This window comes from Microtus oregoni, unplaced genomic scaffold (assembly GCF_018167655.1).
Source record: "Microtus oregoni isolate MIOR12 unplaced genomic scaffold, Mior012 000086F_ref0000336, whole genome shotgun sequence".
Classification (NCBI taxonomy): domain Eukaryota; kingdom Metazoa; phylum Chordata; class Mammalia; order Rodentia; family Cricetidae; genus Microtus; species Microtus oregoni.
In genome coordinates this window covers 4212192-4273139 of record NW_024544552.1, presented here as the reverse complement: position 1 = coordinate 4273139, position 60948 = coordinate 4212192, and the positions used below count along the sequence as shown (strand labels likewise).

Here is a 60948-nt window from a genome sequence, read left to right as displayed (position 1 = left end):
AAAGAAGAAGTGAGAAGCAAGAGTGCTGATATCCGTGGGCGGGAAAAGATAGCTCAGCTCAAACAGAGAAACCAGGTGCCCCTTCCTCTGCCTCCTGCTTTTTTCAGGTCCTGAATGGAATGGGTGTGGACCACCCACAGGGGATGAGAGCAGGTCCTCTTTCCTCAAACTACTGACTGAATGTTATTAATGTTAATTTCTTCCATGGACTCCTTAACAGACACAGCCAGAAATATTGTCCTACCTGCTTGCTGGGCCTCCCTTAGCCCAGGCATGTTGACACATGAAACTAGCCCTCCCGGTGGCTGATGCCTGTACAATGCCGGCAGCAGTACAGGAAAACTCCAATGATTGGGGAGGATTTGTTGATGCCCTGCATTACCGCATACCGTGTAAAACAACACTTTCACAGGCTAAGCCTTGCTCTGAGAGACTATCTTATAAACAAACACAGAAGTAGGGTGACTCTATACCTTGGGGGGCCTGTAAATGACACCATCATTCCAACACCACCCACGGGGCACTAACTGATAAGCCCTAAAAATAGAAAAAGTGATACCCTATAAATTTATCAAAAATAAACTGGAACTGTAGGAACGTGGGTATATGAAGATCATATCAAGAGAGCCAGGCCCAAGAACGTATTAGACACGTCAAACTGAGGAAAGGGTACTTCACTCCTTCATCTGGGGCCCATGAAAGAGAAGGCACTGAACTCTGCAGTGCCATTGCCACATACCTAGTGTGTATGTCAAAGGACGGATGGCGAGAGAACGCCTGACTGTCCCTGGAGTTTCTGCTCAGCGTGGTCCTGCTGTCGGCACAGACCGCTTGAATTGTCATCCCTCTCTTTGGCGTCCCATCCATCTGAATGGCTGTCTCTCCATCTGCCTGATCCTTCCTCTGAACCAGTACTGCTCTTTGCTTTTAGGGCCTCTATGGTCCAACACCTTGTTCTGGGCTCTCTGTCCTTACACCCTGACTCTACAGCAGTAGTAGGCCTGGTGTTTCCAACAGGCCCGCAGACTTATTCCTGAAGAAGCTCTTGCTTCATCTCCAAGCCAATGTCGACTCCTTCATCCATGAAATCAACGACCCTACAGAAGTCATCCTTGCGGCGGATCTGCCGAGAAGTCAATGCTGGGGCGCCGAGCCTCAGGCCCCCGGGGGGGAATGGCACGCCAGTCTCCAGGACAGGTGTTCTTGTTGGCAGTGATGGACACAAGCTCCAACATTTGCTCAGCTGGAGCTCCATCCAGGCCCTTGGGTCGCAGGTCCACCAGCACCAGATGGGTGTCAGTGCCACCAGACACCATCAGCCATGGCCTGAGCGTTCCTCAGCACCTATAAGGAGTACTCCCGGAACATGGGGGAGTGGGCCTGCTTGAGGGCCACAGCTACTGCAGCAATGGCATGGTTGTGTCCCTCCCCTCCCCCCCGTAAGGATGGGAACTCAGCAAAGTTGATTTGGTCCTCAAAAGTGTAAGGGATCTCTTGGCCAGTCTTGGGGTCTACAGTCCACACTCCGTGACCTGGCCCCTTGAAGAGTCTTGTGAGTGGTGGTGGTGACGATATCCGCATACTTGAAAGGTGAAGGGATGACCTTGGCAGCCACGAGGCCACTGATGTGAGGGCCCTGTCTGCCAGCAGGTGTGCCTTGACCTCATCGCAAACCTGGGCAGGTAGAGAGACGTGCCTCAGCCTGGGGAAGCCGTCCTTCCCAGTGGGGACTGCTTGCTCTCCAGCCCCTCCAAATATGTGTTGTTTTGTCTTAGTCTCTAGATCAGTTGCTTGTCCTGTGGGTTAGATAAAAGGTTTATTAGAAATCAGAGTTTGCTGAACCAGAGTTTCTAGTCTATCACAGCAGGGAAGTAGTGGGGAACAGGAGCTTGAGACAACGGTTCACATTGCATCTGCAGTCGGGAAGCAGAGAAAGATGACAGTCCTTGATCAACTAGCTTTCCCTATTTTGTTACAGTTCTAGACCTCAGACCATGATGATGCAGTCCACATCAGGTGGATCTTCCTGTCTCATTTAAACTAACTAGACAGTCCTTCCTGAGCATGTACAGAGGCTTGTCTCCTAGGTGACTCTAGCTCCCACCAGGCTGACAATCAGCATGAACTGCCGCAGTCTCTTCACAATGACCGATGACTGCAGATCTGTTCAGCAAAGCAGCTCCTTGACTGGTTATTCTGCCTGGTATGTCACAGAGACAGGCAGGCTCTGGCTGGGGCTCGACACGAACGTTTGTCTTTCTGTTCTTTGTAGCTTTGCTTTTAAGATTGTCAGCATAGAATCCAGCCATTAATTCTCAGTCACTACTGATTGGCTCAGTTAACGTATTAATCGAGATAACTGTTGAAACAAAATATCGAGCAGTAATGAAATAGACTAGAAGATGTGGGGTACAAGCAGGCGCCGGGTGTGGTGGCTCACATGTGAGAGCCAAAGTTATATTTTAAGTTTTAATTACTGTGCTTTAGAGAGCCATGAAACAAAAATGCCTCTGATCTGAAAGCCCCTTGCCCAGAGACGATCAGTTCCTGAAAGGCTGGAAGCTGTTGTTTATGTGTGCTAACAAGCCACGTGTTTTCCACTCCTCTAAACAAGTTTGTTTGACCCATCTGCGCTGGATGTGCTTGATCGGTCACATGTGGGCAAGAGGTTCACAGGCAGAAAAAATATCAGTATGTATGCTTGCCCTGATTGGATGTAAGCTGGAGGTATGTCAGGATGCATGCTTGCCCTGATTGGGTATAAACTGGAGGTACGTCAAGATGCATGTTTGCCCTGATTGGATGTAAGCTGGAGGTACGTCAGGATGTATGCTTACCCTGATTGGATGTAAGCTGGAAGTATGTCAGGATGCTTGCTTGCCCAATTGGACTTGATGAGAAATGCAATGAATTATGGATTTTCCTTCTTAAGCAGCTGCAAATCATGGCTTGGGGCCAGTTCCTAGCAACTTGGGTATAGACCTGGCCAGAGCCCATCCTCCTGGCCAGTCTGTAGTTATAACTTATTTCAAACTTGACTTTAAACTGTACCCGTGGTCTTACACTCAGTTGGTGGGATTTACACACACCTGTAATCCCAGCACTTTGGAGGCTAAGGCAAGAGTATGACCCTGAACTCCAGGACAGCCTGAAACTGGTTGCTAGAGATTGATGCAATCGCAGGGCTGCCTTGCAGCAGGCGTCATGTGAGACCATCCCAACTGGGCGGAACCAACAGGGCTTACCAAGACAACCACAATGTGTCGTCGCTGCACTGTGATGGCGTCTCAACCTTGCAAAGTCTCATGTTCCCATCATTGCACTGGACACCATGCCAATCTGAAAACCTCACATAAGAACAGAAGAGGGGACTAAATGCTATGCTCGGAAAAGTTCCAACCGACTGACTCCTTGAGTATCCAATATCCCCGTACAGACCTTAGCTCATGAGAAAGGCCTTCCTTCCATTAAAAATTATACATAAAACAAGATATCCAAAGCCCCAGCAATGAGAGTCTTTGAGAAACACATAAGTACCTCTTGAGTTTATGTTTTCACTCTGTAATAAGATGTAATTCCAGTTCCTTACTTTGTCATGTCTCTGAGTTCTTTCCTTGATGGCAATAAGAACCTAGAAACAGGGGGAAGGGACTGGGTGGAAAGGACAGAGGGAAACTGAGATCCAGATGTAATATATGAGAATAATAATAATAGAACTGGAAACAAATAGGTAGAGGCTTTGCCCCTGACTACTACGACAAGCAATAGAACTTCTTACCTCCAACATACATGGCCGAGGAAATGAAAGCATCTGCCATAGGCTTCTGATTTGACAGAGAAATTTTACAGAATTTCATAACACACACCTGTAATCCCAGCACTTTGGGGGCTAAGGCAAAAGTTTGACCCTGAACTCCAGGTCAGCCTGAAACTGGTTGTTAGAGAAAGGTATTTATTCTGCACGCAAATACAGGGACACAAGCTACAGCATTATTGTCCAGCCAACAAATTCTGAAAAAAAAAGATGACCAAATAAAATTATGTTCTTTAAGGTAATTTTCATGGGATTGGAAAGAGATGGCTCTGCAATTGAGATCATTGGCTGCTGTTCCAGGGGACCTTGGTTTGATTTCCAGCACCTAAGTGGAGACTCACAAATATCTGTCCCTCTAGTTCCAGGGGATCTGAGGTCCTCTCCTGACCTCCATGGACACTGCGTAGTGTACAGATATAGATGCAGACAAACACACATAAACTAATAAAATGTTCTTGAAAGATAATTTACTTAGTGTTATGGTAATAACAAAATGCTGCAGGTCCCCAAGTGGCGGCAGTGGGCAGCGAGCATGAAGGCAGCTGGTCCCAGTCAGGGAGCCACATGGAGCATGAGAGACAGAGACATGGATAGGCATGCCATACAGAGAAAGTGGGCATTTATTTAGTGGGTTATGGAGGGGTTAAAGGAAAGGGGTAAGGGGAGAAGGGAGAAGAACAGAGAGAGAGAGAAACAGAGGCAGGCAGGGTGGAGGAAGGGAAGAAGTGGGGAGAAGGGAGAGAGGCAGAAGCTGCCTAGGGAGAGAACTAGAAAGAGCTCAGGCTGGAAGCAGAAGGAAGATCTTCTGGGGGGGGGAGGGTGTAGGTGGGGCTTGTCTCTTAAAGGGACAGGATAGACCATTACACTTAGCGCCATTTCTTGAAGGAGTTCCATTAAACCTTCTCAGTAAAGTTTTAGTTCAAAAGACAGATAGATATTAGCAAAGCGATTTGGCAAACAATTACAAATATTTACACAAGGCTCTTTCTGTAATGGTTTAGATAAACTGGCGCAGTTTCCCAAGGGCCAGCGGGTCCCACAAGGAGCTGTTGCAGGTGACCCAAGATGGATAGACGCCATGCAGAGAAAGTGGGTATAGTTTATTTAGTGGGTTATGGAAGGAAAGGGGAGGAGGAGGGAAGGACACAGAGAGAGAGAGAAGGGAGGAGAGGAAAGGCAGCAGCCACCTCTTCCAAAGAGGTAATAGGAGAAAGAGAAAAAGCACAGCTGGAAGCAGAAGGGGGCTTGGGCAAAACTATCTGTGGTGATGGGAGGTTGAATCAAGATGTATGTGCATGTTCTTTTTTTTTTTTTTTTTTTTTTGAGGCAGGATTTCTCTTAGCTTTAGAGCCTGTCCCGGAACTCACTCTGTCGTCCAGGCTGACCTCGAACTCCCAGAGATCTGCCTGTCATTGCCTCCCTAGTGCAGGGATTAAAGGTGTGCATCACCACTGCCTGGTAAGCCTTGTGCATGCTAAACACATGCTCCACCACTAAGCTATACCTCCAGGCCAGATTTTTACCTAAGAAAACAAGGTCAATAAATTATATAAAAGTCTTTAACACATTATCAAAATCTATCTATCTGTCATATATATATATATATATATATATATATATATATATATATATACATATCATATTACACACACATATATTTTGGCTTTTCAAAATGGGGTTTTTCTGTGTAACAGCCCTAGCTGTCATGGAACTAGCTCTTGTAGACCAGGTTGGCCTTGAACTCAAAGAAATCTGTCTGCTTCTGCCTTACAAATGCTGGAGTTAAAGGCTTGCGCCACCACCGCTCAGCTCCAAATCATATTCTTGAGAAGAACAACGTTCTCCATGTTGATTAAAAGGAAGTGGGAAATCTCTTTCAGTGAATCCTTTTGTATTAGTGATGAAATTTGCATTAAATTTTTTTGTTTTTGTTTTTCGAGACAGGGTTTCCCTGTGTAACAGTCCTAGCTGTCCTGGAACTAGCTCTTGTAGACCAGTCTGGCCTTGAACTCACAGAGATTCGCCTGCCTCTGTTTCCCGAGTGCTGGGATTAAAGGCGTGCACCACCGTCACCCAACTCATTAAAACTTTTTAAAGGCCTGTGTAACCAAAGCTTCCTATATAGCTGAGAACAACCTGCCCATACCTCCTAAGGGCTGAAGATACAAGTCTATCATCACACCTAGCTTTGAAGTTTTCATCTTTAAAGATAGAGCTTGTAATTTTATTGACTACTACAGTGTATTCACTACTTTTCTTATTGCTGACAAAATATTTTATCTAAATATTATATCATATTAGGGTTGAAAAAACACAACATAGAAATCATTTCTGGGGCTGGAGTGATGGCTAAGTGGGTAAACCATTTGCTGCAAGAGTCTAGAGTTCAGATTCCCAGAACCTACATAAAGGATAGTCACCGTAGCACAAACATCTCTAATCCCAGGGCACCCCTACTGGAGGTAGGAATTGCTGAAAGGTTGGTGGCCTGCTAGCTGGAAGTACACAGCAATAAACAACATGAGACCTTGTCTCAAACCAGATGCAAGGTGAGGACCAATACCTGAGGATGTTCTCTAACATCCATATGGCACATGTGCATGAGTGTGCACCTGCGTGTGCCCACACACATAAAGTCATTTCTTCTGAAACTAATAAGCATCTTTAACACAGTTCCTGTCAGAATACTAGCAACATGTTTTATGTGTATACAATATTATCCTAAAATGTATATGGAAAGGCAAAGGGACTAGAATAAATAAACTACCATTTACACACAAAGATGGTAGAAGGAATACATATAAATAATTTTAGAACTATATAACTACAGTAATCAAGATTATATATATTGGGCATAATGGCCTTTGCCTATAATCCCAGCACTCAGGAAGTTAAAGCAGGAGGATTATCCAAATGTTCAAGGCCAGCCTGGGCTACAGAGTGAGTCCTTGCCTAAAATATACAGATTTGTTAATGCATATACATAGTTCCTGATACCTGGAAGGTAGTGACAGGGGGACCCCCTGAGACCCTTGTCAGAGGCTTCAGTGTCTGTCTATACAGAGTACTGGTCATGGGACCATAACCACTCTACTGTAGCTACTATACTGTTCTGGGCAAAATAGCAAGACCCTGGCTCTTTAAAAAATTAGAAATAAGAATATCATTCAAGACTAAATATTCAAATATAGGAGACAGAAAACAAACAAAGGAAATACAACAACAACAAAACTCCAAAGCAACCAGACGTGGTGGCACTCACCAGACTTGAGAGGCTACAGCAGGATGATTATTATGCCTTTGAGGACAGCCTGGTTTACACAGTGAGTTCCAGGGTAGCCTGGCTACAATATGAAACCTCGTCTCCTGGAAGGCAGCTGCGGAGAGGAGGGAGCTTCAAAGCCTGTATAGGACTTTAACTTCAGAGCGACTGTTTATAGGTGGCCAATGTTCCCTGCCATAGTTTAATTCTTAGTAAAATGTGAATCAGCCAGCAGGTGCAGATGAATTCAGGTATGCTGCATAACTGGGAAGCAGGCATCAAAGGTATCTGTTAGACTCCCCTTATACCCTTCCCTACAATGCCCCTGGAAAACACACTTTAGCCAATCAAGACTATAAGCCAAAATAGGAAACAAGATTTGGAATAAAAGGGATTAGGTACAAAAGGCCAGTATAAGATGTCCCAGGAGCACAGCTGAGCAAGAGCCCTAGAGATGAGACATCCAAATTAGTGTTGAGGAGGGACATTGTGTTAAAGGAAAAAAGTCATCAAGTGCTCCGTGCATTTTACTGTATGGGAAACAATGTTAGTCGCTTTTCAGTGTTTCTTTTTCAGTATTAGGAAAAGCTAACAGTAGACACACATTCAACTAAGAAAATGACAAAAATGAAGCCTTGATTATCTCTGCAAGGGAAGAAGGTTGTTCAAGAAAGGAAGTGTAATCAGACAAATGTCTCCCGGATAAATGGTGACAATCAGATTGCAACAAGGTTATACAAGAGTATTTGATGGGAAAGTGGGAAGCAAGGAAGCACAGTGGGACAAGAACAGTCCCTGAGTTCTACATCAGGAAATCGTGGATGAGATTGATATTGAAAGCACAAACAAGGAGCAGCAACCCAGTATATTGTCTGGAAATATGGAAGTAAATTCTCACAAGACACGGTTAAGAGTTGAAGATGGTTCCGTATGGGTTGCAGGACTTAGGGGATGTGGGGAAAGAGGGAAGACAGAGTTGTCTTGTGATATGCTGCGCCATGATGCAACTCAAATTAAGTGGAAGCGTTGCAAAATGTGACTTCTTTTCCAAATATGAGCATTGCCTTCACACAGGCACTTACGGAAATTCATTCAGAAAAATCAGACAGGCCATGTTTGCTGGCTTTGGTGTAATAAAAATAGACAATAAGAAAGATAGTGCTCAACATAAACACAACAGACACTTCAAATTCCACTTTTGGCTAAGAAGGAAGTAAAGGGGCTGGAGAGATGGTTAAACTTCTATAAATACATGATGCTCTTTCAGAGGACCTGAGTTTGTGGCAACTTAGCACCTCCTGTAACTCCAGCTACAAACACACACACACACACACACACACACACACACACACACACTCATAGTCTCGGTTTTCTTTCTATAGGCCTAAGTAAACACCATAACTAAAAGCAACTTAAGAAGAAAAGAATTTATTACAGTTGACAGTCCTGCATGAAGAGGAACTCGAGGCAGGAACTGAAGCAGAGGCCATCGAGGAATGCTGTTTACTGCTTGTTCCCTATGCCTTGCTCAGCCTGCTTCTATGTACAGCCCAGCACCACCTGCCTAGGGGGCAGGGGGCGGGGGTGGCACTGCCCACAGTGTGCTGGGCCTTCCCATATCAACACTAATCAAGAAAATGCCAACAAGCAATCTGATGGAAACATTTTCTCTGTCCCCTCTTCTCAGATGACCCTGGCTTGTGTCAAGTTGACAAGTCCACACTCAAATTAATAAAAATTAATCTCAAAAAAGAAAATGAAGCTAAAATTACAAACTGCTTCGAAAGAATATTGACAGACAAGTATACTGAAGTTGAAGAGCTCAGGAATAGAATATAGAAATAAAGGGTCAGGTCTAGAAACATGGAAATACAAAGTTGTAAGCCCAAACACATTTTGGGGAAAAAATAAATAAAGCTAACCCTTTAACAAACACTTTCTGCCTTGAGAACAGACATCCTGACAGCCATGTGGACAGAGGTAAACTTTTAACAATGGTCTCCTGCCTCCCAGCTTCCCAGCTAGGCAGGTACTGTGGACAAAGAGTAGCTTCTAACTGTTGCCTCTATGGGACCCTCTGCTTGTATTCTCTTAATTTTTAACTGTTCCCCTTTGTGACTCTACTCTCTGCGCTGCATTCTGTCAGGGACAGTGAAAAGCAACTGTGTCAGCCACAGGCTTTCGCAAACATCCTGAGTTAACATCCTAACGTTCTATAACCCAAAGTTGTAAAACTTAAAATGTAATATGACTTTAAGCCTGACCTCAAGGTTGTAAAAGCTCTTTGACCCACACATGGTGCTTGATTTTACTATAAAAGGAGGCCCAAAACCAGCCACCCAGGCCACAGCTACAGAAGCCCGATCTCTGGTCACAGCTATAGCTGATAAGCTTTGCGTGTCCCATGGTGATTTTTCCCCTCGTTTTCTAAAATAAAGCTTGCTTCTGGTTTAATAGATTTTGGTGGTCTGGCCCCCCATCGTTGTGCGACCCTGGACCCAGCAAAGTAAAAAGCTTATGACCAAAACAGTAGTAGAGGAAAGGTTACCATCTTTTATTATTTGTTTGAAAACAAAAAATTCAAAAATAAGTAATATATGAATCTAAATAAAGTAGAAAATAGCATGTTTGAAAGCAAACAAAAGGCAAAATACTTGATTAATAAGTTAAAGCTACTACAAGACAAACAGGCAGGCAAACCATTAATGAGGCTTCTAGGATGGACAAAGACAGAGAGGTCAAGGGTTTCAGTCTCAATAGTCATTCTGGTTTGAAAGCGGTAGCGAGGTATGCTACGGTCATCTTAGTCTTCTCTGTAATCCATGCTTTCAGTGTGGTCTGTTCTAATCAATACACTATGACAGAAGCATTACCAAGGACTTCTGAGAATATTTTCCTTGTTCTCAAGGGACACATCAAAAATGTAATTAGTCCCTTTCTTCTTCTAGATACCAGGATATGACATTTAGAATGACTGTGTATTCCTGCCAGTCCGAGAGCATTACCCAGAGGATTGCAGAAAAAAGGACTCAGAATCCTGATGCAAGGAGACATTCTGTCTCCAAACTTTTTGTTATGGGAAATAATAGATTTCCTTATTGTTTAAGCCAGTTTGAACCATGAGTTCCTGTTATTCTCAACTAAAGTCACCCTGATAAAAGAGCTCAAAGCTAAGAGTGGGGGAGGGGTCAGTGTGGGTTCCTTGAGACCCTGACAAAGAAAGCAAGAGGAGAGAGAGAGAGGCAGAGAGACACAGAGAGGGAAAGACACACACACACACACACACACAGAGAGAGAGAGAGAGAGAGAGAGAGAGAGAGAGACAGAGACAGAGACAGAGACAGAGACACAGAGAGGGAAAGAGACAGACAGAGAGAGAGAGAGAGGAGAAGGAGAAGCATTTTGCTGCATACCAATTAATAAAATGTATGATTTTCTGGGGAAAAACACACATTTTCAAAATTGACTTTAAAAAGTCTAGAAAATTCTAGAGAGTAACAGTGATATAGAGGGGAAAGGTTGACTAAACTTTAGTCCAACAAAAGGCCATATGTTATTAGAGAAGTCTACATTCTAAACAAACCAGAAGCTGCCATTTGGGGTGTAACACAGATGTCAAACCTTACCCAAATATATAAACAGTGTAATTCTTACAAAATACATAGACATTGTAATTCTCTTAGCACACTGTAGTATGTGGAATTTTAAAGTCTACCTGGAAGAGAAACAGCACAATAATGGGCAAGAAAATCTCGAAACAAAGAAATAAGAGAAAACTGGACTTTCTACATATGAAAATATGCTATAAAGCTAAAATAAATGAGTGTGTGTTATTGAGGCAGCAAAAAACAAACAAGCAAAAGGAATAAGGCAACAGAGAGAGACTGCTGTAGGCCTGTGTGTGGAAGCTGATAATGAACTGTAGCATTTCCAGTCATTTTTTCAAGGAATGACATGGCCATAATTGACCTCAACACGGGTGAAAATTAAGTTGGATCCTTACCTTACACCAAATTCAAAAAATGATTTCCAAGTGTATTTAAATTCAGATCCTTTCTAAAATGTTTAAGAATTTTAGGTTAATTTAGTAAGGTTTCAAGGAAAGGTAACAAGTAGACTTTTATTGAACTCTCGAGATACAGAAAGCCTTCTCTGAGTTGCTATGACAAAATCCCACAGACTTGGGTAATTCCTTATTAGCATGTGTGGTTCTGGAGGCTGAGAAGTTCAAACCTGGGGGACCAGAATTCTTGTTGTGTCATTCTATGGGCTAAGAACGGGGAGAGTGGGGAAGGAAGGGAAGAAGGACAGAGCCGAAACGGCACCAGATTCACCTCTTTATAAGGACTTCACACAGGCTAATCACCTCCGATCAGATACCACCTCCCAACCTGTTGCATTGGTGGGTATGTTTCCAATACATGATTCCAAGGGGAATTATTAAGTATTATACAGTATTAAGAACACCAAATAACACCTGGGGCAGTAGCTCAATGGTAAAGCAATTAACCAGCATTTAAGAATATCAAGAGACCCACACTGGAGCACTGGACTGAGCTCCCAAAGTCCCAATGAGGAGCAGAAGGAGGGAGAACATGAGCAAAGAAGTCGGGACCATGAGGGATGCACCCACCCACTGAGACAGTGGAGCTGATCTATTGAGAGCTCACCAGGACCAGCTGGACTATGACCGAAAAAGCATGGGATAAAACTGGACCCTCTGAACATGGCGAACAATGAGGGCTGATGAGACGCAAAGGACAATGGCACGGGGGTTTGATCCTACGTAATGTGATGGCTTTGTGGGAGCCTAGCCAGTTTGGATGTTCACCTTCCTAGATATGGACGGAGGGGGAAGGACCTAGGACTTACCACAGGGCAGGGAACCCGGACTGCTCTGTGGACTGGAGAGGGAGGGGGAGAGGAGTGGGGGGAGGGGGAGAAGGGTGGGAGGAGGGGGAGAAGGGTGGGAGGAGGGGGAGGGAAATGGGAGGCTGGGAGGAGGTGGAAACTTGTTTTTTGTTTATGTTTTTTTTCTTCTTTTCTCAATAAAAAAATAGTTAGAAAAAAAATAAACTTTATAAATAAAAAAGTTAAAAAAAAAGAATATCAAATAACCCAGAAATTATGAGAAGAAAGATTTATTTATGAATTGATGCAACCATCTGTTTCATTGTCTTAGTCTCTGGAGTGCATTAGTGAATAATGAAAACAGGACTGTATTAAGCTTACATTTTAGTGTACATGAGAATATATAAACAAGAAGATACCTAGTTACCCCCACTGTACCACGGAGAAAGTAAAACCAAAGTAATAGCAGTAGTTAGGAGAGGCCTTGCTGAAGAGGATGTGAAAAAGAACTCACTAGATTCATGGGGCATGCAAGGCTTTACTAAAAGGTGCAAATTAGGAATACAAGAGCTTCTTGATGCATTCTCCCTGGTGTCAAATGACCTTATTTGTTTCATGTGTTTGGACTGAACCACTGAGATCCACGTAAGGTGTCTTTGTTATCAGGGATTTCAAAGCAGAAATTATGGAGAGAGTTTCAGTTTCTCTGTGTAGCCCTGGCTGTCCTGGAAGTCTCTTTATGAACCAGGCTGGTGTCAAACTCACAGAGATCCACCTGTCTCTGCTTCCAGAGTGCTGGGATTAAAGATGTTCACCACTGTCCAAGAAAGGGTTGTTATTATTATTATGTGTGTCTGTTGGGTGCACACACATGGGAATGTGACTATGTGCGGTGTGCAGAGGTCCAAGGAAACCATCGGACATTCTATTCTCTCTCTTTCTCTCTCTGCTTAGTCCTTTGAGACAGGGTCTTTCAGTGAGCCTGGAGCCAGGCTAACATCCAAGCAAGCCCCAACCATTCTTCTTGTTGAACAAAATAATTCAACAACATAATCATGTGTAAAGTGCAGTCCCATACATAGGCTTTCTAAAACTCTAATATGTTAAATATACATACAAAAAATCCAAATGTGCATAAAACCTGCAACAGTGGTTACTCGTGATTGGAGAGAGATAGAACAAGAACAAATTTAAGGGGAATGAGGACAACAGAGAACTTCTGCTTTTTTCTTTTCTACCTCTGTGCTATGACTTATGTGGTTACAGCATGCTTAAATTTCTACCTGAGTGATCTTGTGAACATACAAAAACATACAACGTGATCCAATTTTTAAAATACATATTCCAGCTCTGGGTGGTGGCACATCCTATAATCCCAGCAGTTAGGAGGTAGAAGCAGGAGGATCAGGAGTTCAAGGTCATCCTCCAGTGCCCACTGGCATTCATTTGAGGTTTAACTTCCGGAGGACTTGTGTTACAAAACAGAGTGATTACTCTGCTTGTCACAGTCACCGGAAGAGAGAAACGCTGAGCCTCTGCTCCTGTTCCCTCCCATCCATTGCTACCAGGCCAGGCACGTGGGTGGTGGGTGGTGAACGCCTGCTTGTCTTTGTGGAGCTCTGAAGGCAGCAGGAGGATGACAGTTTGAGGAAGATCAACCAACTGAAGGGGCAGGGCACCATCTGTGCAACTGTGAAGAAGTTGTCATCTGTGCTAAGACCGCTGTTTTAAGGTCACCCACACCCCTGCAAGGAACCACCCACACCCCTCTAAGGAACCCCTCACCAATGTTCCCATAAGTAAGCCAAATAAACTAATTGGCGCACCAAACTAGACTTGGGTATAATCATTACTTTGGTTTGTCATGAGTGCCCTTATGCTGAGATGCTTACAGCTCCCCAGGAGACGCTAACCCCTCTCCCCACGATTATTCTCACAGAAGACCACAAACCCCAGAGATCTCAGTCTACATTCCAATCACCTCAACCTTGAAAAAGTAAATAAAATGTTATTTTTACAGTATTTTAGTATAAAAGTGCATATGATCTTTATAGAAAAATAAGGAAGAAGATTAAAATCCCTTATAATTAAATCATCCTGAAGCATGACTTTTGATATGTTGGTACAACCCAGTTATATCATTGCTGAGATCATGTATCTTAATGTAAGTGTTCTCATGTAGCTTGTAGTATAAGCAGTTCCCATATTGTAGCAGTCTGTTAATGACAGTAATTTGACTAATTTTATTGACCATGTGAATCTATGGCAGAACAGAAGAGTCTTAAGTTGGGAAGCGGTAAGTCGTAGAAGTTATTAGTACAATCAACCACTGGGGACCAGTACCATGGTGTCTGTTGGTTTCAGGACTCACACAGGTGACTGTGCATAGCCTCCTTAATATCTCCAGTATCCTACTGACCAGGAGATACTAGATCCTGGCCTTTCCGGAAGGTTTGCTTTTTCCAATCCCAAGTCAAGACAAGGGAGATTAAATGTGTTTCTGGTAATCAGGTTCTGCATCTTCATCCGGAACTTCAGGATGCTTGAGAAGTGAATAGGTGATTGTATTCTCAACCTAGAGAAAGCAAAAATGAGTCCTGAGAGCTGTAGAGAGGTCTTGGGGAAAGCAGAGGAGCTGGGAGAAGGGAAGGACCCGCCTGGGCTCACTCACCTCAGTTTTGGCGACTTCTCCGAGATCAGGCATATTGTCTGTGGGCAAAAACAAGTGATCAGCCAGAGCACTGCTGGAAAGGGGGTCCTGATGAGTTGCTATTGAGGCTGCAAAACCAAAGCTCAAAGCAGAGCCAAGACAAGGCTTGCCAACGCCAACCCAGGCCTTCAGGCTATGCAGTGTGGCAGTATAGCCTCCTTCCCTGGACCATCTTGGAGTCCAGCCTTCCCCATTGGCCATGCTGGCAAAGGGAAACAAACACGCGCCACCTTCTTTTCAGACAATTGCTGAACGTTCCCAGCTGCAAACCAGAAGCTTTGGGGCTCTGGGAGGTTGGAGAGTGGGGAAATAATCAGATCAGAGTGAAATCCAGTCCAGATTAGAAAGGAATGACTTTTTCTCTACCGGACAAGTGTAGTTCATTCTTGTGGAAGTGTTGAAGAACAAGTACTCTAACATTAAAAAGAATGAAAAAAATAGAGGAGGAGAAATAAAGGAAAGAAGAGAGAAAGGGGGACAGGGAGAGAGGGAAGATGGGAAAGAGAAAGATAGAAAAACACAGTATTTCTCTGAAAAATATCCCAAACACCACATTCTCTTAGGCTTTTGCCCTAAGTTCCCTTTGCCAGTATGGAATGCAGCGCCAGTGTCCGTGAATCACCATTTTGGGAAGTGGGGGAAAAGGCCGAGACAATGCCTCCAGTCTCTTCCCCCAGCCCCTGGACACAAAGAACCCTGTTTGCCATGCTCCAAATTCTGCCCCCACAACACGTTCAGAATTCCCCCTTTTAATACACTTCTTAGCAACTGCAGCAACTAACGATGCCTTTAGGGGAAACCACCAGCTCCAGTACCAGGCTGCATAAACGCGGTAGGAAATGTGTTTACAGCAGAGTAGACAAAGCCAGGCCGGGGGTGGGGGCTGTGAACCCAGTCACGCTTAGCTTTTTTTTTTTTAGACCTAGTTTGATCCTAGATGTGGATCCGCACACGGGGCTGAAGGACACAGACCCTGCCAAAGCGAAGCTAAGGAAGGCTCTTTTGCTCAAGCTCTCATATCCGTTGGTTCTGCTCTGAGTCATGCGCCAGTCCCCTGAAGTGGACTCTCCAAGAAAGTCTTTCTCCTGCCTATTGCTGCTGTCATGGAAGCCCCTAGAGAAAACTTCACTTGCCTGTGTGCTTTGTCTTTCACTACAGTCAAAAATCGCCTGAAATACTCCTGCTCCTTCTGCATGCTTCCCCCTGTTCCAGTGCTGAAAGGTCACACTGGCTTTCTCTTCTCAGACCTATGAGGGTTCCGGGGTCATCTAAACCGCTCACCCACCCACCTGCTTCTTCATGGGGAGTGATCTACTTCAGATTCAGTTGTATGATGGTGGAAGGGTTAGGCCAGTGTTTAATAAACCATAATGAGTGGGCATTAGAGCCAAGGTGTGCCTGCAGAGCGTAACCTACGGGTACTGCTGCTAATCTCCCAGAATTTCCTCAACTCAAATCTCCTCTCAATATGCTACTAAAAGTTGAGCTGTACCAAGCCTCCCCTTACTCCTCCACAGGGAAACACACTTGAAAAATTCTCCAGGGTTACCTCAGACCTCTTCCTTTCCTCTAAGGGGTCTCCCTTCTTAATCTCATTGGCTGCCATCATACAGCCGTTAAGCCTATCCTTTACCAGGTCTGCCACATCTTCCCGGAAAGATCCAAATGCCTCTGAAGTCCTGCTCTGGAAATGTCTCCAGACTCCTTGTTGGTCTAGAAGTTTAGTCAGAGTCCACTGTCTTTCTCTCCCCAGAACCAAAGTTCCTTTTCTCATCTCTAGTGAGAGCCTCCTTAGGGCCAAGAGCTAGACTCAGAGCTGACCAAGAGATTTGAGTCCCAGCCGTGCTCCCACTGCTCCTCCCTCTCCTGTACTCCCACTGAAACTCACAATAGCTGTTGCTTGCTGGCTCCAGTCCACATGGAGGCCCTGGGCTGCCCGGCACTGAACCCTCAGAGGGCACGCTGTACTCACCTAGTTCCTTGGGAAGGGTATCTCCCATTTCCCTGTGATCAGGGTTTCCTGGGAGAGCTAAGAGGGGCACGTAGGAAGTTAGTAGGATTATGGGATGAGTCCTGGATCAAGGAGCAGGGTCAGAACTGAGTTAAAAGCAACATAGACCTTTCCCTCTGGTGGTCACCCACGCTCCTCCCAGCTTCCCAGTTCCCCTGCCCAGGAACCTCTCCAGTTTATGGTGACTAACCCAAGAGAACACCAAGGGACGTCACAAAAACCACTCCACTGCATCTTTCTCAGGTTTGCCTGGCCATTTTAAAAGCTTAGTCTTGTGGCTGGGTATAGTAACCCTGGTTTTTAAAGTGCAATCTTTTGACTGGGTGTACGCCTTTAATTCCAGCATTCGAGAGACAGAGGCAAGAGGATCTCTGTGAGTTTGAGGCCAGCCTGGTCTACATAGTGAGTTCCAGAGCGGCTAGGACTACAAAGTGAGACCTTTCCTAGAAAAAAAAAAAGTGTAATCTTTCTCTCTGCATCTCTCAATATTTACTTATCACCTGGAACTGAATTCCTCTGAATTCCAACTGCAAAGCGTGTTACAAGGTATTAGATATTAGTCAGTGGCAGCATTTTCTCTTTCTCAGTGACTTCCATCGACCACAACATTCCCCATTTCCACAGGTCCTAGAATGCTCTTCCACTTCGCCTAGCTAATGGCTACCCCCAGACTTCACCCTTCACCACTGTGGTTAACAGCTCACACTTACATGCTCTTTACTGTCTGTTAGGCACCTGTACAAAGGGTTCAGATTCAATCACTGTCATTAACACTCTTGTAAGGTGGGTCCCACAGTGTTCTTCATTTTTCAGACTAGTAAACTGAGCACAGAGGTTGAGTAATGTACTCAACATTGAATATTTGCTGAGCTGTGAGCTGAGATTTGAACCACAGCAATCTGGTCCTACTGTGTGTATTTCAATCGCCACACTATCCGGGCTCCTCAAGGAAGCCTTCTCCAACTGCCCCAGCCAGGCTGCCTGCCACAGTTCATTAAACTGTGTTTAATGTGCTTTAAACACATTAAAATCTCATGTGTTAAATGCTTGGTCACCAGGTGGAACAACTGGGAGGAAGCGGAAACTTTGAAATCATGTATAGAGAGAGAAGTCTTTAGGTCATCAGGGACATGCTCTTGCAGACTGTGGCATCTCCCATCTCTTTCTTGGTCACTTTGCTTACTGGCCATAAGGCGAGCAGCTTTGCCCAACCGTGCACTTCCTTGCTAGCTTGTCATAGGCCCAAAGCAATTGGGCCAATACGGACTGAGTCCTACAAAAGTGTGTTAAAAATAAACCTTTTTGTTTATTGACTGATTTGCTTAGATATTTTGAGATAGGATTTTGAACTTGTGATCATCCTTGGGCTCCTGAATGCTGACATGTATTTACCATTGTGCCCAGGAATTATTTCTCTTCATGGGGATTATCTGAAGGACATTGTTACAGTGACAGAAAGCTGATAAACACATGGGGTTATGAAATCTTCCCTTTGTAATATTTTACACAGGATCTTGCTGTGTAGCACAGGCTGACTTCAGACTCATCCTTCAGCCCAGGCTGGCTTCAGAGTCTTTAAAAGAAAAACAAACCTTTATTTCTTGTTATATGTGGTATACACTCTAACATATCCATGATGGTCAGAGGACACCTTTTTGGGATCAGTTTCTCTCTTCCCATCTTAACTTGGGTACCATAACTGACTGAACTAAGATCACAGGGCTTGTATTGCAAGCACCTGTACTGACCGAGCCATCTCACTAGGTGTGGCTTCAGCCTCTCCTCCCTTCTATCTTACCATCCTGGGGTCACAGAATGTGCTGCGACCTCCAGTGCCTAATCACAGTGCTATCATCTCATCGCTCTAACCCCTTCTTGTAAGCATCCCCTTGTACCTCTGTCTGCTTCACAATGCTGAGAACTAGCTGAGGGCAGAAAGGGAACCAAACACCTCCATTGTCCAGCACAAGGTGGTGGTAAATCACCAAGCTTGTTCAAGTCTGGTTTAACAGATGAATTTGTAAGTAGATGAATGAACATGACGGCACTATATCAAAAGCAAATAAGTCTCTAAGCCCTAGCTAGCCCCAGCTAAGTGGGAACTGATAAGAGGGTTCAGAGAGAGCCACTCACCTGGAGCCTGTTTTTGCTTGATGTAGATCAAGGATACCAGGATAATAACAAGGGTTGCTACAGCAATCCCAGTGACAGCGGCTACAATTGTCAAGACTGGTACAGAGCTGCTGCTGGATCTGGGCACTGGAAAAGACAGAGGGGGTGAAGGTAGTAAGTTCTCTCTGTGTATTCACCCTTCCTCCAACGCTATGCCCAACGTCTGTCACCTAGAGTTGTCCGGGTCACCTCAGAGGTGTAACACATCACCCTGAAACCTCATCTGCATAGGTTTCTGTGCACAGAGTTGTGCCTCCCCAATAACCGAGTGCTTCCACCAAACTAATGAGGGCACACTGGCGAAGATGTAGGAGCAGAGGGGACAGCCCAGACGCAGTGGGGAGGGGGGATCTGAAGCCTCCCACAGATGGCAGCACCACCACTGCCTAGAACATGTCGGGCCTTCGAGAATGAATGACTATTAAATAAGATACAAAAAGTTACACTTCAGCTCTTAGGGATGTCTAGGGATGCAGAGAACCCATGCACTGATGACAGGGCACTGTTTCTCTGCTACCCCGCAGTCCTGCCACCCACCACCCACTTGCCCTCACCTGGCAGGGCCTTCACAGCTTTCCTCTTTGCTCCCAGCCCAGTTTTGCTGCTGTGACATTCCTAGAGCTCCATGTGGGACTTTAGCCTTTGTCCGTCTCCTCCTCTCCCTTTCCAACGTCCTGACAGAGGCCCCGTACCTTGGACAGTGATGGTCACAGACCTCGACTTGTATTGTCCCTTTCCTAGGTATCCTGTGCAGTGGTAATCACCGCTGTGGCTGTGATTTGCTTTGGAGATGGAGAAGTTGCCATTGGATTGACGATATTTTATGGATTTTCCATTCTGGTATAATGTGATCTTGTTCAGGGGTTTGCTCCTCCAGCTATGGCACCTCAAGATGATGGTTTCCCCTTCCTCAAACACCAGTTGAGGGGTCTGGAGCAGCAGCCAGTCTGAGCGACACAGAAAGACCATCAGACACAGAGGGCCTGGGCTCAGCTCTGAGACCCAGTCTGAGCAACACAGAAAGACCATCGGACTCAGAGGGCCTGGGCTCAATCCTGAGACAGAGGTTACCCTTCCTGGAAGGATATGATCTGCTAAGGGCGAGAGAGCTTTAGTTTGACATCAGACAATCTTGATCTCTGATACTAGCTCCACTCATTCACAAGCTCTTTAGTCTTGGGCAAGTAATTGAATTCTTCTGGGCCTCAATTTCCTCATCTGTGAAATGGGCATTGTCAGATTTTGCAGCTACACTAATTCTTGGTGTCCAATAGTCTCCTTCCTCCTTTCAGAGAAGGCAGCTATGGCCTTGTCCTGTCAGGAAGAATACAAGAGATGGAGATACAGGAAAGAGGAAGGAATCCAGCCTCATGGGTGTGAAGAGAATACGACAGAGCCTTCCCTTTGGAAACTTCTGAAGCTCCCCCCCCAAAAAATGTTGGTTTCCTTGATAAATAGAAACAGGTGTGGACCTACGGTTCAGCATGGCCAGAGGAAAGTCGTTAGCTTGCTGTGCACATCCTGGTGAGAGGAAGGCACCAAGAGCGACAGCGACAGTAGCCGACAATGCAGTCTCGCGGTGGCCTTTCTGTGGAGAAAATCTACTTTTTGCCAGGAGTCTTATAAAATCGTTGATCTGCCCAGAAAAGAATTAATAAGCCCTGCCCTGTTCTGGATACTGCAAATATGGAAATGGATGAGACATGGCTTTTCACCTCATGTGTCCACAAGCTGGTGGAAGAAAAAGAAAGACGAGGACACCCAGGACTGTGAAGGAAAGAGATCAGGAAAATACCCGTGCTCTCCAGAACCTCAGGGAGGAGACATTAGCCTTCTCGGCTAAGCAGAGGAGAAAGCTGAACTCAAAGTTAAATAAATAACCGTATTTGTATAGACGACTCTTTCCACAGCCTGGGTTCAGTTGTGGGCTAATGGCATTTTTCTGAGTGTCCTGTAACAGCAGGATTTCTATGAAATAGGGACTTCCTTTTTCTGTATTATTCAGCTGTCTGTCTTTGTCCATGAACCTCTGTTGCTCAATCAGGACTACCACATTTAAAAAAAAAAACAAAACAAAAACCCAGCTATTCACACATGCTGAGGAATTTCTCAGGAATTCGTAAGCCCTCCACGTGCCTGCCTGCAGCGGACCAAGCACAAGGGAGGGTAAACAGGGAAATGAGTAGACAAAAGTCCTCCAAGCAACTCTTAGTGATGCTTCCCAGAAACCAGGCGACCCCTTTTCCTGCAAACCTTGTAATAAGCAGACCCAGCCCACGCCACTTCATCCCACCCCCAACTTCCTGGTATCCCAGCTCCTTCCTGGGCCCGTCTACTAACCGGCAATCACTTCCAGTTGTACAGGGTCGCTGAGGATGTTCTCCTCCAGTCTGCACTGGTATTCTCCACTGTCATTGACTGTGGCTTTAAACGTGTAGTTGGGCCGGACCTGGCTCCGGAGGGAGCTCCCATTGTGGAGCCACTGGGTCGAATAGTTCCCAGGGTTGTGGGTCCCTTCACACTTCAATGTCACACTGTCTTCCTTGAGCACCTGGATCCATGGGGGCTCAAGTTTCACCACGGCCTTCGGGAGATCCGCTGAATTTCAGAGAGAGAATGCAACATGAGGCAAGGGAGCCCCAAGAGCCTAAGCAGGCCCCGAGTCTCCTCTGAAAAAGCACCCGTATTCCTAGGGAGTGCATCAAGGGTGGAATCCAGTACAGAAAACTTCTTCCTCGAAATTCTTCTACTCATTCCATCCCACAAGCCCAGAGAAATCACAAGGAATGTAATTGACTCTCAGCAGGGTGGAGCAAGGGAGAAGGCTGGAGAGGGCTGTCAACTTCCAAACCAGACAACGTGGGTGCCTATTTAACACATTAAAGCGTGCCTGCCCGCCAGGGTTTCCTGGCATCCCTCAATCCCTACCTAATGTAGGATAGGATAAGGCTGGCATATCCTGCTCCCTCCCTGAACTCTCCAACCCAAGTCCTGTGCTGCCCTTCCCCCAGAGGGTCTTCCCTGTATAATAAGACATGCCCTCACACCCATGCAAAGTAGAGGACTTATCAACACATGGGACAGTCTAGACAGACAGTAGTTTTCTATGTGCTTGAATCTTTTTTTTAAATATTTATTTATTTATTATGCATACAATATTCTGTCTGTGTGTATGTCTGCAGGCCAGAAGAGGGCACCAGACCTCATTACAGATGGTTGTGAGCCACCATGTGGTTGCTGGGAATTGAACTCAGAACCTCTGGAAGAGCAGGCAATGCTCTTAATCACTGAGCCATCTCTCCAGCCCTATGTGCTTGAATCTTATTCAGAGAGAAAGAGAGGGTTTGGCAGCTTTCTTTTCTTTTCTTTCTTTCTTTCTTTTTTTTTTTTTTTTTTTTTTTTTTGCTTTGTTTTTGCAACAGGGTTTCTCTGTGTAGCCCTGGCTGTCCTGGAACTTGCTCTGTAGATCAGAATGGTCTAGTACTCAGAGATCTACCTATGTCTACCTACAGAACACTAAGATTAAAGACATGCACAACTGTTTTTGTGTACAATTTTGTTTGATTTTAAAAAGTCTTTTATACATATAACTATTTATTAATGTATGGTGCTTCAGTACACGCACACAATGTGTAATGGACGGAGTTATTTGGATATCTGTCCCCTCACACATTGAATGTTCAAATCCTCTATTTTAGCTACTGTGAAATTTACAATTAATTGTCAACCATAATTACTCTTTGTAGTGCTTTGAGTGAAAATAGCCTCCATGCATAGGAATGGCACTATTAGGAGGTGTGGCCTTGTTGGAATAGGTGTTGCCTTATTAGAGGAAGTGTGTCACTGGGGGTGGGCTTTGAGGTTTCAGATGCTCAAGCCAGGCCCACTATCTTTCTTTCTTCCTGCTGCCTGCTAATTCAGATGTAGAACTCTCTGCTACCTCTCAGGCACCGTGTCTGCCTGCTTGCCACCATGTTTCCCACCATGATGATAATCTGAACTGTAAGCCAGCTCCAATTAAATATTTTCCTTTATAAGAGTTGCCGTGGTTACGGTGTCTCTTCACAGCCACAGGAACCCTAACTAAGACAGCCTTCTTTATAGCACATTAGAACTTGCTCCTCATATTTAACTCTACCTCTGTACCTATTAACCATCTTGTCTCCATCCTTACCCTCTCCTCCACCCTTCCCAAGCTCTGGTCATTTACTCTCTGCTTCTTTGAGATCAACTTTACAGACTCTCGATTTGACTTAGAGAGTAGAAGGCGGTTGAGGACAAGGACAGACCTCTCAATGTTTGAGATAATTGGTCACTTCTCACTATAACAGAACCAGAAGAATTGCTATACTAGAGAGCCATGCTTTCTGACCACTCGCCTCCCCAGACAAAGGGAAGGAGGAGAAGGGCAGGAAGTTTTCTGGGAACAATGGCCTTTTCCTGGTCCTGACCGGGTCCTGAGCTTGGTTGCTGGCACATTCTGAGCACTTCCGGGCAGATCTTTGGGGGAAGAGGGAGGTGACACATAGGACAGTGATAAGGTATGAAAAGAGGACTCACCATGTGTCCCAGCAACAAGATCTGTAAGAAAGAAAGCAAACATCAACCAGGGTCTGGGCTTCCACACTGAGACATGCCTACCCAGACCCAAAGGCCCCTTCATCCCCATAGCCCAACCTTCACGTCAATACCTTCCCCTGGAATTGCCTAAATGGAATACACTTTCAGAAATATTTGAGTTCTGTCCCCAGTAACATCTATGCTGTGACAGTTTCATTAGGCTAAACACTTTGACTGTCAAAGTTTACATGTGATTTGTATTTCAGTAGACTTTGCCAAGGTCCATCCTGAGAACAGGGTTTTTCTTTTGTGGGGAAGGTCTACAGATCACACAGGTAGTCCATAATCCTTAGGGGAAAGAGAAAATACGCATGACAAACTACTATCACCTTAGCACACGTGTCCTATACGTAAGTTGTATAGTGTGTGTGTGTGTGTGTGTGTGTGTGTGTGTGTGTGTGTAATGTTTGCATACAGATGAACAGCAAATGAGACCATACCAGAAAAGTGTTCTCTGGCCTGGTCTTTCACTAAGCAATACAAGATCTAGTAGCTGAGTCTGTTCTATGTTGTCATTTTTAACACCTGTGCCCTATCCTACAATTTGACTTTCCTGTATTTTATCTCACATCCCTATTGCTTAACATTTGGTCTTCCAGTTTTTGCTGATAGGCAAATTTGATAGGAGGAAGAAATAACAGAAGGACACCATGGGGCGGAGAGATGGCTCAGCATTTAAGAACACAGGCTGCCTTCCCAGAGGACCTGGGTTTGATTCCTAGCACCCATATGGTGGCTCACAACCATCCAACTCCAGTTCCAGGGGCTCTGGCATCCTCTTCTGGTCTCCCTGGGCATCAGGCACAGGTGTGGTGCACAGACATACATGTAGCAAAATACTCATTCACAAAAATTAAACTAAAAGAAAAGAACACTAGATTTGTAGCTTCCTTTGGGGGCAGATGGAATGACCCATGGAGACAGAAATGGCTTCCCAAGTAGAAGCCGAGCATGGAATGGGAATGCTGAATGGGAGGATGGAGCTCTATGCATGGCTGTTGGGTATAATAGCAAAATAGGTCCTGAGATAACTAGACCCCAAAGTGTGTACTGTGTGTGGGTAGATCTATGCACCCGTCCATGGTGGGAGCTTTCTCTTGTACTTGTGTTGAAAACATCACGAGTCTCCCAAGTCTGAATCCTTTCAGGGATAAAAGTGTGAAAATGAGTGCCGAGGAGGAGATGTTGCAAGGGGAGTGATGCTCTGGCAGCCCAGAAGACGGGATTCTGATCCCCGTGCCACTGCATCTCAGTATGTACACACAACCAATCCGTCTTTTTGTAATCCCGGAAAGTGCGCTGACTATCTCCTGCCCTGCCATTCATCCTGAGTGCCCCTAAAGGAAAAGATATAAGTCCCGGATGTTGTTCTTAATTCCTGTTTGTCCTATGGGGGTAAAGACGATTACGCAGGGAAAAGACACAGACACGCGGCGGTCCCACGTGGTACACTTTAATGGGGGGAGGGATAACAAACAGGTAGGGGAAAACGTGCAGACACACTAGGGGAGGCGGAAGGAAGGGGGGGAGAAAGGAGAAGAGAGAAGAAGAGGGGGGGGGCTCGTGGCGGCCCCCGTTTTTTAACAGGGAATGCAAAAGCTTCTGGGAAATGTGTCCCCAGGGGAACACTGGGAGTTGTAGTGTCACAAGAGAACAACACCGGATCCCCACTGAAGCCAACAGTCTGATGATAAGAACAAGCATGTGTGCAACCTAATACTTAAAAGGCTTTTTGGTTTTGACACAATCTCATTATGTAACCCTGATTGACCTAGAATGTGCTATGTAGACTAGTCTGTTCTTGTACTCACAGAGATCTATCTACCCAGTTCTGCTTCCCTAGTGCTACCCACCGCATCTTATAAAAGAGATGCTCTCAATGCCTTTAGAAGAACATAGACAAATGTTATGAAGATTCAGAGGAGGAAGAGAGTATAGGTCTTTGACTTTGGCAAGATTTTGCCTAGGCGGGAATGTGGGAGAGTAGTGTTCGACACGAAGCTCCAAGTAGTCTGTAATTGTGACAGACAGAAAGGGAATATTCCCTAAGAAAGATGTTGAGATATTTGTCAACATGCTCAGGAAGTTGCAGACTGGTTGCTGCTTTGGTCTGTTTAGTACACCCTCAGTAATGAGAGTCAAAGCTGAAGATAGAGGTAGATGCCACATTCTGGAGTACCGTTGTTGCCGAATGAAGTGAGTGGCAGCGAGTCAGAGCACACGGAATCATGCCATGACTATCATGGTGGTGGTTAGTCTTCATGGTCAACTTGACTAGATTTAGAATCACCATGGAGACATCTTTAATTGTGTCAAAAAGGGTATTTCTGGAAAGGTTTAATATAAGTGCTAAAACCCACCCTGAATATAGGTGTAGTTTAGTAGGTCCAATAGGTTGTGGTCCCAGCCTGAATAAAAAGAGGAAGAAGCTAGCTGTGTACTAACGCTCATCTCTCTCCTGACTGCTTCCTGACTGCGGGTGTGAGGTGGCCAGCCCAGGCTCCTGTCACCTTCCCACCACAATCTATACCAAAATAAGCCCTTCCTTAAGTTGCTTTTGCCTGGTGTTCTGTCAAAGTAATGAGAAAAGTAATTAAAAAGTGTTAAAGCAATGCACAATGGCCTTGCAGAGGTAACTTTACTTCTCTCTACTTCGATCTTCTTGCTTATTAATGGAAATCTATAAATTTATGGCAATACCCATGCCATAAACTGTTGTAAGGATTGAGTGATACTCCAGATACAGCATCTGTGCAGTGCCAAAGGCGCCATGTGAGAACCTTTTAAATGATCATGAACAAACTTTCGAAGTTTGATGTTTAGTTCGGTAAACAATGAGAAGTTCACATTGGGGCTGAAAGTGCTGTGTCAGACTAATTGGGACAGAGGAAGTGCAAGAGATTAGCAAGAAGACGGTGATCTAGAATGCATGTTAATGGCTGTGCAACGTCTGGCTTCTTCATCCCTTGTCTTTCTCATCTGTAGAGACCCTGCTCTCATATAGATTAACCACACAGGCCCATGTTATACCTCAAGGCCTTGTGATTATCACTCCCAGCCACACCAACTTCAAAACCACAAAATCAAATGTTCCAGGCTTCAGTCACACCAATAAACCTCCTCCTTTTTCTTCCTATTTGCCCAAGTACAGCCTCTATAGTCGCCCGACCACAACTTTTACCTCACCACTATCTACCTCTAAGTCCACCCCCACACACACCTCTAGCTTAGAGTCTGTGTTTCATCATTACCTCACCTCATTGCAAATCCCTTTATCTTCTTATTGCTGTTGTTGTTGGAGCCCAAGCTGGCTTCACACTTGTCAGGTAGCCCATGTTGGTCTTAAACTCCAGTCCTTCCTGCTTCTACTTCCCAAATACCATGAATGGATCCCCTTATTTACCCTTCTGACTCTATCAAAAGCATCAATATTCCCCCCATGACTTTGCTTCTTCATCTGCATTGACAATAGGAAGTAAAGAAGCCCCACATGTGAGAAAAACTTAAGAGGCAAAACTGAGAAAAATTAGCATTTAATAAAGCATGAAGTTGATAAATGTGCATGAGCAGGGGAAAGGTGGCATTGCTCAAGCAATTAGAAATATTAGAAAGATAAGAAAATTTGTAAGGAGATGATGCTGTTAGATTTTGAATATAGTTTTGTTTCTAAGCTGACAAATCTGCTTATAGATGTCTCATCAACAGGCAGGGAAATTAAAGTCTACAGAGGAAAGAAGGACAAATAAGTGACATAGAAGTAATGACTGAAAATCTGAGTGTGTGAGATTAGCAAGGAGGCTAGTACAGTGAATGAAAAGGAGAAAAAACCAGATATGTGGAAGGGAGAAACCATCATTTGTATGTTCATTCTATATTCAACATACATGAAAACTATGCTCTTGTCCAGTGCAGTCAATAGAAGGAAGACGAATACCTTGTACTTTAGGTCAGAAAAACTGCCTGTTCTGTTCTCTGACACGTCTCCAAATCTAGTCTCTGGCACAAAGAACTTAGAAGAATCAACTGAAGCACAGGTAGTAAAAGGCAAGCGTAGTGTCCACACTGCTGGCGGAGAAAGATCCCTTGTGGATAAAAGGGGAGCATGGCGAGCAGGTACTGGAGCTTTATCTGGAGTCAAAGGGCCAGCCCTGAAGACACTTAGAAAGCACTAAGCCTTTCCGTAGCTGTCCTGGAAGATTCCAGAGCTACACAGGGTCAAAGGCGGGAGCAAGCAAGACACAATCAAAGGGTGTTATAGTATTGAATCAAGGGATAAAATCCTAAGTGTGGAGAGCCAGAAAACAATGGAAAAAAGAAATTTAGCAAAAGAAAATAGAAGAAAATGCCATTCTTGGGAGCCTTCACCATTCCGTTCTTATGAGTCTTCAGCAGGTGATTGATGGCTGCACAGCACAAATAGAAAGGCATATGCATCTCTAGGACTGAGCCTTCCCATGTGAAAGCCGAGCTATCTGGTGTCACTCTAATATACCTACTTGTGGGCAAGTAGTCTCTCTTCCATACCGCTCTCCCTGGAAGCCAAGTCCCACCCAGCACTGACAGCTGAGGTCCCTCAGGACTGACCAGATTTCACTATGAGTCATAGCATGTAACATAGCATGGGGCAGGGGGTGGGGCAACTGTATGCTCTCCTCTCAGAGGTGTGGGTAGAAACCCCAGAACAGAGCTTAGAAAACGGCCCCTCAACAGGACTCCTTACTGTTCTTCACCCAGACTCTTCTAATCAACCAGCCCCATCGCTTTCTGCCCTCTGGCCCACAGGTGAGAGTAGGACCAGGAATCTTCCTCTGTCTCAGTCTAAGGCCCCCAACCCTGACTTTCTTACTAGGCAGAGCCAAGCCCAAGCCCCATGGCCTATGCAGTGAAGGAGGCAGGAGATATTTCTCTGGCCCCATAATTGACAACTCCAACTTGCCCAGATTTGTGATGATCTGAACCTAAAATCCCAGGACAGCCCAGACCTTCTCATGCCTGCCCTTATATATAAAGGGAGGAGGGGTCCTTCTGGTGGATAGAGTGGCTTCATAGGCACAGAGAACATCCATCCATTGCCACCCCCTCAGATGCATCTTAGTACCCCCTCCCAACTCTTGTTGGGAGCAGCACTAGACATCTTGCCTAGATTTGGTCCGGCATGAATCCCAAATTCAAATGGAAACTGGCTGATTGATAAATTTATCACTCAAGGCTAGGGCACTAGATTTCCCTTAAAGAAGGTTCTGGTGGGGAGGGTGGTAGTGCATCGGGGACCAGAGTACCAAGTGATAGTAGGTTCTAATGAGAAACGGTTAGTGCAACAGGGACCTGGGTACCAAATGACAGGAAAACAAGCAACAACAAAAACTCCTGCCAGCTTTGATTTTCAAAGCCCAGCCAGGCTGTTGCAGCCTAGTTCTTATCCTGCTACCTACTGACATGCTTTCTGTGCTATGTCCATCCCTGCACAAGTCCAACCCCAGCCCAGGTGTCCTTGCCCCTGCTTCCCTTCTGGAGGTTCTGACTTACTTAGCACAGCTGCCCACAGTAGCACTTGGCACAAAGTCTGGGAGAGTATACAGGCAGCCCAGTTGCTCTCCGGGGGGAGAGGTAAGAATGATGGGATTCGCATCGTTCCTGGAGCGAGTCAGCTGCAGGCACAGGCTTCTCTCCAGCCCTGGCAGACTGTAGCCAGAGAACAAATTCTGGAGTCCAAATGAGGAAGTAGAAAGAAACGGTCTGTTTAATCATTGGCTCCTCCCCTTCCACCCTCTTTCCTTTCTTCTTTACTAGAAGAGTCAGGACTGACGGAGCGAACTTGGTTCAGCTCAAGTCACAAAACAGTGAGAAACTGAGACCCAGCTCCCTGCTTGTTCTGCTGGAGCCACAGCTGACCTGGGACTCAGACGGGAGATGGCCACCCAAACTCAGCTCAGACATCATTTGCCTCAGTCTCTCTGTTCCTCAAGAAAGGGGATGAAGTATGGTAGACAAGAATCTTCTGGAACTTCTGTAGACGAAAAGCAAGAACAGATATGAGACGAGCAATAGGAGAGCATTCATCCCCCACATCTCCCTCTGTGCACCCCACTGTTCGTGAGCACCAGTTTGTGCCCTGGTTCTTAACCTTGGTCCGTTTTCCCCATCACTGGTCTCACCACTGTGGCTTTAGTGAAAGATCACAGGTTTCCAACTGTGAAACCGAGTCTGAGTATCAGGGAGCTCCTGAGAGCTCCTGGCTCCTGGGCTGTAAAATAAAGATCATCATTTCTACCCACTCAAAGTTTCTCAGCTTCTGCGGCACCCATACTTTTAGCAGAAAAAAAAAAAAATAAGCAGGTTGTTATGTAACCCAGGATGGCCTGGAACTGGCTATGCTGCCCAAGGTAGCCTCAAGCTTAAGCTCCTGCTGCCTCAGCCTCCAGGATACTAGGATTGCAGGGGTGTAGGAAGTGGGGGGCTAGGGATGGGTCACCCCACATTAGTTGTCACATAACTCTCCTGAGGGCTTGCCCTGGGCATTGTGGGGTGTTTAGCAGCACACCCTGTTGCTGCCCAGCAAGCAGCAGTGATATTGCTCAGCTGTGAAAGAAAAGGGTCCCAAGGCTTTGAATAAGGTGGGCAAAACTGTCACTGATGAAGAACCACTTGTATTCAAGGTTAATAGAAAATAAAAAGAATATGAAGGTATCATGAGTGGATGCTGTTTTTGTTTTTCTTACCTCCTTGTCCTCAGATGATGAGATGTTCTGGGATCAATTTTAGGGCCCTCTTCTGGGGCCTCTTTCCCAAATTCCCTTTCAGGAAGCAAGCTGTAATACTCAAGGAAATGACATAAAACCATCTTACATTCTGCGGTCTTCAGAAACCTTCAACAGTTCCACCCTATCTACCATATGACTTTACTACTGGGCCTATCTTACCTCCCTGCCAGCTTTTATCTGACTTTTAACCTGTGGGAAAGAGCAATGGGATGACATCAGTTTAAATATCATTAGAAACTAAAACATAAAAACAGAATGAAGTTAACATAGCAAGAAACAAAATTGATAATTATTGTGTAAACACAGGAATGCTAACCAACTATAAAGGACGCACTGATTTAATGCAACAAGAAAGTATTATTATTCTCCACTAGCGTGTGTAGATCCTATGGGGCAGAGTCAGAATACAAAGCCGGTGTGCTCGTTATTAAAGGTTCCGGTCTTACTGCAGCATTCAAGCAGCTTTCCGATTTCTCCAGGAACTGCCTTTGGGCCTGTGTGCATTAACTTTCGCACTAAGCCTTTGTCTTAGGGTTTCTATTGCTGCAATGAAGCACCATGGCCAAAAAGCGAGTTGGAGAAGAAAGGGTTTATTAAGGAAGTCAGGGCAAGAACTTGGAGGCAAGAACGGATGCAGAGGCTGTGGAGACGTGCTGTTTACTGACTTGCTGCCCGTGGAGTGTTCAGCCTACTTTCGTAGAGAACGCAGAACCACCAGCCACAGGATGGCACCACCCATAACAGTCTGGGCCCTCTCCTATCAATCCCCAATTAAGAAAATGCCTTACAGCTGGATGTTACCGCGGCATTTTCTCTATCGCCATTTCCCCTTTTCAGGCAACTCTAACTTGTGTCCAGTTGATGTGACCCTAACCAGGACAGCCGTTTAGTGTCGCTCAGGCTTGAGAATGGCTGGATGACACAGTGGTGCCAGCCGAGAGGAGCCTCATTTGTTTACATGATGTGTGTGGTTTTCTCTGAGTACCCAGATGTGAAGATGTCCGGAAAGCGTGGCACGCCGCACATGTTACTCTTTTGAATTTTCTCAGGCCCAACCATCTCACCAATCTGGAAGAAGACAAAATTCTCTGGATAACTTATTAAGTGAGACCCTCACAAAGCCATCCAGGGAATGTCCAGGAACGCTACACTGAAACAAAACTTGGAGTTTCTTTTCCCATCACACCTGGGAAAGGACTACAGAGGAGACATGTCTAAAAGGAAATGGTTACAAACACAGGGATACACACCTGAAAACTGGAGTAGGCCAACCAAAGAGGGAAAGTCCTCAAAAGGGCCGCATGACAGGAAGGTCAAAGTGGCAGAAAAATCATGGAAGTCCATTGGTAAAGAACAAGATGGCCAGGCGTGCCAGCATTCACCTGCAATCTCAACGATCAGGAGACTGAAGCAGGAGGATGGTGATCTCAATGGAAACTTGGATTGACATAATGATCCAAGGCTTGGGGAGAGGAAGGGAGGGGAGCAGAGAAAAACATAGCTCAATAAAATCAATTTTTAAAAATTGATGAAAAAAATGATCCAAGGCTACCACTCTGGGCTACATAGAAGGATCCTATCTCAAAAGATTAAAACCAACAAGAATGACAGCCAGAGATCACAGGTTTCAGAGACAGGCCAGACCAAAGCCTGGTCCTCTCACAGACATACAGTCCTGAATATATTTGCCATTGTTTCCAAGCTCTGTGAAATGGAGATTTTCTTTAGTGTTGAAGCACAGCCTGCACCGTTAGGCCCCAAACAAAGCCTGACTCGGGCTGTGCCTCTTCACAGCTCTCTCAGCTTTCAACCGAGCCTCCTCCACATTTTGTCGCAGGCACTATGGTGAACTACACCATGTCATACAAAATTTCCCGCCACCTTCGAAAGTTTACAAAAGTCAGCCTTTCCTTTGTTCGGGGGATGGCTCTGAGACTCCCCATGGGGATCTGGTCCAGAGGTGATCAAAGGCTGCTGCTCTCTGAAGATGATTCCCTGGCCTACCCCACCATCCCTCTCGTGATGCTTCCCACCCTGCCCTGTCCCGGTCTCTCTCTTATTACACTATTACTGAATGTCTGCTCTGAGCTTTAAAAGGAAACTTGCTTTTCCCCTTTAAAGACCTACCATGTTTGTAACTCCATATATTACACTGTTTCTGCTTGATGCTCTCCCTCGCACCTCGGGGCTGATCATGGCCTTGAGGCTCTCTCATAATAACTCATTGAAGGGAATTCCTTGGCAGCTTCTGCCATAGCCTTTGCTTTGCCTTCTTTTTTAACAGTATTTATGATGCTGTAAAGATTAATGCAAAATACACAAGCAAAGGTTCATTTAAAAGTTGACGTAAGTATATGCTCAACTATGTTCATGGCAGCATTGTTTGTAATAGCCAGAACCTGGAAACAACCTAGATGCCCTTCAACGGAAAAATGGATGAAGAAAGTATGGAATATATACATATTAGAGTATTACTCAGCAGTAAAAAACAAGGACTTCTTGAATTTTGCATACAAATGGATGAAAATAGAAAACACTATCCTGAGTGAGGTAAGCCAGACCCAAAAAGACGAACATGGGATGTACTCACTCATATTTGGTTTCTAGCCATAAATAAAGGACATTGAGCTTATAATTCATGTTCCTAGAGAAGCTAAATAAGAAGGTGAATCCAAAGACAAACACATAGGCATCCTCATGAATATTAACCTTCATCAGGCGATGAAAGGAGACAGAGACAGAGACCCACATGGGAGCACCAGACAGAAATCTCAAGGTCCAAATCAGGAGCAGAAGGAGACGGAGCACGAGCAAGGAACTCAGGACCACGAGGGGTGCACCCACACACTAAGACAATGGGGATGTTCTATTGGGATCTCACCAAGGCCAGCTGGCCTAGGTCTGAAAAAGCATGGGATAAATCCGGACTAGCTGAACATAGCGGACAATGAGGAATACTGAGAATTCAAGAACAATTGCAGTGGGTTTTTGATCCTACTGCACGTACTGGCTTTGTGGGAGCCTAGGCAGTTTGGATGCTCACCTTACGAGACCTGGATAGAGGTGGGCAGTCCTTGGGCTTCCCACAGGTCAGGGAACCCTGATTGCTCTTGGAGCAGATGAGGGAGGGGGACTTGATCGGGGGAGGGGGAGGGAAATGGGAAGCGGTTGTGGGGACGAGGCAGAAATCCTTAATAAATAAATAAATAAATTTAAAAAAATAAAAAAAAAAGTTGACGTAAATTCTCTCTAGAAGTGCTGTCATTAAAGACTAGAAAAGTTCAGCTTGCTGCTTCCAGCTTCCAGGAGCAAAATTATTTATTGCCCCAGATTGCGGAAGGTAGTAAGTGCTGTAAACCTAAAGGGTTCCAATTCTAGACTTTCTCAGATCCTGCATCTTCTCTGAGTGTTCTTTCTTCTTGGTTGAGTTTTGTTTCTCTTCCTCTTAGTATCCTGACCACCATGTCAGTGTGTGCCTGTGATATGACTTTATCAGTCTCCTCTAGGGTTTCCTGGTTACAACCACTTCCCTATGAACTGAGTCTCCCTCAACAATAAAAGCAGATGCCAACTCCAGGGAAGTGCAGGCTTGTGAGGGATAGCAACCACAAAGAGGGAATCAAAGACTACGGTTGAGTTAAAGGGACACTGGTTGGAGACATCTCAGCTAGATCCAATCACCAGCATCACCCACCAAGGGAATCAGGTCGTCGTTCAAACACAACCATCTCCAATAATCTTTTAGAGATGTAAATGTTCCAGCCTTTGTGGATCGTTAGCTCCAGAATGTAAAGTTGTTCACAGTTACTTTTCTTCAGAGCAGCAACAGGCTGAAGAGGTCTAATAACGGGATGGGGGATGAAGTAACAGACAGCTACATCTAAGGAAGCCAAGATCGTTGACATAGTGAAGACCTAAACTACAAGGAAAATTTATCTCTAATCACCTAAGTGGTAGGAGTCAAGGGGAGTGGGGAGACAGAGGAAACTTGATTTTTTTGCCCAACACTAAAACCACATAATCTTGAGAAAAGTACCACTTCTCTGAACTCTAGGAAGTGATGGGGATGTGCTATAGGACAATGGTCTTTCATCCTGTCACTTGTATTATTTTAATAAAACGCTGATTAGCCAGTAGCCAGGCAGGAAGTAGAGGTGGAGCAACGAGAATTCTGGGAAGAGGGAAGTTCATTCTGCAGTCATGACCAAGCCACAGAGGAAGCAAGATGTGACTGCCTCGCCAAAAAAAGGTACCAAGCCACGCAGCTAACATAGACAAGAATTATAGGCCAATATAAGAGTTAATAAGAAGCCTGAGCTAACGGGCCAATCAGTTTTATAATTAATGTAGACCTCTGTGTGATTTCTTTGGGACTTGACGACTGCAGGAACCGGGGAGGGCAGAAACCTCAGTCTACAAGGACAGAGTGTGCATTTTTTGTAAGCTAGTGTGAGGACCTGACTTTGCAAACTCCATTTTAAAGAAGGGGCTTCATCTTAGGTCATATAATGGGCTGGGGGGGGGGGTGGTGTCTCAGCTCCAGAAATGTGATGTCATAGCAGAAATTTAAACAGATACCCTAAAAATGGTCAATTAAAAAGATAGGGAGCAGAGCCATAAAATTTAATGAGGTCCAGATGTTCTTGGGAGGCATCCTGTCCTTGAAGATACCTTGTCAGCAATGCATGGCTCTTTGTTAGGTTTTCATGCCCAAAAACTAACCAATGGTTTCAGAAACCAACTACCTTATCCTATGTACTCCTCACCCAATTCCAAGACGACAGGTCATGAACTCCCCTGTTTAAGACAGCATTTCCCCTTTAAAAGTTCTACCCTTCCAGGGTTCCCTGTCACACTTTCTGCACCCACCATGCTGGGGTACTGGAAAGGTGTTGGTCCAAACTTAAGTTTGAATATTATTAAAAACCTTCAAGTAATTTGCATCGGAAATTCAGCTCCATGAATTCATTTGGGGGCCAGAAACTTGGGCATAACACTTGGGAACTTGTCTGGGATCCCCAAGATTCCACGGACCCCCAGAATCTGGAGGGTTTTGCCGGCCATAGTGTTTTCTGTTTTCTGTTCTGTGGCACGCTGAATCTGAATCTGTGAAGTGACCCATTAAAAGTCGGTGTCTGGGGACAGCTGGCAGACGTGCTAGTAGGCCGGGTCACAGGGTTCCAGAGGATGTTCTGAACACCATGAAGGAGACGGAATCCCCCTCCATATCTGTTTGGGGAGGGTTGTGGAATCCTCCGCAGTTTGTTTGATCAAAGGAGAGCCACGAGTCCAGACTGTTTTTGGCATGGTTGAGAGCCAAAGGGTCGCTCTTACCAAGCTCTCACTGTTTTTAAAGCTTTGTTGGTCTTTTGCGATGCCTGTATTTATCTGTACATCTGTTTCTAACTGACTATGGGACAAATAATTTTCTCCACACACTACCCGGCCAGAGCTTGAATGTGGGGAAGGGGGAGAGAGCACGGTGAGAGGCCCACGCGTCCAGAGAGATTTTATACAGCACAAACCTGGGGCGCAGCTGGACCACACAATCCGGGAGCCACCTGGGACATGAGCATTTTCTCCACGCCCCCCTCTGTAGGCCTTGTCTCTGTATCCACCACGAAGGTCTCCACCACGTTGTGCAGGGGAAGGGACCCATGCACAGGAGGCAGGGAGTTGAAGGTCTCTTCTGCTGACCAGCAGTTTCCCATCTTAGCCCTTTTCTATCTTGATACTGCTTATAAGAAATGTTAAATGACACCAACCTGTATACTTTGAAAAGCATTGATTTAAAGTAAAAGTCAAATATATATTATGTTTGGGGGTAAATTATGCTTTTGTTTCCACAGGGGAAAAATATATGGGTTTTAGTCATTTAGATCCAATGGGTTACAAATACTTATCACCGTTTTTAAAAAAAATGGGTACAAATTATTAATAATTAAGATATATATATATATTTCTGCCTTTGTTTTAAATGTTATATCTATACAATGTTCTTGACTGCTAAAAACAAAGTCATAAAAAAGACTTTGATAAAAATTTGCAGGTTGTCTGAAAAATGAGAGGAAAGCCAAGTGTGTGATGGAGGTTTTTATGTTGCTTTCTGGAAAGCAAGACAAGGCAGGAGACTGAAACAGTAAAGAGAAGAAAAAAAAGAGGAGCTTGTCTACAGAGAGATCCAGACCGAAACATTGTAAAAGATATATAAAAGTCATAAAAGGTATATAAAAAGCTTTTAGAACGCTAGAGGATATAAAATATGTTTGCTATGGTTTCTCATACCTGCAAATACTAAATTTTTAAAACCTGAGTCATATTTTAATACTAAAAGGATTTTTAAAACTAAAACCTGACAAACATGGAACATAAAGTTCTAGTCTTCAGAAAGCTACTAACTTATTGTAGACAATTAGAAAACACAAGTTAATGGTCAGATTTCCTCAAGCTACTGATATAATTAATTGAACGGATAAGCCTTACTTAGTTCCCTGTAAGGTTTTTAAAATCAAGCTTAAAATAAGTAATTAATAACAAAATTTGTCTAATCAGACATATCTAGGCAGCCCTAAAATACTTCAGAGATCTGTGGAATATGACATCTAAAATGACAATAAAAAAAAGTTTATATCAGACAGAGACTCCCAAATCCTAGCAGTGACCCAAGGTCTCCAAGGAAGATTAAGGGACCCCACGATGTCTCCACCTGGATAATGATGATGCTGACCACTGGGTGAGATGCCCCAGTGCTACAACCTGCTGCCTGGACCCAACCCAAACTGTGGACAGTGGAGAATTGATTGCACAACTTTTGTCTAGACAAAATAAGGTCAGTCTTTTCCACGTCCCTCTTCCTCAGGAGCCAATCACCTTATGAGCCTGGCAAAGCCTGCTGTTCTGACACTTCTGCCTCCAAAGCTATGGAGACCTGGGTATGAGTGTATGGACTGATCCCTGTCATTGTTTTTATAGATTCAGGAACTGTTTGGTCTGTACTTAAATATGATTTATTTATTCTTCTGAGATCTCTGACAGTATCGATGGCTAGGCAAGCTATAGCTTTGTCACCTAGGCAGCATGAGAAAAATGTTCTAAGATATATAAAGGTCTGGAGATATAAAAGCTCATAAGCTTTAAGGGTCTTACAAATTATTTAAAATATAAATGCAAGATACAATGATATAAATAATTAAAATATAGAAATGTTTCATATTTCTTTCTTCTACATTATAGTTCTGATAAGCTGAGTGAGTGATGACTGCTTCCTGTTTGGGTCACAAGCTCAAGATCTTAAATTTCTTTTGGTTGTCTTCTGAATATAGGCTTACATACTTTTAACCCAAATCTATGTTTTTCGCCAGGACTCAAAGGTATGAGTCTATTTCTTAGCCATTAGGGAAATGCAAAATAAGATGACTTTGAGATTGCATTTTGTCTCAGTCAGAATGACCATTCTCAAGAAAATGGATGCCACCAAAAGCTGCAAGGACACTGGAAAGGAGTGAGTCTGGTTCACTGTGGGGGAGTGGGGACTAGCACAGCCTTGGGAATCAGGATGGAGGTTTCTGAAAAACCTAAAACTCAAACGGCCACAAGATCCATGTGGGCATACATACTTGCAGAGCTGCTTCCCACCACGGAGACACCTGCACATCCGTGTCCATTGCTGCGCTATTCACAGCAGCAAGGGTGGGGAATCTGTGGCTGGGAAGATCATGAACATGCTAACTGCAGCTGACATCCTTCCACTGCCTTTGGGTTGCCCCACACAAGTGCAAGCATACACCAGAGCCATCACTTTCCAGGAGACTCTCTCCCTTCTTTGTCACAGCCTCCTTTGGCTCGTGTTCCTGACTCTAGTCACATTTTCTGAAACTTTCGTAAGAGCCTTTATTAAAATACTTTATGGAGAAAAAGTAAATTAGATCCAAACGCTGCATTTTTGAGAACTGCTTCAATAAACAGCTCTGCTAAAACCCTTGCAATATTTTATGAGCTCACGCATACTAGACAAGCACTCTTTCATTGAACCACATCCCTAGCCTGACAAACTTTTAATCTGCCATTATAGGGTGTGGTGACACACACTGGGTAGATTAAAAAGTCTAGTCATCATGGCAGGAACAAAGTCTTTCTAAGGAGGCATGCATGTTCCTCCTTTCAGCGCTCAGATTACTGGCAAAATTTTCCCCCAAAGAATTAAATTTTTTCCATGAAGCTTGTGCTAAGAGGAAGATGAGGTTAGTACTAGTCAGGGGAGGAGCTAGCCTGCCAGGAACAGTTCTCATATGGTTCTCACAGTTCATCAGATTATTTTGCAGGTGGGCTGGAGTCCAGACACTGGTGGATCAGTGATGGGAGAGACCACACCTTGACCAGAATTGCTTAGTTATACATATTCTTTGTCCTCTGTTTAAACCCAAACCTTATGTCAGGACACAAAAGATGGTCTAGGGTGAGGGGGTGAGGGCTTGCCATTAGACCTCTTGTTTTTCTTCCCAATGTGGAGACATTTGGCTGTTTCCTTTTCTGCTTTTAACTCTAACTTGCTTCTTCAGTGGCCTCTGAGGTTTGACAGCTGAGTATCCTAGATAGGGTTTCTATTGCTGTGATGAAGCACCATTGACCAAAGCAACTTGGGGTGCAAAGGGTTTATTGGCTTACATATCACAGTCTTTTGAGGGAAGCTGGGCAGGAACTCAAACAGGGCAGGAACCTGGAGGCCAGAGCCGATGCAGACCACGGAGAAGTCTTGCCTACTGGCTTGCTCTTCATGACTTGTTCAGCCTTCTTTCTTATAGAACCCAGGACCACCAGCTCAGGGGTGACACCATCCACAGTGGAATGGGCCCTTCCCCATCAATCATTAAGAAAATGCTCTGCAGGCTTGTGTTGTGGGATATTATTTCAGTGCATATTTCAATATGCATTGCATTTGTTTATGCTGCATTTGTTTAACAACGTAAGTATATGTGTCTCATTATGTAAAGATGTGTTACATCTGTTTCACCTTGTCTGCCTAAGGCACCTGATTGGTCTAATAAAGACCTGAATGGGCAACAGTGGGGCAGGAGAGGGAAGGTGAGGTTGGAGGGCAGAGGAAACAAACAGGAGGAGAAATCTAGGCTAAGAAAGAACAAGAAGAAAGAGGAGAGAATGAGGGAAGAAAAGGAGACTCCCCAGGCCAGCCTGGCAGCTGCCAGCCCACAGACACAGAGTATGATGTACAGAAACAAAGGTAAAAAGGACTGGGGTAGAAGGTAGAGAAAGAGAATCAGGTTAATTTAAGATAAAAGAGCTAGCCAGAAATGAGCCTAAACTAGGCTTGGTCTACCTGCCTTGAAAGACACACATCATAGGCCTTTTAGAGTCCAGAGCTCTTAGGGCACAATGTGCCTTCCAGTTCTCTCTTAGGCAGTGAGGTATTCAGGCCACTTTGTGTTTCTCTGTCTGGTCCCTACTGTGGGACAATGCTCTTGTACGCTGTAAAGATTTGTCACTCCTATTAGTTTAATAAAATGCTGATTAGCCAGTAGTCAGGCAGAAAGTATAGGTGGGGCAACCAGACTAAGAGATTCTGGGAAGAGGAAAGGCAGAGAGTCAGGCACCAGCCAGACACAGAGGAATCAAGATGAGAATGCCTCACTGAGAAAAGGTACCAAGCCACATGGCAAAACATAGACAAGAATTATGGGTTAATTTAAGTTGTAAGAGCTAGTAAATAATAAGCCTAAGCTAATAGGCCAAACAGTTTATAATTAATATAAGCCTTTCTGTGTTTCTTTGGAACTGAATGGCTGCAGGACCAGGCGAAACAGAAACTTCCATTTATAGTTTTCTTAGAAGTCAAGGAAGCATGGAAGCTTAGCAGGACAATTGGTCTCTTAGGTGCCCTCTATAGATTGTGAATGTCATTTTATCCTGGTAACTACAACTGTTCTGGTCCTGGCAATTGCCAATATATTCTGTTTCTGATAAAGGTATAAAAATCTGATTACTTTTAATAGAATTTCTACAGCTTAAGTTTTGCAGTAGACCCTCCAACCAGCCTGGTTTAATTCTTCATGGCCATATCAGGTGACCAGGTCCAGGTAAGTAAGGGAAAGCACTGACATACTATGGTTATTGTTTATACAGCAGGAATGAAAATTGACTTGTATTTTATGCTTCCCTGAGAGTGTTTACTTCCACATGGAAGAAGAATTGTCCTAGGAAATATTGATAATTGTTGCAAGGAGAGCCTGCTTGTTCATCTCAGCTGCCCAGCTTAGCCCCAAAATAACCACACAGAAATTGTATTAATTAAATCACTGTTTGGCCCATTAGTTCTAGCCTCTTATTGGCTAACTCTCATATCTTGATTTAATCCATTTTTATTAATCTGTATATCACCACATGACAGTGGCTTACTGGGAAAGATTCAGCATGTCTGACTCTGGCAGCTTCATAACATTTCTCTCTCTCTCTCTGACTCTGCTTTCTTCCTCCCAGAATTCAGTTCCATCTTCCCCACCTACCTAAGTTCTGCCCCTATCAGGCCAAGGCAGTTTCTTTATTCATTAACCAATGAAAGCAAACACAAACAGAAGGACCTCCTATACCAGATAATGACTGTATTGTTCACAGTTTTTAAGATTTTGCCTTTCTGATATTGTTCAAATTATCTTATTGCAGATAGTAATTGCTTTGTAATTAAATTTTTAGTTATCTTGTGACATAATGGGTCTCCTTAATGACATGTCCATGCATGTATATGACCATACTGTATTCACTTCCTAATTCGAAGATTTAGCCATTTAGTTAAAGCAATCATGGGGCAGAACCCAGTCAGCACCAGTGACTTTCACTGAACTTAGTGCTAGCCCAGGCTAGTTATGGAATAATTATTTAAACAAAGGCTTATTATTTTCATATTTCCACTCAGCCTCAGCAATTAGGTCGAATACATCAAAGGCTTTGGGGGCTTTGTATTTCCCCTTTCCAACTTGGAGCCCAAAGTGGCTTTCTGTGCAAAATTACTTTTGATATTGTGTAATGTATAAACGCTAGCATATATATATATACATATATATTGTAATGTCAGCACTATAGCATAGTCCTTACTAAGGAAAAATATTACAATGATTTATGTGCTGGCTTCTTCCTGCTGAATGGATATTTTATTTAAAACTTAGCATGTACTGATAAGAAAAGGTGCTCGCTTCTTAATGTGTTGCTTCCTCTATCCATCTCATTCCCCGAAAGGTTAAAAATATTTTAAGTGAAAACAGAAGATCTTTTCCACTGATGTTTCTTAGATTCCCATGCAAAGGTCCCAGGTTTAATCTCCATTCAAAAATAAATTAATGGAGTCATTAGTCATATGTGATTCAAATATGATAGAAAATGAGACATTGATTTAAGGAATTCTCTTTGTAATAAAATATCTATCTGTTTATTTATTTTTATCTATATTCTGAGACAGGGATTTTCTGTGTAGCCCTGACTGTCAGGGAACTCACTCTCTAGACCACCTTGACCTTGAACTCAGTCTCTACCTCCCAAGTGGCCAGTGACACCACTGCCTGACTCTGTATAAAATAAATAAACTTAATAAAAAAATAAAATCTAATAAATTTTTAAAAATATTTGCTCTTATTTATGTGTGTGTTCTTGTGGGTTTTGTATGTGCTGTGTTTGCGTACATGCACGCACACATGTGTGTGTCTAAGTATGTGTTTGTGCAGGTTTCTCAATAATCCTTATTGAGCCAGGCAGTGGTGGCATGATGGGGACCCTTATAATAAAGAAAATATAATTAAAATATTTTGGCGTTAGCCTGGGCTTCTTTGACCAGCATCCTCACCCCTAAACAGTGGTGCACACCTTTAATTTGGGAGGCAGAGACAAAAGGATCTCTGAGTCTGTGGCCAACCTGGTCTACAAGAGCTAGTTCCAGAACAGCCAGGGCTATTACACGAAGAAATTCTGTCTTGGAAAAAAAAACATCCTTATTGATTTCAGATTTTTTTGTTGTTTTGTCTTGTTTTGTTTTGTTTTGTTTTGTTTTGTTTGAGACAAGGTCGCTATCATTGCCTAGGCTGGCCTAGAATTTACTATCTTCCTCAGTCTCTTGAATGCTAGGATTACCTGTGCTACCATACTTGGCTTCTTTGTTGTTTAAATACAGGATGATTAAAAATGCCATTGGACTTAGCAAAACTTCTTGTACTCAACCACCACGTCTGACAACGTCTGGGTATCACTAAACCTACAATGCGCCCTGGCGGCAGGGTCAAGTGCCTGGAAACCCGCAGGGTCTGGAAGTATACCTGAAGAACTTGATCTGCAATACCATCACATACATGGAACACACCAAGTGCTAGGCAATCACTTGGAGCGTCAGAGATGGTTGTGGCCATGGACGTGGTCAATACGTTGAAGCAATAACGTCACAAGTTCTATGGCTTTGGCAGCTATGTCCACCATCTGCAAAAGGCCCTTTTCAGGACACACATAAACTAAACAAAAAATAAAAGCCATTTGGTTTATTTCTGGGCCTTAGAAATATCTAAGAATGAATAAAACTACTCATCACATGACAGGGCATGTACCTCTCTGATTCGCCTCCAGAATCTTCTCTCTCTCTGCTCTGAGACAAAAAAATACCAAGATGGATGCAGGGAAATAGATTAGGTCTAAGTCTCTTGAGGATCTCTCAGTTCTAGTCACTCTGGATATTTAAAAACACTTTTGGGCCAGGTGGTGGTGGCTCACACCTTTAATCCCAGGACTCAAGAGGCAGAAGCTCTGTGAGTTCGAGGCCAACCTGGTCTACAAGGGCTAGTTCCAGGATAGGCTCCAAAGATACAGAGAAACCTTGTCTCGATGGTTCAGTGGCTAAGAACACCTGAGTTCAATTCCTAGCAACCACATGGTGGCTCACATCTCTAATGGGATCTGATGCCCTCTTCTGGCCTGCAGGTGTACATTCATATACAGCACTCACACATGACATAATCCCTGTGTGTATGACAATGATGATAGTAGCAAAGCTATACGCTTCTAAGAACATCATTGTTCACTGTCGCGGGCAAAGCCCTGGTGGGAGGGAACTGGGCCTGGGCCCGTTGCCTTCATCATGAATTTTGTGTGATTATCAATTCTTTTCCTAAAGTTACACACACTTCCTTGCTAAAATTTGTTCTACATTTAAGAGATCAAGAAAACAAAATTGCAATTACTCTCCATATATTGAGAATTTCCTTTCAAAATATAAAGTTGGCTAGGGTGTGTTCAGTGGTGGCAGAACATTTTTCGAGCAGGTGTAGGGCTCTGAGTTTCTCTTCTGTATAACCCTGTGGCCTCATTAAAATCCCATGTACTTCATCAAGTGGTGATCTGGGGCCATTTCACCAGCCTGTGCCATCCCTCACATGGGACAGCGCCTCTAATTTTACTGTTGGGTCACACATTTTGCTTGTGACCGTATTCCAGTCACGCCACACCCAGCCTGCTCTGCACGGATCCTGGAGCAGCCGTTTGCTCCAGTTGCAAGCGATGGTGTGTGCGTTTCACAAGACCAACGCCTTCTCCAAAGCTCCCACGGGGACTTTAAGTGTGTCCTGATCTCTTTATATTCAGGAAATTTCTAAAAAGTTTGTATCATTCCCCATTCCCCCCTTTGGCTCCCATGACTATTAGAGCTGGACTTCGTTTTCAGTTACAGCTGTTACGCCCGCGTCCTGAGCTCCCCAGAGACCACCAGGAGTCCAAGTTTGTCTGCAAAAGCAAAGAAAGAGCCTTTATTGCAGGCTTTAGCTTGGGCTCTCTGTCCGTCTATTCTGACACAGCGGTTGGATCAGGGAAAGCCTTGATCTCAGCTATGACAAGGTTTTTAAGGAGTAAAGGATGGGGGTAGGGGAATTCCAGATTCAGATGGGGGTTAAACTCCTGATTGGTCAGGAGTGGGGTAACAGAAGTCTTGTCAAATAGGGATTGGTACTGGCATTGCTACAAGGAAATTGGCCACCTATATCAAGTGAGATAAGCTATCCTTAATGTTCTGGAGCATCTAGTGCTTGTTTGTCTCAGTTCTGATTGGTCCCCGCAGGGTACAGTGTGTGGCTTTTCCTGGTTATTGTGAGGGTGAGGCCTAGTCCCAGTAGTGTTACTCTGCTGCCTGTCATGGCTGCACCAATGTTGAGGTAGGCCTCTTCAACAGCAGTATGTACTTAGTTTCATTATGAGTCCTTGGGCTTTTTTTGGGTTTTGTTTTTGTTTAATTTTGAGATTTGATTATCTAGGGCCAAAGAACTGGCTCAGTGGCTAAGGGTATGTGCTACTCTTCCAGGAGACTTTGGTTTTATATGTATATCAAATAGGCCATGATATTATAACTCCATAATGTCTAATTTATATTGTGTTTTTTTAGTTACTATGGAGTTCTGTTTTATTTTCAGTTAAATTGATTTGAGTTTTCCAAAAAGATAACCATTACTGTAAGTTGAGTTTACTCAGCACAAAGAAGGACGACGAAGGGTGAGGGGTTTATGACTGGTGTGTCCCCTTGGGTGATACTGTATTAAAATTTAAGATATGGAATAGATCTGATTTGAACTGTCACTTTTTGTGCAAGGGGAAACCAGACCTCTTTGTGTCTCCCTGGCTGTCCTGGAACTCATTCTGTAGACCAGGTTGGCCTTGAATTCAGAGATCTTCCTGCTTCTGCCTCCTGAGTGCAGGGATTAAAGGCCTGCACCACACTGCCCCTCAGTCTCAGGGTTTTTTCAGGCTTATTAGAACATTATTTGACCAGCTTTCTTATAGTATCCAGGACCACCAGTCCAAGGGTGGCCCCACTCACAATGGGCTGGGCCCTCTCCCAGGGGACACTGATTAAGAAAATCCCTTACAGACTTGCCTACATCCAGACCTTACAGAGGCATTTTCTAATTGAGGCTCCCTCTCTCAGATGACTCTAGATTGTGTCAAGTGGGCATAAAACTAGCCAGCACAAGCATGGGATGTGTTTTCATTCGTTTATTGGTCATCTGGATGTATTTTATGTCTTCATGCTTTGTTCCTAAGATTTCTGAGCTGTTTCTTTCCTTTGCCAGTTGAAATACAAGCTCTTAGTTTTCCATGGACTGATGTCTTTTATCAGCTGTTCTCTGAGGCAATTTCTCCAGATCTGCAGTTCGTTATGTTGTGCACTTTAGAGGCTCCTTTCAAAGAACAAAGCTTCTCTTACAGATGAAGCCTATTCACTGTTTATTTCTTGTGCTTTTTGTATCATAAGTAAATGTTACCTGTTCCAGGGGCATTGAGATAGCTTATCAGGTAGAAGTGCTTGCCACACAGGCCTGCTTGACTGAGTTCTGTCCCTAGAAACCATGCAAAAGGTAAGGAAAGAACCCACAGAGTTGTCTTGTGACACCTCCTCATATATATACTCCCATCCCCACACTAATGATAAAAAAATTAATACATTTTTAAGAAGAAACTTGGCTGAGGGCAAGCCTGGGCTACATTTTCTTTATTGGTGAATGATGGCAGAAGGCCCAGCTCATTGTGGGAGGTGCCACCTCAGGGTTGGTGTTCTTGGGTGCTATAAAAAAGCAAGTTGAGACATTTCTCTATCCCTGTTTTTCATATTATATGCTTAAGAAAATGGTTTGATAACAGAGCAAAGAATCAGGCACCTTTAGAAATGATACAGTCTTTGCAGACTAATAATGAACAGCTGACAGAATTAATACCATCAAAAATCAAAAGTTAGGTGAAAAAATTAATACCATTGAAAAGGATAACATTAATTTGACAGACAAAATTCAATCCACATTAAGGAGTACTGAGAAATTATCTGAAATAATTCATACTGTTGAACTTGACAATCAAAATCTGTTAAAAAGTTATGATAGGTTAACAGAAAGAGTATCTCTCCAGGAAGGCAATCTGCACACTATCCAAATAATGTCCAAGGATGAGATGTTATCTTTAAAGGAAAAACTTCATACCTTGGAATCACATGTGTAGAATGAGAACCAGAGACTGGGTGTATCAGTGAGGTCACTAGAAATATATATAGGCCAAGAGGTTCAGGCTTTGCAAAAGACAGTAGTAAAAAAAAAAGATTTGAAATGATTGAGGAAATTATCAGAGCTGATGAGCAGGGAGAGAAGGTACAAGGACAGGATTTAACATCACCGGTACCTGTCAGAGTCAGAGTTGACTTACCCAGGGTTTTAGCTTCCTACCTACCCTGTAATCACCTCTGAAAAAGCATCAAGTTCTAAATGCCCAAAAGGATTTAAAGAATGTAGATGGAAAACTATAGGTAGGAATGATCTAAAAGAAATTAAGCAAGTACTAGTATCTTGTGGCTTTTGTTAGGGAGATGACAAAGACATGGGTTTCCAGCAATAAGGCCACCCCACATGAATGGCTTCAATTAGTTTCAGTGGTTCTGGAAGGTGGGCCACAACTACTGTGGAAATGTTATTGGTGAGAAGAGGCAAAAATTTTAGAACAACAGGAAAAGGTAAAAGGATTTGAGACTTCCCAAGATCAACTTCTGGGTAAGGTCACTTATGCTGACTCACAGGCTCAAGCTCTTTATGATGAACACATCATGTCCCTGTGCCACACAACAGCCTTAAATGCTTAGGAAAGGATTCAAGAACTAGGAAAAGGAATTGAATCTTATATTAGGGTTAAACAGAGTCAAAGAATACACTTTAGTGACTTTTTACAAAGATTAACTAAGGCTGTACAAATAGGAGTAACAGACTCAAAAGCTAGACAGTGCTTATTGAATCTCTGACTTTGGAAAATGTCAACTTAGAATGCAAAAAGATACTTGGGCCTTTAAAGGTTAAATCAGCACCAATGGATGAATGGATTCTGCATACAATGAATGTTGAGACATTTTACTATAGTACTGAGGCTTAAATAGGAGAAACAACTTCCAAAAGTATGAAGAGATAACAAAATGCCAAATGTTTTAGTTGTGGTAGAATAGGACATCTGAAAAGGGATTTTAGAAAAGGAATTCCTAGAAATCATGTCTCCTCTGGGAATGGCAAAAATAGAAGGTCTTGATCTTATGGTTTATGTAGAAAACGTGGCAAACGTTGACACTGGACCAAAGAATGTTGATCAACAAAAGACAGACAAGGAAACCTGATACCATCAGGAAACTCCTTTGGGGACCTCTCATAGGCCCCCAAGTCAAACGTGGCCCATTCGTTCACAATCACTGTGAAGGAAAAGTCACTTAAAACTCAAATCTGGCTTTGGAGTTAGACAATGGCTCTATCCTTCTCTACATCCAAGCATATTGCTAGAAGAAAAATTTAGAATTTCTGTATCATGTCAGGAGCCATCTGGTATGGGACAGGAAAAAAAGAAAGAATTTAGGAAAAATTTTACTTTTCTCTATACCTATTTTTGTCTCTATTGTATCTTTCATTGAACATACGTCTATATAAATAATGTTTTAGTTTTTCACAATGAACAATAAATTTTCCTGCAGTAATCTTTGAGGTTTTCAGGAAGAAAATGGGGCCCCACAACAACAACTCCCACCTGGTTGATGTGACATCATGATGCTGTTAATACTACTATACCTGGTCAGTTTTAGGTACCAGCTGCTCGAGATAGTTCCAATTTGGCTAGATGAAATGGTGTACCTTCTTACAACATTCTGACCAGAATTCCAAATAGGAGCCTCAGAAAAACCCTACCAAATACTCAGAGACTATTTGCAATTATACCCGACAGTAAACTTGAAACTTAACCATCATTTTACTTTTACAGGATCCCATAGAAAGAACATCCCCCCCATGACAGCTGGAAGTAATTCTAGAAGATGATGTTCCCCCCTCCCAACTAAGTCTGTCCTCAGGATTAGGAACGCCAATTAGGGGTTGATTATAACTGGTATAGGGTTGGGGATTGGGGTGGAAATTATGTAGGCTCAGGGATCTCTTTGAAAAAAAAGAGAGAAATTAGATGGAATAATAGATTCGTGTGAGCTTACTCAGACTAATAATAACAGTGAGTAATAGAGTGAATACCTGTGAGCTTTAATTTATAGGCAGTTTACATTGGTGTTGGTAGAGGCTGCTCCTTTGTTCCCCGCCACCCAAATCCAAATGACCACACAGAAACTATATTAATTTAACTACTTCACTGCTTGACCTATTAGCTTGTTCATATTTCTGTCTAGCTCTTACATCTTAAATTAGACCATTTCTATTAATCTGTGTATCACCACGTGGTCGTGGCTTACTGGACAAAGTTTCGGCTTGTGTCTTTCTCCTGTGGCTACATGGCGTCTCCCTGACTCTGCCTTCTTTCTCCCAGCATTCAGTTTAGTCTTCCCACCTATCTCTACTCTGCTCTATCACAGGCCAAAGAAGCTTCTTTATTCATTAACCAATAAAATCAACACATATACAGAAGGATTTTCTACATTATCTTTCCTTTCTGCCTAAATAAAAATGAAGGTTTTTAACTTTAACATAGTAAATTACATATAATAAAACAGTTATCTTTTTTATATATTATTACATATAATAAAACAGTTAGATACAAAGAGATTGTATTCCACATAAATAGGTAATCTTCAGCTACTTCAAAGAACTGTAGAATATGGCATTTAAATAAATTAGCATCTTGTTGATGTGAGACCCAGTTGCTTCTGGCAGCACCAATCTATTCCCAAGAGAATGTTGAGCACTGAAGACACTCCACTTGGAGCTTACTTTCTTCTTGGCAAAACTGGCATTTGGCCAAGGAACTGCCCATGCCTTGACCACTGACAAAATGAATAATGTCTGGGCAAGACAAGCAGGATACAAGAAAAAAGATGGTCAAACTGTCAAACATTGCCAAGACAGGGTAAGATGGTTCTGAAAAATTTCCTGCCTCTGAAAATGGTCTGTCAGTTATTCTAGGCCTTAGTCGAAGTTGGTTGCTCCAACATTGCAAATGAGACTTTGGATGATTGCCCAGGTAGCTGGTTGTCTCTGTCTTTTATTGCACATTATGGAAGTTGCTTGATTGCACTTCCTGCTTATTTAAGTAATACTATTTCCCTTCTCAGGTCTTCGGTGGGGTTGAAGAGTAGATAGTTGTAGTTACTTTCCTCTCACAACTTGGCCAACCTATATTCTAATACAAAACTTAGACTCCTTAAGACAGGATAATTATTGAAACATTTAGTATATTTTTCTTACTTGATATTGCTTATGCTGGTTGTAATTCTAATTCTTATGCCTGATATTTGTTCTTATTGTATAGTTTTGAATTAGACTTAGAACTTTCTTATTTAGACAAAAGGGGGAGGTGTTGTGGGAACTCCTTCAGCCAGTAACCTTTAAGATACCAGCCTGCTTGGGCATGGTCTCTTATACTATAAATGCACCATAATGCTTGTGCATGAATTCTCTCTCTGCTGCTGGATTCAGTTCCTGTTCCCTGTTCATGCCATGGACTATGATCTATGAGTCTGTCCATGAATAAAAAATCCTTTATTATACTCAATTCCTAGCTAATGTGGGATTGCTTTATAATGTCCATCTTCACCTCTTCCTCTCTCCCTCTCTTCCTCCCTCTCCTATGCCCCTCCAAAACTTTTGTTCAATTGTTATAGGTCATCACATGGGCCAAAAGGTAGATATCCAGAACCCAGTCTCAAGTTTAGTGCAACTTCTGGGACTCTCTTTCTAACTCCAGTGGAGTGAGCACCTTACCCTCTCACATCACACTGAACTTTTCATGATGCAGATAAAGGAGTGGCTGATGCCATTTGTAAATCCTAGGCACAGATGTCATGTGTGCACTGTCCTTGCAAGCCTGTTCAGCATGTTGACTACCTGGACACCTTGATAGGCTGCCAGCAGCTCATGTCCATCCTGGTGACCATCTGGCAGAGGTTATCACTTGTTCTCTAGTTGGCATAGAGGAGATGGATGCCTGAGCCTAGCTTGGGCCTACCTGAGACCAGGCTTTTACCTTATAAACCTCTGGCAACACTTTATTTGCTGAGCCAGGAGAAAAGTCACATTTTAGGTGTCCATTCTCAGGAAACACACCTCAGATGCAGAGGGGAGGTGGAAGGGTCCCACACAGATGTGGAACTGCGCTATCCCAGAGCCTTTATGGCTGGTGTCACCCGCTCTCCCTCACTATTCAGTAAGGCAGAGAAACAAGTGTGTGGACTTCATTCACCCTAAAGTTCAATCCTTCATAAGAACTCTCAGGTGGGCATAACTGGAGCCTCACCTTTCCTTTTTCTTGTCAGTTTGGGAGTTCTTTGGCACTGTTTGGGTTTCTCTTAAACTGATGTGAATGCCTATGATGTGTCCGACAGTAAGCATGGCTCCTTGTCTTATGAGGAGATTCTTTTGAGCCTCTGGGGTTCGACTGAATCATTCCAGTGACTGTTACATCTGTGACGGTGCTTGTATTTGGACACTCTTTTTTTTAAGCAAATTGGGGCTCTGTTGAACTTGTTGGGGGCTGATGTTTTGTAACAGGCTTTGTCTTAGGGAGCTCTCTTGAATGAATCTGGAATTTGGTTAAACTACTTAGGATTCTGACATTTTTCTGTCAGCTTAGCAACTGCACATTACTGATATTTTAAAGATCGTCTGTTGCCCCACAGCCCCTCAGTCAGCACCCCGCTGGCCATGACTGGCAGGGCTTCTAGTCCAGAAGCCCGGGCTCGGCCTTGGCCATGATTATGGTTGGTTTAAGTTAAGTCTTTATCATTATATTTATCAATACAACTCAGAAGTCAGAGGCTGGGGTGAAAACTGCAAGCTTAGAGAGGCTGAGTAGCAACTAGCTGACCTTGCTTTGTGGCCAGAGACAGCACAAGAGATACATCTCTCCCAGAAATAAGAGAGCTCATACTCTAGTTTCCTTCCTTTTCCTTCCTGTGCATCTTCTCTATCTGAATTGCTGGCTTCTTTATGGCCAGTTCCAGTCAGCAGGTCTCTGACTGGTTATACCTGGTTCAAGGTATAACTTTATTGGGCAGTCTCAGGAATGTCAGAGTGAGATCGAAATATCCCACAACAGCTGGCATCCGCTAGCATGGCAGGGACATTTAGATTGTTTTGGTAACTAGCAAGAGTGGATATAATGTGCAGAACAAGAGTGTTGAGGAAACTGTTTACAGCACTGTGCTGTCCTGGTGCTCCTAGTAGAATTCTAGCTGACCAGTCACAAACATGATGAATTATCTAAGAATGTGCCTGAATTAATGTAATTGTTATTGTGGGTGTCATGCTGTGTCTGAAGCAGTATGGGCAAGAGTTGATCTGCCTCCAGAGCTCCTAAAAGTAACTGACTTGAACTTTTTTCAGATTACTATATACTAAAATTACCATTCTTGTCCATATTTAAAATGTGTGTGTGCTTGCATGTGTGTGGGTATGAATCTATCTCGGGGATAATTTTTTTTTAGTTTTTCGAGACAGGGTTTCTCTGTAGCTTTGGTTCCAGTCCTGGAACTAGCTCTTGTAGACCAGGCTGGTCTAGAACTCACAGAGATCCACCTGCCTCTGCCTCCCGAGTGCTGGGATTAAAGGCATATGCCACCACTGCCTGGCTCAGGGATAATTTTTGAACTACATTAATTGCTTTTGTCTTTCTTTATCTACCTCTTCTTTTGAGAAAGTTGTTAGCTAAAATGTTAGCATTTAAGAATTAACTGGGCCTAGGAATATAGCTCAGTGCTAGAACACCTGTCTAACACACGTGAGGTCCTATGTTCAATTCCCAGAACTGAAGAAAAAGGAAAGAGGTAACTGTAGAATTCAGGACAGAAGAAAAAAAAAACTGTTCAAGAATTTTATCTCAGTCAGCTGTTGCAGAATATTTAACTATGCAAAGATGTGTTGAACTTGTTTAACTATGTAAAGAAATATTGCATTTGTTTATGTTGTGGAATATTTCTTTAACTGTGTAACGATGTGTTGCATTTGTTCATGGTGCATTTGTGTAACTATGTAAAGATGTGTTGCTGTTTTACCTTGTCTGCCTGACTAAGGTACCTGATCGGTCTAATAAAAAGCTGAATGACCAATAAATAACAAGAGAGGAGTTGTAGGTGGGGTGTCCAGGCAGGGAGAGTGTTTAAGAGGAGGATTTTGTGCTCAGAGAAAAAAAGAAAAAGATGTCAGGGAGACGCCAGAGTACAACCAGTCAGACACAGAGGAAGCAGGAAAGGAAGACATAGAGAATTATAGAAACATGAAAATCCCTGAGGCAAAGCATAGATGGATAGAAACAGGTCAACTTAAGTTAAAAGAGCTAGTAGGACAAGCCTAAGCTAAGGCCGAGCATTCATGATTAATAACAATTCTTTGTGTCTTTATTTGGGAGCTGATTGGTGGCTCAAAGAAAATTCTAACTTCAGCCAGCTAGAATATAGTCATTGAAATGCTAAGTTTGAGTTTCCTGGTGAAATGATGGCAGCTCTAAAGATTTATCTTTAATTTTTATTTATGCGTGTATATGTTGTCTGTGTGCGTATATACCATATTGTGGGGTGCATATGGAGCTAGAGAGGGTGTCAGCTTCCCTGGAGAATTGGAGTTACAGGTGTCTGAGGAGCCTAGGAAATGAGTTCAGGTTCTCTGGTAAAGTCAGGAACACTCTTGACTGCTGAGCCTTCTCTCCAGTTTCAAATAGTAATTCTTAAGAACGGCAAACCGTGAAATCACCTCATATTCCTCAATGTTGTGGTCTGGAAATAAAAAGAGGACTTTTGTGCTCCTCTCTTGGGCGCTCAGATTACTAAAACAATGGACCTCAAAAAATTAAAATTTCCCCAGGAATTCCATGCTGGGGGTAAGGGGTGGCAGCCAGAGGAGGAACTTGCTTTCCAGGAAGAGATTTCACACAGTCCGGATACTTATCACTCCATCTTGCTGGACTGACAGGAGTGGAGGTGAGAGATGGGTCAGGGATGGATGGGACTTCTCCGTAACAGAACTGTCTAACTATGGATCCTCCTTGGCCTCAATTTAAACATGAACGTCATGTTAGTAACCTGAAGGTAGATCTGGGTTTATTAGACACCTTCATTTTTCCTTCTTCCCAAGGTGGCCATATTGAATCCATATCCCCTCTCTCTAATTTTTGATATTACTTGCTTTTTTAATTCATGTATTTGAATTGAGTGCCTGAACTTAGCTTGTTGGACCTGCTCAGGCCAAAGTGTTGGACCTAAAATTTCTGGTAACATTTTTTTGAGGAAAAAAAAAAAAAAAACACCTCATAGCTGCTGGGCAGTGACGGCACATGCCTTTAATCCCAGCACTCAGGAGGTAAAGGCAGGCAGATCTCTGTGACTTTAAGGCCAGCCTGATCTGCAAAGTGAGTTCCAGGACAGTCAGGGCTGTTACATAGAGAAACCCTGTCTCAAAAAAACAAAAAACAAAAAAAGCCAAAAACCAAAACCAAAAAACAACATAGAAACAAACAAACAAAAAACCTCATAGCAATAATCTAATAAAGGGGTTTTATTGTAGATTATTTATTTCTAATGTCTTCTAATTTTCTTTTACCCTTGACTTTTAATGGATAAAATTTAATTATTTCTAGAAGCTGTGGCGGACCTCTCGACCGGCGAGAAAGAACAACCACCACATCAGGATTCCACTCAGATCACGCTTTACTGGAGTGCCCTTGATTGATGGGGAGCAGGAAACAAGAGGGGGGCAAGAAAACGAGGGGCAGGAAGGGAAGGGCAGGGAGAGCATGAAGCAAAGGGGTCGAAGGGCACTTAGGCAGCTGCTTAAATAGGGAAATGGCACACGGGTCGCCCCGTGATTGGCTGCCACCAACAGCTGACATCAGACCGCATCAGGATAGGCTCAAGGATCCTCATCCACCACGCATGCGGGAAGCGGGGGGGGGGGGGGGGGGGGGGGGGGGGGGCGGGGGGGGGGGACACGCAGCTCTCAAAGGCATAGCCAAATATGGAGTTGTTTGTTTCCAACAAGACAGGATGTCAGCGCCATCTTGTAATGGCGATCCTGTCCGGCTCACTACAGATCCCCCTTATTGTTTGTAAGCAATGAGCACAGGACTAACGTCATCCAATCTGACCCCCACCTCATGATGTGTTGGTCGATTGAAGATGGAAGATATTTTTTATGGACACACCTTCCCCTGTGCAATGGGTACTCGAGGAATCCCGGGGGTGCAAAGGCTGTGTCGCAGGAATCTACATCCGCACACCTACCCAAGTGCAATGGATCAACAGATCCCATGGGGTGCATAGGCTGTGCATGATGGAAGCCCTAAGCGTCTCTTAGTGCTGATAACCATATCTGGGGGAAGGAGTCACATTCCAGGGTAGCTAATGCCTGAGAGATTATAACCTTATCCCAATATAGCCTTATCCCTATTGGTGGTCTGGGCTCGAAGGCAGCAAACCAACCACAGGCACAACACACAGCCACCCAGGCAGCTTGCCAAAAATCATGCCCACGCAACTGAAAGCATAGGGACCCTTTATCTGTAATGTTACGTGCTTCTCCTAAAAGGGCCACTTTAGACTTATACATTAAAAATGGTAAATCAAGGTTTCCATTGGTGGTAAAAATCTGGGGAAAACTGTGGCATCATGCCGAACAGGCATCGCCTTTGGGAAGGGTGACAGGATTCTCCTTCTGTGCTCTGCCTTCCCCTGGATCCACGCCATCAGGGATGTCAGCAGGAACTTCCTCCAGAGACTCAGCCTCATCCTTAGGAACTTCCTTGATCATGCGTGTCAGCCGGCTCGGAACCCAAAGCGGAGCCTCTTGGCCCTGTGGAAAAACACACATAGCTCCCCTGGATCTTGCCACCACAAGATCCGGTCCATACCATTTGTTATCCAATACATCTTTCCACATCACATATTCCTTTTGTTCCATAGGGCCTGCTGCATGCTTTTCAGCTGCTGCAGTACCCGACTCATTCAGGTTTAAAAAATTAAGTGTGAAGAGAGCAAGGGAGATTCTTTCCCTGGGGGAAGCGGATTCAGCTATTCCCCCTTTTTGTTTTTGTAGAATTTCTTTAATATTTTTGTTGGCTCTCTCCACAATACCTTGTCCTTGTGGATTGTATGGAAGACCCTTAATGTGGGTCACTTGGAGCTGTGCACAAAAGGCACGAAATCCATGGGAGGTATATGCCGGGCCATTGTCTGTCTTAAGGCGTAGGGGTTTTCCCCAGGCAGCCCATGCCTCAAGGCAATGTGTTTTTACATGAGTCACCTTTTCTCCTGCTAGGGGCGTGGCATGAATAATGCCAGAAAAGGTATCCACTGATACATGTAAATATTTTAATTTGTCAAAGTCAGGCAGATGGGTAACATCCATTTGCCACAACGCGTTAGGTTGCAGCCCTCTAGGATTGACCCCAACATGTAGAAAAATGAAAATAGATCTACATTCATCTCCATGTACAAAATTTAAGTTTAAATGAGCCAAAGGCCTTAGCATATAAAAATTATGTTGAACCTCACAGAGAAAAAATTTTGAAGCACATTTTGTCATATCTTAAACATAGCCTTAGTGGCACAAACATTTGGAGAAACCATAAAGCTCCTGAACTGAGAAACTTTTGTATAACAAGGCTATATAGTGGGAAAAGATCTTTACTTATCATAAATCCATTCCAAAAATATATGAAGAACTCAGGAACTTAGTTATTAAAAAACTTAATCCAAAAAATATTTGTTACAGACCTAAACTGAAAACTCTCAACAGACGAACTAAAAATGACTGAGAGACACTTAAAAAATGTTCAGACATAACATCCTTTAGCTCTCAGAGAAATGCAAACCAAAACTCTGAGATTTTACCTTACCCTTGTAAAAATGACCAAGATTAAAAATTATTGTTAACAATTCATGCTTAAGAAAATGTGGATAAGGAAAAAAACCTTATTGTTGGAAGTGTAAACCGACAGTCACCTTTTGATCACACATAGTGTTGAAAACCTGGAGAAACCCGACTCCTCCAGCAGGAAGAGAAGAACCAAAAATCCAGGACTAGCCGCTTCAGGGACCCAGCACCAGGAACTAGTTGAAGACAAAGCCAGACCGTAATCCTGATAACAATCCCGATAAACAGTGAGTTTTCTCTTTGTGATTATCAGCTTGTTGTTTTAGGAACTAGTTGATTACGACCTTGGGAGTGGGCCTGAGGCAGGGAGCTGTCCTCTTGTGACCACCTTTGGATTTTTGGAATTTATGACCCTCCTGGACCTCTTTTCTCAAAAATTCTTTCTCCTGGTCATTAGGGGTCGAACTCCCCCCCCCCCCCAAGGCCTTGTGCGCGTGACCTCAGCAAGGAAGGTCTCCGGCGAGCCGGGGGCCTGCGCCATCCCTAGACCTGAGTGAGAGTCTCCCCAGCATTGGGAGTCTCCCATTATGTCTATTTTTTAAAATTAGGCAAATATCTACCTCAAAACTTAGCAATACCCCTTTTGGGCTTAAATACAAAGTTGTTTAACCACAAGAACATGTGTTCAGCCTTGCTTGGAGGTGTGGCTGAGCAGAGCGGCTGGGCCCAACCTAAGCTGGTGAGCCTTACCACGATCCTGCTGCTCTTCTATGCCCTGAGGCCCATGCTGGGAGTGGCCTAGCGTTCTAGCCTGTCGGTCCTCAAGGCAGGTCCTGTGTTTGCAGCTTTGCATCTTGGAGCTGCAGCTGTTCACATTCTACAAAATCTGGAGGCTTCGGTAACTCAAACCAGAAGAATATAATTCCCTTCCCTTTAACAGGAGTAATGGCCCCCTGACATTCTTTAGTACTCTGTTCAAAAACAATCTGCTGTACCAATGGCATTACCTGATCCACATCCCCAACAATCTTTTCAGCCATATCAAGCATCCTAGCCACAAAATCAGAGAAGGGTTCATTTGGCCCCTGAATAATCTTTGTTAGGTGGCCTTTGACTTCTCCTTTATTATTCAAAGACTTCCATGCCCTATAGCAGATATCATTAATCTGTTGGTACACCTCCTGAGGATATCCTAGCTGGTTGGCAACCCATTGCCCTTGCCCCAAAAGCATATCCGCTGTCCATTGGGGACAATTATTCTGGGCATTCACTCTAGCTTGGACATGAGCTTTATCTGTAACAATGGATTTAAAATCCAAAAATTGTCCCATACTTAGGCAAGCCTTAGCAGTCTCAAACCAATCTGTCGGAGTCATGACCGTGGTGGCGATTCTACGCAGCAAGGCTATGGTATAATTAGCTGTAACTCCGTAGGTTCGAACTGCTTCCACTAAATCCTTTAACTGTTTATAAGACACAGGCTCATAATGTCTCTCATTAGTCTGCGGGTCTTCAAAAACTGGAAATGCAGATGCTAGACGCGCCCATGTATCTCTTTTAATAAAATGGCATCCCCCCCCTCTCCCTTGTGAATAGGATGGAAGCACAGGGGGTGGGCGTGGTTCCCGTGGCGCCAATGGGCCCACACCCACCCCAACTGACTCATTATGTGCAGGGGGCCGCCTCCACCCATATCCTTCCTCCTCATAGCCAGCGGAGGTTTCCTCCAGATCTTCCTCCTCCTGAGGGTCTAACTCCTCCTCAGACCGATCCAGGCCCGCAAATTCCTCGAGAGCTGGATAGAGGGGACCTCCCCTCTTCTCATTAGCCTCTCTTTTAGAGAGGTTTGTATCAGGATCCTTTTCTTTTACTTTTTTCTTTCAGGCCTTTCCAAGTTTCCTCCCTTTGAATCTGAATCTGAAAAACTGTTCTTGTGTTTAATGCGGGCCTTTAGCCCCTCTCTCGGAACGTCCACATTGTTCCCCGCCCTGAGGTTGCGGCCGGACTTACGGCAGTGCAACCAGAGACAGCAGGCCAGTACCAACACCACAAATGCCACGAACACGAGACCAAACACCCAAGAACCCACTCCCGCAAACAGCATACTTGGGGAGACTGAAATTAGCATACTGGGAGAAACTTACCGACGTCGCCACTCCGCGTGTTGAGTTCAGAATCCTCTTCGGCCCTTTGCCTGGCGACCGAAGTTCCCGGGTTTTCGGCACCAGCTGATGTGGACTTCTCGACCAGCGACGAAGAATGACCACCACATCAGGATTCCACTCAGATCACGCTTTACTGGAGTGCCCTTGATTGATGGGGAGCAGGAAACAAGAGGGGGGCAAGAAAACAAGGGGCAGGAAGGGAAGGGCAGGGAGAGCATGAAGCGAAGGGGTCAAAGGGCACTTAGGCAGCTGCTTAAATAGGGAAATGGCACACGGGTCGCCCCGTGATTGGTTGCCACCAACAGCTGACATCAGACCGCATCGGGATAGGCTCAAGGATCCTCATCCAAGGATCCTCATCCACCGCACACGCGGGAAGCGGGGGACATGCAGCTCTCAAAGGCATAGCCAAATATGGAGTTGTTTGTTTCCAATAAGACAGGATGTCAGCGCCATCTTGTAATGGGGATCCTGTCCGGCTCACTACAAGAACCTGCTTTGGAAAAACATCATCATCAACATCTATGAAATCAGTCCAAAATGTGTAACTTAAAATTTTATCTTGTGTAGTCACATTTTTATTTGGGCCACCAGTTCACAAATAATGACATGGAGACTTATTATTAATTATGAAAGTTCAGTCTCAGTTTAGGCTTATCCTCTAGCTCTTTTTTTTTTTTTTTTTTTTTTTTTTTGGTTTTTCGAGACAGGGTTTCTCTGTGGTTTTGGAGCCTGTCCTGGAACTAGCTCTGTAGACCAGGCTGGCCTCGAACTCACAGAGATCCGCCTACCTCTGCCTCCCGAGTGCTGGGATTAAAGGCGTGCGCCACCACCGCCCGGCCTCCTCTAGCTCTTATAACTTAAATTAACCCATTAATATTAATCTACATTTTGCCTTGTGGCTTCTTAACTTTCTTTCATTCTGTACATCCAATTCCCTCTGTATCTTGTTGGCGCCTCGAATCATCCCGATTTCTTCTCTTTCTCCTGGAGGTTCCACCTATCCCTCCTGCCTCGCTATTGCCCATCCAGCTTTTTATTACATCAAACACAACTACACATCTTCAGTGTGCAAACATCCCACAACAACCTTGTTTTTGGGGTTCCCTTCCAGGAGTTCTTAGAGCCATTAATTTAAAAAAATTTTAATGAACTTGAAAGGAAGTTTGATGGCAATTTTTAGAGCTTGGAAGAAAAACAAGATAGGTAACATCCCACAAAAACCTTGTTTCTGGGAAAATTGGGGTTCCCTTCCAGGGGTTCTTAGATTCACATTAATTTAAAAATTTTTTAATGAACTTGAAAGGAAGTTTGATGGTAATTTTTAGAGCTTGGAAGAAAAACAAAGTTTATAAGCTATAAATCTTGGCAGTTGCCGGGAGGAAGAAGAAAGAGAAGAGGAAGAGAAACAGTCACACTCTTTGTAAGCATCGTTGTGGCGGAAGGATGTGGTAGCCTCAAAGACAAAGTGAGAAAGCCTAGGGCATCAAGGAAAGCATGTATAGGCCCTGGGAAAAGAGAATAAAAAGGGGTAACTCAGAAAAGTAAGCAGACTTAGCAGAGATACCTGGGAGAGGAGTTTCTAGGAAGGAAGGGTAAGTACATGATCCCATTGAAGGGATAATTATTCCTCCCATCTTCTTAGCATGGCTTTAGATGAATCAACCTCCCCAAGAGGTGGTCTCTTGGCTAAGTGAGGTCTCTTGGGCAGACCCAGCTGGATCAGATCAATATATATATATATATATATATATATATATATATATATATATTGCATGTGGAAGAATGTGCCAAGGCGTAAGTGGAAGAATGTGCCAAGGCGTAAGTGTAGAGTTCAGAAGACAACTTGCGAGAGTTAGTTCTCTCCTTCCACCATGAAGGAACAAGGGATCAAACTTAGGCTGCTGGGTTTGGAAGCAAGTATCTGCCCACTAAGCCATCTCTTCAGCCCCTAGATTACCTCTTAAGGGAATAGACAATTATAATATTAGGATAGGTCAAAACTCCTGTGTTTTCACCCTCATCCAGAGGTAAATTCCATTTCTTTCACCAGGAGGAAATAGCTTTTCCTTAATGGATCTCAATAGTACACTAATATCCATCCTCCAAGACCTTCAAGGATACTTTAATATTACATAGTTTGATTTGGTAAATAGTGTTTTAAAAAAAATAACAAATGTACTTTCAGCCAACTGGATGCTTCCTTAGATGTGTATTGTCTCTTCAATACTTCAAATACAACTTCAAATGCTGTGCTGACTATTCTTGGATGTCAACTTGACTACATCAGGAATTAGCTAAAAATCCAAAAATAGAGGTCACACCTGTGAGGGAATTTTTTGTTTACTTTGAAGTGGGAAGATCCGCTCCTAATCAGGATGCTGAGGGGAGAAGATAGAGGTCTTGAGGTGGGAAGACACACCTCTAATCTGGGCCACGCCTTCTACTGGTAGCCCAGAAGGACATGGAAGGAGGAAGCTTTTGCTTCTTGCCTGCTTGCCCTCACCTTGCTAGCAAATCCATTCCTTCACTGGCATTGAGCCTGCTTCTTCGGGATCCAATGTATACTGAAAATGAGCTGAGGCGTCCAGCTTCATGGATGGAGCAACTGCTGGATTCTTGTTCACAGCCAGCTAGCATTGGATTAGCTGGAGTGTGGCTGTAAATCATTATAATAAATCCCCTGTTGTGGGATATTTTGAACCCACTGTGACACTCCAGGACTATTAAAGAAATAGCAGTCA

General features: G+C 43.8%; 1 protein-coding gene and 1 pseudogene across 1 annotated transcript; both read right to left on the bottom strand.

Moving 5' to 3' along the window:
* Positions 1-1027: 1027 nt before the first annotated feature.
* LOC121442017 lies at positions 1028-11499 on the bottom strand (annotated as a pseudogene).
* Positions 11500-12201: 702 nt separating this feature from the next.
* Positions 12202-29103, bottom strand: LOC121442022 (low affinity immunoglobulin gamma Fc region receptor II-like). The gene is made up of 7 exons (XM_041643456.1): positions 28967-29103; positions 23381-23401; positions 21161-21418; positions 19513-19767; positions 18782-18907; positions 14599-14636; positions 12202-14502 (listed from the first exon to the last, which is right to left on the bottom strand). The coding sequence occupies exons 1-7, from the start codon at positions 29067-29069 to the stop codon at positions 14416-14418; spliced, it is 888 nt and encodes a 295-aa protein (XP_041499390.1). The 5' UTR covers positions 29070-29103; the 3' UTR covers positions 12202-14415.
* Between the last annotated feature and the right edge of the window lie 31845 nt (positions 29104-60948).

Excerpts from the sequence above, each read along its gene's own strand:
- LOC121442022 (XM_041643456.1), bottom strand. The coding sequence starts at position 29,069 with ATGCGAATCCCATCATTCTTACCTCTCCCCCCGGAGAGCAACTGGGCT. Across the intron at positions 19,768-21,160 it reads ACAACTGGAAGTGATTGCCG|ACTGGCTGCTGCTCCAGACC; the intron begins GTTAGTAGACGG and ends TGTGTCGCTCAG. Across the intron at positions 14,637-18,781 it reads CAAGCAAAAACAGGCTCCAG|ACAATATGCCTGATCTCGGA; the intron begins GTGAGTGGCTCT and ends TTTTGCCCACAG.